The following is a 72,089-nucleotide window of genomic DNA, read 5'->3' on the forward strand; positions in this document are numbered from 1 at the left end:
CATAGTAACATTTGTAGTAACATAAAATACTTTATGTTCTTACAAGACCTGTGAAACAATTAACCTTCTTCTCCTCTTCTCAGTCTCTTGGGTTCTTGCTTTGCAACTCCTGAGATGGTATGTGATTAAGATTGTCAAACTCTTGACATTTTTGCAAGACCTAACGAATTTGTTACAATCTTCTCATACCGTCGACCAAAAGTATCAAACACGTAAAACTTTTGTTGTCATCGTTCGTGCACCATAATGTAGTTCACAAAGCCCTTCATGAAGCTCCGGGATAATGTATTCAGCTTTTTATTGCAAAAAACATTTTAACAATGGAGTTGAATGTTCTCTTTTGTATAACTCATCTCCTATCATAATGAATTTGGCCGCTTTTCTTGTAATATTAACATCGTTCTCAACACCTTGCTCTTGATTATTGATCACCTCTTTGTATAATTTGATGCAGTCATCTTTTGTTGTTGTAATTGTCAAACATTGTTCTACTCCAACTATCAAACTGTTCATGATTTATTGTATGATTGAATTGTTTTGAGTTTGTTTTCGTTGACTAGCTAACTTGGACAATGAATTTGCTCTTGAAGAATGTGCTCAATCTCGGCCTTATTGAACTTTTGCATAATATTTAAGACTTTATGATAATATTGTAACAACAAAGGATCTTTTACCTGATACTCACTTTTTATATGTCCCATTGTTAAGTGAGAATCACTTATGCAAATAATCTTCATAGATCTCATGTCTCTGGCGAGAATTAAACTTGCAATTAAAGTTTCGTATTCGGCTTGATTATTGGAACTCTTGAAGTCAAATCTCAAAGACACTTCAAGTTGAAAATGTCTCGGTCCTTCCAGTACTATTTTTGCTTCGCTTCCTTTCTTATTTGATGACTCATCTACATATAAAATCCATGTTTGTCCTTTAGATGTTGTTGTCGGCAATTCGATAATGAAATTTGCAAGAGATTGTGCTTTGACTGTTCCTCTCGACTCACATTTGATTTCAAATTCTGAAAGCTTTATTGACCACGCTGCTATTCTTCCTGCAAGCTCTGGTTTTCTCAAAACTTTTGCTTTTGTACAGTCGATTCTCACTATTATCTGATGATTCTAACAATATGGTCAGAGACATCTTGCTACATTCACCAAGGTAAGGGTTATCTTCTCAACAAGTTGGTATCTAGTTTTGGCATTCTGTAGGGCTTGACTAACGAAATATATTGATTTTTGTTATGGACACTCTATTAAGTTTCAACTTTCAAAGTCAGTTCACGGTAGCACAAGCTTCTTTTTTTAAAAAAAAACATTTTGACCTCATAACTACATTATCCTTGATTTTTCATCACGAATGGAAATATAAAAATATGTAGGAACAAGATTAATCTTGGTGGAATTTATCACTTGATAAATTTCAGTTCCAACTAGCAAAGTCCAACTCCTATTAAAATAAACTTCAAAAACATCTTTGATCCTAGGATCAAATTTAATCCTTATTGGATCAAAATGAAATATATTTTCTTTATTTTCAATATTTTTATCCTAGGAAAAATAAACATGATTTTTATCTCTACCTTCAAGAAAATAATTATTCTAAAAACTCACTCTTTTTACCTATTTGATTAAAGGTATCATGTTTAGTAAGTGTTAATACATTGTCTACATATAACCAACTCTCATATCCTAAATATTTTTGTGCAGATTTTTTTTTCGAATTTTTTATAATAAACTATTGTGACAATTTTTCTCTATTTTTCAAAATAAAAATTGTTTGCCATCACCGTCTCAAGCTTTGGTTGCAATAGTGGGTCTGGCTGTAATTTTGGAAGAGGATTATATATCTGAATATAGGAAGTTCTGGAAACCATAAAGAAACAAAAGTAGAAAAAGAGAAGTGCTTGAATTTAACTTTTAAATAGAAGAGGCTATATACAACACACCAAATTCTGAAAATTAATCCTAATTAACTAATTTTTGTTCAGCTGTTCCTACAAAACCTAAAATCATTTTAGTTGCACGATTTTTAATTTTGTACTAAAATCTGAATAGCGCTTATTGTCTCTTAATAATTTATCAAATCCACAAGATAAACTGAATGATAAAAATAGTAAATTTGATTTAACAGAGACAGTTCAGGGTTCAAAGTAAAATATTAACTTTATGGAATAAAATTAAAAAAATATATATAGATAAATGCAGAAATTACCCAATTACTGATAACCAAAATTTTAAATATAGGATAAAACGTATATATATATATATGTTAAAAGATAAAAAGTGATATCGATGTTATTCAATAGGGATATTCATTAGCCATTAAGGCGAAGATCTTAATAGAGAGGGAGAGAGAAAGGCACAATGTGAAGAAGAGAGGGCATGGGTTAAAGAAACAAGTGTTAATTTTTTCTTCACAAGTTTTTCTATGGAATATGAAGAGAAGGATATGTGGAGAGTGTTTCAGAGATGGAGAAGGGTTGTTGATGTGTTTATGGAAGAACTAGAATATGCAAGAGTCTTAATTAAATTGCCTGCAGCAAGGGAGGCTTGGTGGGCGAGGATGCATCATCCACCGTCGCACATGACGCAACGTCGTCCACCGTCGCACATGACGCAACGTCGTCCTCAACATGCCGCTCTGCCGCGCCTGCTATGCCTGTCGGAGATGGTGGTTTGGTGGTGGCGGAAACCCCTTCGAAATATGGAAGCGACTCAACATACTTATTGGTGGTTCGTAGACCCTTAAGCGTCGTCGCAGGTCATTGTAGGGGCTTCTCCGTGAGTCCTATCGCGCACATGTGTCTTCCCCGCGATGCTGCATCATTTTCTGGTGGTGGACAGAGGTTGTTGGAAGTTGGGGAGTGTAGCAGTAACAACTCACAAGAGGTGGGGTATACACGCCCTGATGGAATCAATGAACTGCCTCGCAAGAAGGATGTAAGGTTAGTCTATAATTTTACTGATATTGATGATAATGGTGTTTTAAATTGCAATCGTCTGGTTTGGTTAAATAATGAGAATTTGGAAGCTGCTAGAATTTGGAATGCAAGTAAGGATTTAGGGTTTTTTCCTTTAGGAAACAAGGAAGAAGTCTTAGACAATTTAAGAAGTATGGAAGAAAGGGACAATAAGAAGGAGGGCCTAAGTAAGGGTGGGAAAAATGCTTTAGATGATGAAACTGATTAGTATGAATATTAGGGGTTTGGGAGGATGGATAAAAATGAAGTATATTAATGATCTTATTAGAAAAGAACAAGTAGGTTTTATCTGTCTTCAGGAAACAAAATGTGAACAAAGTAGTAAGGAGAGGTGTTATCAAATGTGGGGGTCAAATGAAATTGATTGGATTGAGATTGTGGCAGTTAATAATGGTGGATTGTGGCAGTTACTAATGGTGGAGGGATAATCACTATGTGGAAGAAATATTTCTTTGAAATGAAAAGGTACAGAAACGGAAACAACTTCTCAATCATTGAAGGAGTGTACGGAAGATAGGAACACCAATAAAAATAACAATAGTTAATGTATATTGTGGTGGAACCTTAAGAGAAAAGAGAATTATTTGGGATGAGTTATGTGAGGTAAAAAAGAGTCACCCAATAAAAATGTGGTGCGTAGCTGGAGATTTTAATTCTATTAGAAGTGTTGGGGATAGAAGAGGCTAAAGCTATAATGTCAACTATAGTAGCAAAATACGAAGCTTTAATAATTTTATTAAAGGTTCTAGTCTGGTTAATATTCTGTTACTGGGAAGAAAGTTTACTTGGTATAAACCTAATGGGACAGTTAAGAGCATAATAGATAGAATTTTTGTTTCCCTTGAATGGTTAGAGAAGTGGTCGGGAAGTAAACAGTATGCAGAAGGGAGATCGGTTTTGAACCATTGTGCTTTAATTTTAAAGGATATAAATATTGATTGGGGCCCAAAACTGTTTAGATGTCTAGATGTATGGCAAAAAGATGTTCGGTTTAAGGAGCTTGTAAGGACTAAGTGGGAAAGTTATGTAATTAGGGGAAACGGGCTGTACGTTTTGAAGGAGAATAATTAAGGGTATCACTAGAGAGGATAATGAAATGTTGGTTGGAGCTATATCTAAAGCTGAAGTAAAGGAGACGGTTTGGAACTGTGACAGCTATAAAAGTCCTGGTCCGGATTGGTTTAATTTTGGTTTTTTAAAATTTTGTTGGGATATTTTAAAAGGAGATGTGATGAACGCGATACAAAGTTTTGTAGAGGGTGGAAGTTGGTCGAAAGGTACTACTGCTTCTTTTATTACTCTTGTCCCAAAGGTTGTAAATCCACAACTTTTGAATAACTTTAGACCGATTTCATTGGTGGGATTTGTGTATAAAATTGTATCTAATTCTCTCTTAAAGGTTGAAAAGGGTGTTGGATAAAGTTATTGATTCTAGGTAGTCTGCTTTTCTGGAAGGAAGGGTTTGTTAGATAGTGTGTTAGTTGCTAATGAGACCCTTGAGGAGGTAAAGAGGAATAAGAAGGAATGTGTGGTGTTTAAGGTGGATTATGAAAAGGCTTATGACTCAGTAAGATGTGAGTTTATTTACTACATGCTAGGAAGATTGGGATTTTGTGGAAAGTGGATTGAATGGATAAAAAATTGTCTAGAATCTTCCTCGATATTTGTGCTGGTAAATGGAAGTCCAACAACTAAGTTCAAACCAATGAAGGGTCAACCGTTAGCACCCTTTCTTTTTCTCATTGTGGTTGAGGGACTTGCAGGGGTAGTTAGACAGGCGGAAGAATAGATGTTAGTAGAGAGTAATGAGGTCGGGGAAGGGCGAGTAAAGGTGAGTATGTTGCAATATGCAGACGACATCCTATTTTTTTTGTAAAGCCTCAATTCAAAGTGTTTGGACATTAAAAGAAATTCTGAAGTGCTTTGAACTTGCCTTTGGTCTTAAGGTTAATTATTCCAAGAGTAAGGTTGGCAGAGTGGGTGTGAACATCAGTCAGACTATGATTTTTGCCTCTATTCTTAACTGTGATATTATGAAGACACCTTTTAGTTATTTGGGGGTGACGGTGGGCGGGAATCATAAGAGGTGTGCTTTTTGGGAAGGGGTGCTCAATAAGTTACGGAGTAGGTTGTGTTCTTGGAAAGGGAAATTCCTCTCTTTGGCTGGCAGAGTATGTCTTATCAAATCGGTGCTTACATCCTTACCGTTATTCTATGTCTCCGTATTTTGTATGTCGGCTTGATGAGCATATATTTATTCACACTTTTAATCATGGATTATTGGACTATAATAATAAATAAATCCATTGTTTTAATTTAGTTTCGTATAATTGGGTTTATTTGGGCCTTAACTATTATTATTGTTAATTTTGTGTTTTTAGAGTAAATTATCTGGAGGAACATCTACCTTTGTGAATGGGCCAAATATGCAAAAGTCCAAGTTGCTTCTTGAACCAAAACAGGAAACAAATTCTGATGAGAAGAAAGAGAAAATGAAATCTACAATATCTTAAACAGAATTGGAAGCAAATCTTCTGCAAAATACAAGAATTCTAGAAAGTTAGAAACTTGGAAACTGTTAAAAAAATATAAACTACAATATTTTCCCAATGAGTTTCAGTTGAATTAGATTGACACATATTCAATCTGGTTTAACTCTGTTGGAGGATTGAGAAAAGATTAAACTTTAGAGAACCTGTGAAGAATTCAATGGTAGAAGAACTTGGGATCAACCGCTTTTTATTTGTTGTTTCAAATCTCTTCTATATTTCTTGCATAACTATCTCAATTTCCTTTTTATTATTATTGTTATTACTAACTCTTAATATTGCAGATAGATTCTAAACACCGATCTACTAATTTCACTATTAGATTCGTTGGAAGACGACTTGGGGTCATCTGATCACAATTATTCTTTGCTGATAAAAAGAAGATAAATGTATATATCTTAACCCAAGAGGTATATTGGCATAACACTTGACAGAAAGTTAAAGTATATATCTTCACACTTTATTTCTCTTGATGTTTTCTAAAATAAAAATAAAAGAGAGTTGTAAAATATAAAGTCATTGATGAGATGTTTATATCACGTTAAAGGTAAAAATATATAAAGTGTAAATGTAAAATAGATTCTTAACAAATAATATTTACTTGATTTATTTGCAATATATATATATGTGAAATTTATCATTTTGTGAAGAGTTTGAATATGGTACAAGTATCAGAACAGTGAGTTATGGAGTTAATAAGTAGGAGTGAGAACAGAAGAAAAAATGTAATATATATATTGATCAAAGGAAAATGAAACATATTCTATTGAACTAACTAGATGGGGAAAAAAATGAAGGTATTTGAAGGGAAATCATCTACAGAATCAATTAACCAGGAAGAAAGATAGAATAGGATCATAAAGAACTTGTTTAACATTGGTAGCCATGAAAAAATCAACGTGAGCATATTCTTTCCTAAACAACACCACGAGCTTCTTTGCAACATGATTTTTGAGGTCATTCAGCAAAAGCTGCACATCATTTACGTCAGATAGCATATCTGATCCTCCATAGCTCAGAAAAAGAGGAAATTCCTTTGGCATTGCTGTGAAGTCATAAGGAGGAGGCAATACTCCACCATAGTGCTGGCCGTTCTGTAATGGATTACGATAATCATATTTTGCTATACTTCCTGTTCTGATCACTACGAAGAAACCACAAGAAGAAACAAATGGGGTCAATAAGAAATGAATTTTATGTTCAACATATAAAATGGGTGAGAAACAAGAAAAGTGGATACTCACTTTGACTAAGATGGATCAAGTTCTGTGTTGCTGTTGACTGTAGTCCATGATCAAGAAAGGAATTTAGTTTGGTGGAATTTAAGCAGCAATTTGGACCTGGAATTACAAGGTAAAAAGTAATGTCAAATAAGGAGTTCTTTAATATGATATTGCCAACAACATTCATGGTACCTGTGAAAAATGCCAACGGGTTTGAGCAGTCAATTTTTAAAGTAGTGCACAAGCCTTCCACTAATTTGGCAGCAGCTTCCCTGTGGTTAGATACTACTGTTAGAATCAAAATCATAACTTTCTGCATAAAGAACTTGTAAAATTTCAAGGTTGATTACCCGTTTGGAATGAATTCATGGAGGCCTATTAAGCCAAGATGCTGTCACATTGAGAAAATTAAAAAAAAAAAACATCAAACTCAAATTGTATTCAATAAATGAATTGAAATTTAAATGATGTTGCTTGTGTCTCACCTCAGCTACAAATTGGTCAGCAAATATTCTTGCTATTGGTGAATTAACTTGACGCATATGAGCAATTGGGGAAAGCATTGCAGCTGATCTCAACATGTTGAACACTTTTCCTCCAGAGAAAGCAGTAAAAGCCATTAAGGTTCCCTGAATTTCAAACAAAAATAACCTTATCATCATATACATTTGAGAGCAATATCAAAACTGTAACATAACATATACATATCTGTACATTGTATATACTAGGATTTGCATTATTTCTTAATTATTTCCTATGAATAGCTTATAAAATAAGGTTTATAAGAAAGAAATTAGAGACATTCATACCAAAGAATGACCAACGTAATGAATGTTCTGAGCAGTGTTTTTGTGCACATAGTTCACAAAAGCAGGAAGATCATAACTAGCCAACTCATCCCATGACCAATTCCAAAAAGCCTACACAAAAATAATCAACAAAACAATTAGCTATTTTTAACTGGTTTAATCAAAGTAAAAATGAATGCATGTGATCTTATTAAGGAAAAGAACCGCGTCATTAGAAGACAGTGATGTGTGGCCGCGGCTATATTTTGTTCCACGAGTATTGGAAATCCACACATCATAACCATTATCTGCTAAGATAAAAGCCAATGCTTCATCTGGACCATTTATCAGCCATGTTAGGGCATCCTGAAACCACACAACACAACACAACAACTTCATTATCTCAGTTCATCACTCACTATTTTATGAAAAACTTGTATATGTATCTTTCTAGGCCTTGAAAACAACTTACACAGAAGAGACCATGTTGTAAAAGCACCGGTGGCTTGTCGGCTTTCTTACCGGAGCGCCCCGCTGGCAACCTCTGCAGACTGAGGATGTAGCCATCGTCTGTCTGAACCTGATTCCACAAAGAAGTTCATCAGTAAAATGACTTGATAAACACAGGCATGTGGATTCAACATGATGAGAAAATATATAGTAATATGTATGTACCTGATGTTCTTCACATTTGTAACCTTGTGTCACTACCGCTGTTTGGCAGATACCATCAATTTGAAAACCATGATCATTAACTGAAGAGGGTGTTGCTTCAAAATTTGGTCTCCCTTGTGCTATTGTAATGCAAAGGAGGGCTATTGAAACCAAGCTCACTACTGTGTTAGCCATTGCCAATGTCTGGTTTTTTCTCATACTTTGGTAATTAACAAAACTGATGGCGTTTTATAGGCTTTTGTAGTCTAAAGACAAAGATTAATAGATGGCTGTAACATAATCTTTTATGCTCAAATTTAACTTATTTTCAACAATCAATTCGTTTAGAAACATAAATTTCGTATACGTTGGAGAGATTTCATTTCAGTTAAATGTGTTGAATGATTTCTTTTACAGTTTTGGAATAAAATTGTTTTAAACAAAATTATTATTTTCGGTAGGGTCTAAGAATTAATTTCGGAAAACAATATGTGAAATGATGGAAAATATTTGTTATTATCAGAAAAAAATCTTTAATATTTTATTTAAATATAAATATGAAATATTTAAAATATTTAAAGTATTTAAAATATTTAAATTCACAAATAAATATAAATATTAAATTATTTAATGTGTTATTTAAATAAAAATCTGAAAGATATAAAATTTTCAATTTAAAAAAAATAATAAATAAATAAAAATATTGAATGTTTTATTTAAATAAAAACATGAAACATATAAAATTCTTAAATATTTAAAATCCTAAATATATAATTTCTAAATTATTTTATCTCTTATTTAAATAAAAATATAAAATATATAAAATTCTTAAAATATTCAAAATTCTAAATATAAATATGTTTCCTAAATTATTTAATGTCTTATTTAAGTAAAAATCTGAAATATATAACATTCTTAAGATATTCAAAATTCTAAATATAATTTCTAAATTAGTTAATGTCTTATTAAATAAAAATCTGAATAAATAAAATTCTTAAAATATTCAAAATTCCCTAAATTATTTAAAGTTTTATTTAAATAAAAATCTGAACTATATTCAATTCTTAAATTATTTAAAATTTTAAACAAATATGATTCCTAAATTATTTAATACCTTATTTAAATAAAAATCTGAAATATATAAAATTCTTAAAATATTCAAAATCCTAAATAAATGTTATTCCTAAATTATTTAGAATCCTATTAAATAAAACTCTAAAATATATAAAATTCTTAACAATTCAAAATTTTAAATACATATCATTTCTAAATTATTTAATGTCTTACTTAAATAAAAATATGAAATATATAAAATTCTTAAAATATTTATAATTTCTAAATTATGCATGTCTTATTTAAATAAAAATCTGAAATATATAAAATTCTTAAAATATTCAATATCATAAATAAATAAAAATATTAAATTATTTAGTGTCTTATTTAAATAAAAATCTAAAATATTCAAAAATTTTAAAATATTCAAAATTTTAAATAAATACAATTCCTAAATTATTTAATGTCTTATTTAAATAAAAATCTGAAATATATAAAATTTCTAAACTATTGAAAATTCTAAATAAATGTATATTTTAATTTATTTAATGTCCTACTTAAAAATACATGAAATAAATAAATTATTTAAAATCTGAATAATACAAATTTTAATTATTTATAGATTTAAATAATTGCATTAAAATTAAATTAAATTTATATTATTTTAAAGTTTTGTACACTACAATAAGAAAGTCATAAAATAGAAACGGAGCATGCATTAAGGAAATATCCTCGTGGGAAAGGGAGTTGACCTAGATACAGTCTATATAAAGGGTGGTAAGAACCCTAAAAAGGTACTGGTTCTAAGACTGAAACTGCTTTACATACTTATTGTTTCTTAGCCTAGTACTAACTTGATCGTCGAAGTGCAATCAACAGGTAGGGCCCCCTCTGTTTCAACGGAGCCACTCTCGACCACCCAATGAGAGAGTAAAAACCACCAAGAAATAGAAGGAGCCACCATCTGCCTTTGAAGTCAACGACGGTCGAGTCAACCGGCGAGAACATTTGACGTCCACCGTGGGACCCGATAAAACTAGGTCTCATTCACAATCGTGTTGAGAGTCATCCAACAACATGAGGAATACGAGGCAAGGTACATCTGCACTAGAGGATGCAACAACTCATGGAGAGCATTCGCGCTCTCCAGCAGGCTGTAGCGGCGTTCAAGGTTGACCAGGAGAGGATTTTGGCAGTGTTGCATGCAAACAATGAGGAACTGCACAGAGCCAACGTAGAACTATGCAGAGATTTGCAACGCATGGGTGAGCGTACAACTGATGAGCGAAAGCTGCCCATACCGGTTAGGGCACGCCCCATGCCATTTTCGCAAGCAATCATGGACACTGTGATACCAGCCAGCTTCATGGGGCCAAATATCGCCTTCACAGGCGTAGAGGACCCAGAAGCCCATATCACGGCTTTCCACACCCAGATGATGATCTCAGGAGGCACCGACGCCATGCACTATAAGTTGTTTATGAGTACTTTCTCAGGCACAGCGTTGGACTGGTTCATCAGTCTTCCTGATGGACACATTACCTCATTCGACCAATTCTCAACATTATTCAGAGAGCAGTACATCGTCAACCAGGCTCCCCCTCCTGTCTCTTACGATCTCTTTGACGTAAAGCAATACCATGGAGAGACTTTGAAAGACTTCATAAACAGGTTCGGGGCACTGGTGGTGAAACTGCACACCAAAGACGAAGACATGACGGTACACGCCTTCAGACGAGGGGTGTTGCCAGGACCCTTCCGTGATTCTCTGATAAGGTGTTGCCCAAAGACGTTAAGCGAGATCCGCCACAGAGCCGTAGCCCATATCGAAGAAGAAGAAGAATCTAAAAAAAAGCGCGGAAGCATTGGCCTTGTCTATTATTAAAATTAGAATATATAAACTAATTTTAAAAATTAAAAATAATTAGTTATTATATTGTCTAAACTAGATATTATTTTACGAATTATTGAGATTATTGATTTTTAAATTAGTTTCTATTATTAATAAATAGTTTCTAAATTGGTATCCAATGTTTTAATTAACAATTATTTAGATTCTAAATTTGGTAGAAAAAATTTGATAGTTAATTAGATACAAATTTATATATTAATTTATCAATAATAGAAACTAATTTAGAAATTAATAATTCTTTGAGTGTCTAAAATAATATATAATGTAGTCAATATAATAACTAATTATTTTTTATCTCTAAATTTAATTTTTATTTAATGATTTTCTTGTAAGTTAATATTATTTGTTTAAATAAATATTATTTAAAATATACAAAATATGGTTTGATAAATATACACATAATTATAGTATGTAAGACACATAATTTTGACCATAATTTATATATATAAATTATTAATATAAAATCTATTTATATTTAAAATAATTATTTAATGTCTTTTTAATAATTTAAATTAAAAAATAACTCTAAAAAAATACCTATTTAACTTTTTATATTCTTTTACATACTTAACACATTGAAAAGTTGTTTAGAGATATACCTCCCTTTTCTCTTTTTATAATCGACAGTATTAAAAGAGGTCGACTTAAAAAAAGTCATTATTTTTTTATCTCGAAACTCTCACTTCATGCATTATAAACAATTCTTAATTTTATTTTTTTTCACATGAAAAATGTATTACTTGTATAACTGCATATAATATTTCACTCTAATCACTTTGATTTTTTTTTTCTAATCAAATCATTTTTTCACAAGAAAAAAATTAATAAATGAAAAGTAATCTGTTATACCAACACTCCATAAATCACTGAAAAAATGGATTTTACCGAAAATCGTAAATATGACAAAGTCACCACTATATAATAATATTTATATTTTTATTTTCTAAAAAATTATCATATTAAGACATTATTATAAAATTTGACATTGCTAAATTGGCATATCAAATTTCAACATTCATCTCCTATTACATAAAAACAAATTATTAAAAAAATAAAATATAAATAATAATATTCTTATTATTATTTAAAATTATTATAAACATTACAATTATCATAAATTATTTGTAATATTACTATTATAATTATTATTGTAATTTTATTTAATAATATTATTATTACTATATTTTTATTATTAATTATTATTATTATCTTTATTGTTATTATATCAATTTATTAAATTAATATTTTGTATAAATCTATATAAAATAAAATTATTAGTATTATTATTATAAAACATTATTATTAATTTTAAGACAATTATTATTATTGTCATACTTATTTTTATTATTGCTATTAATATTATTATTATTACTATTATTAACTTTTATTATTATTATTATTATTATTATTATTATTATTATATTAATATTATGAAATTTATCAATCAATTTTAACGTACAATTATCGATGAATATTTGCACACAATACGATAAATTTTATTCATGAATATTAAAACATATAATAATTTTTTCAAATTTCATAATTACTATCAGAAACAAATCCTCATTTTTTCGGTAATTTAGTGAAAAATTACTGATAAATCGTTGGAAAATTACTGAAAAATGAGTGAAACAAATCCTTGTTGAAAAATTACTCATAAATCATATTTGTCTTCAAAATTTGTCGGTAATTTTTTTTTAGTAAAATAAAAATTTCTTATATTATTCAAATGATATAATTTATTAAATTATAATTTATTTAAATAATATATAATGAGCATTTGCTCATTTTGTATATATATTTCATGTATTTAATTATATTTTAAATATCATAATTATCTTATGTTTGGGTACTAAAAGTGAATAAAGAGAAATTGAAGTGTTCTTACAAGGTTGAGATTCTAACTGAGTGTTTCCTTCGGTCTTCGTCTTTTAGTCTTTTTGACTTTCAAGTGTGGTGGTCTCCTGTTGGTTCTTTCTTTCTCCAAGCTGAATGGGGGTACTTGCGAAGGCACTCTGATAATCAAGTCAGTCTGAGTACAATGTTAAGGTGAGTTGAGAGTGAAAAATTATCTTTGGTGTTGGGGTCCCCTCTAATATTTATATTTTTTGGTGGGCCTCAATTGTTGTGAGCTTGCTTGTGGGTCCAACTGAGGGCTCAATTGTGTCTTAGTCATGGTTTACCATTAAGTATGGTTTAATTACAGTTAATTGTAGGTTTATGGGTTGCGTTCGGATTAGGGGAGTGATTCGGCCTTCTCGGTTATTCGGCCATGTCGTCTTCTCGACAATCGGTAATACATTTGCCCCCCAGGTTCAAGTGGAGCGATTTGAGTGTTAACGTAGAGTCTGTAAAGAGAAATTGTCTTATCTTTACCTTAGCTTAGATATTGATCCCGAATCATGGGTCATATGCCCCTCAAGTCGTAGTAGAGGTACTCTACGTAGGGTCTTATATGGCCAAAAGTCTGGGTAGCCGATGTACCTTATAAGCGTCTGTTTTACATAATTGTCATGCCAAGTATTTGTGTGTATGCTCGGGAAGCCGGGTTGGGGAAGCTCTTTGGTGTGTTCGAGGCATGCGATGTGATGGTTTGTCAGAAATCGCAGATTCGCGTGATCTGGGTTGTTGATGTTGAGTTAATCCAACGGTGAAGACTGAGTGTGACAGTTCATATTCGCCTTTCTCTCCACTATAAATAGGAGTGGTGGTGGGTTCCATTTTTGACGTGTCACCCGTGAACTTGCTCCGAGAATTCGAGTGCCGAGTGAGTCTTTCTTATAATCTGTGTGCACCAATTGAAGAGTCTTCTAAGGTAACCATGTCCTCCCTTTCCATTACCACTTTATTTTCATTAGTGTCGGAGGGTCCTAGTAGGGAAAGGCCATTGGCCATAAATGTCAATTTTAGTGATGCCAAGAACACTGAGGAGTCCTCTCGGGTTGTCGGTCCTGTAAGTATGAATGACCCAGAGCCTTCAATGTCGTCTTCCTCTTCCCAGAGTGCATACGACGGAGAGGAAACCCGAGAGGCGATTACTTGTGTATAGACAATAAGGACGACCTGGAGGTATTGTCAATCTTGGACGGGCTTCCCCACAAGATTCCAACCCGACCTCTTGTTCGTGCCTACCTGTCTCCTCAACGAAACATTGATGTTGATGGTATGTTATTCTACTCATCTCGTCTTATTTGTATCCTAACATTGACTTAATCCTCTTGTCATGTGTAGGGATAATGGCGAGTATGACATTGGCAGGCAGCAACAACGATTACTTCCAGGAACTTCGTCTGAAGAGGCAGGCTCAAAGGGCAGGGAGTGTTGAGTTGGGTGTCAAATCCGCCATGCTGGTTGCAGAGGGTAATCGTCCTCCCATCAATCCAAAGAAGAGAAAGGAAGATCATGGAAAGGATCGTGGTCGTTCCTCTCGGCATCACAGGGAACGCTCTTCTTTGGGAAAGTCTCCAAAGAGAGGTCGTGCGGTCGGGGGATCGAGTTCCACTGACCCCAATTTCTTGGATCACGACTTGCAAGTGGTCGAGAAGGTCACGATCAAACTCAACCCCTACGAGCAAGATGCCTACCTCTTGGCTCATCCTTCCCAGGTCCATGATGCCTTGATGGAGTTGTGTTCACGTACCCTGGTTCTCGGTAAGCGGATAGCTTCAGACTTAATGAAGCGAGATAAAAATGTGGCCAAGTTGGACAACCTATGTGCACAACTGGAGGAGTCAGCTGCTAACCTCCAGACGACCTCAAATAAAAACAACAATCTACTAAGAACCAACACCTTGAGGTCGAGGTGAATCATTGGAAAAACTTGTGTGTCGAAGCCAAGAGAATGGGGAAAGAGGTGCCCGTAAAGGCAGATGAGGAGATCCGGGCTCAAAGAGAGCCTTTCAGATATGACCCTCTCGAAGTAACGGTTCGAGGAGAAGGTAGAAAAGTTGTTGAAGGACCTGGAGGTAATGTTTTGGATTAAGACGAGCTCAGCTTCCAAAAGGCTCTTCAGCAAGGTCAAGTTTGATGTCGATAAAGACTTCTACCAGGGTCAACTTGTGCCAATTGATCAGATACCGAGTGGCCAAGAAGTCGCGTCAGCTCCACTAGGAACTTCTAATGCCGACATGCTTAATTCTTCTTCAATATTTTTTTTAATGTTTCAAATTCCTTTTGCAACTGCATCACCATTGCTATCGACATCATATTCTGGTTGTCTCCCTGCTCTCCAAATTGTTCCTCTCTTCCACTCATATATGCTTACTCTCTTAGCTATCATGCTTCTCGGTCCCCCGTGGGCGCCAAAATGTTCTTACAAAGGGTCCAAAAACTACTCTTCCTTCAGCAAAATGTGTTAACTTCTCGGATCTTCTGAACTTCTCGGGTTGGGCTCTCGATTCACTCCTGCTTGAAGTTGGGCGTATGGCTGACAAGTTTACTGGGCTAGATCAACTGGACCTCTCGACTTCTCCTCTCGGTCTCCACTCACAATTGGGTGTGTGTACCTGCAAGGCGCTCCGATGCCAAAGTCAGAATCAGTTTGATATATTTATCATATAAAATCACTCCACATACCTCTTAGATTGATGACCTATTTATAATGTTCTCTTATTGGACCCAAAACCTATTTGGACTTTTCTTTTTGTACCTAATATATTTTTAAATACACACCTATTAATTTGGGTCTTATCATTATGGATTTTGCTACAATAACCATTTATAATGTTATTTATTTATAATTTTTACATTTAACCTTTCGGGTCGACCTTTCAGTCCAACCTTTCGGTTTAACTTTTCGGTCTAACCTTTCGACCTAGCAATACATACATAAATTAAAAAAATGGAAAAACTTCTAAAATTACATTATAGCAAACTAATTAGCTTATAATTTGTATAAATGTTATAGAGAAAATAGTTATAGAAAGGATTATAATACGTAATATTATAAAGTAATTCAAAATAGCTAACTTTTACACGTTACAAGCTTTTTCTTTTTCATTTTAAAAATATTCTATAAGTTTTCATTCTAAATACTATAAAAGTATATACCACTGATTTCTTTAAAGTATTACATAACTTATTTGCAAAATTCATATATACCTATGATTTCTTTAAAGTTTTACATAACTTATTGTAGATTTTGGCTTAATCCCAAGTCCCACATCGGTGGGTTCATTGTTTGGGAAGGAGGTTTGAGGGTTATAAATTAAACGCTCCTCCTTCACTATTAGATATCCCAATTTGTAATATCTTCTCTCATAATAATAAAAATGAGTTGTTTTTGCTCTGCTCGGAGATTAGGCTAAATTGGCCGAACTCCGTTAACAATTTTCTGGTGTGTTTTTTCCTCTTTATCTCTTGTATTATTCCGCTTTATTTATTCAATATTATTTGTCGGGTAGCTCTGTTAGGGTTTTGTTTTAGTGGGAAAATTACCTGTTTTTCCCAACAAGTGGTATCAAGAACCGAAGGTTCGCCTTGGGTTGTTTGAAATTATTTGTAATATTGAATATTATATTGTGAGTCTGTAATGGCAAATAAAGATCAAGAAGGGAAGGCTCTGTAAGATGCAAATGTTGCAGAAAGCAAAAGTGATGTGTTGATTGTCTCGCTTTCAGCATCATTGCATCCAGATGATTGGATATTGGATTCAGGTTGTACCTATCATATGTGTCCCATTCGGGAATGGTTCTTTGATTTTCAAGAACTCGATGGCGGGGTTGTTTACATGGGTAATGATAATCCATGTAAGACAGTCGGGATAGGTTCAATCAAGCTGCGGAATCATGATGGATCCACCAGAATTTTGCGGGATGTACGGTACGTGCCAAAGTTGAAGAAGAATCTCATCTCATTGGGGGCTTTAGAATCTAAAGGCCTAGTTGTGACGATGCGAGATGGAATTCTTAAAGCAACTTCAGGAGCACTGGTGATGATGAAAGGTGTGAGGAAGAACAATCTGTATTACTACCAAGGTAGTACAGTGGTGGGGACAGTAGCGGCAACAACTTCTAGCACTAAGAAGGATGCTGAGGCAACGAAGTTGTGGCATATGAGGTTGGGACATGCTGGAGAGAAATCCTTGCAAATTCTTACCAAGCAGGGACTGTTGAAAGGTACGAAGGCTTGCAAACTTGAATTTTGTAAGCATTGTGTTCTGGGAAAACAACGAAGAGTGAAGTTTGGCACTGCAATTCACAATACCAAGGGTATTCTGGATTATGTGCATTCAGATGTGTGGGGACCTGCCAAGACTCCGTCAATCGGAGGTAGGCATTATTTTGTCACTTTTGTTGATGATTTTTCCAGAAGAGTTTGGGTGTTTACTATGAAGAACAAAAACGATGTGCTTGAAATTTTCCTTAAGTGGAAAGCTCAAGTTGAAAACCAGACAGGAAGGAAGATTAAGGTTCTCCGAACAGACAATGGAGGAGAATACAAGAGTGATCCGTTCCTGAAGGTATGCCAAGATTGTGGCATAGTTCGGCACTTCACTGTTAGAAAAACACCACAGCAGAATGGGGTGTCAGAGCGTATGAACAAGACACTTGTGGAGAAAGTTCGTTGTATGTTGTCTCATGCTGAGTTAGGCAGAGAGTTTTGGGCTGAGGCTGTGACATACGCTCAACATCTCGTCAATCGTTTGCCATCATCTGCTATAGATGGCAAAACCCCGTTAGAGGTATGGTCTGGAAAACCTGCAACTAATTATGATTCTTTGCATGTTTTTGGTTCTATTGCATATTATCATGTGATTGAATCAAAGTTGGATCCACGGGTAAAGAAAGCTCTTTTCATGGGCTTTAGTCCTGGAGTGAAGGGATACCGTTTGTGGTGTCTAGAGGCAAAGAAGACGATTATCAGCAGGGATGTTACCTTTGATGAATCTGTCATGTTAAAGAAGGTAAATCCAGAAGGAGCTGATAGTACTCCGCAACAGTTGGAGTGTGCCCGGAAGCAGGTGGAGTTTGAGCCGACAGTGGTGATCCCAACATGAAATACCACAAGTGACTCTCCTATGGCAGAAGAAGAGTCAGATGAGGAAGAGGTTCCTACCCAAGAATCTCAACAGCAATCAGCGTCAATTGCAGTTAGAAGACAGAGACGAGATATTCATAAGCCTGCTCGTTTCATGGATATGGTTGCCTATGCACTTCCAGTTGTTGATGACATTCCATCCACTTACCCAGAAGCCATTTTGAGTTCAGAGAGTGGTAATTGGGCAGGTGCGATGGAAGACGAGATGCAGTCTTTGAAGAAGAACAAGACATGAAAGCTGACACAATTACCAAAAGGTAAGAAGGCAATTGGGTGCAAATGGGTATTTGCAAAGAAAGAAGGATTTCCTAATAAAGAAGATGTTCGCTACAAGGCAAGGTTGGTTGCTAAAGGCTTTGCTCAGAGGGAGGGAATTGATTATAATGAGGTATTTTCTCCAGTTGTTAAACATTCCTCCATTCGAATTTTGTTGGCCTTGGTAGCACAGTTGAATTTGGAGCTTGCTCAACTTGATGTAAAGACCGCGTTCCTACACGGTGATTTGAATGAGGAAATCTATATGACTCAACCAGAAGGATACAAGGTTGATGGTAAAGAAGATTGGGTTTGTAAACTTAGCAAATCGTTGTACGAACTGAAACAATCTCCAAGACAGTGGTACAAACGATTTGATAAGTTCATGAAGGATCAGAAGTACAAGAGAAGCAAATATGATCAGTGTGTGTATTTGCGCAAACTTGAAGATGGTTCCTACATTTACTTACTCTTATATGTTGATGATATGCTGATTGCAGCAAAGAGCCAAGTTGAGATTGACAGGTTAAAGGCTCAGTTGAGTAAAGAGTTCGAGATGAAGGATTTGGGGGAAGCCAAGAAGATTCTCGGCATGGAGATAAACAGGGACAGGGAGAGGGGAAAACTTTGGCTGTCACAGAAGCAGTATTTGCAGAAGGTACTACAACGTTTTGGTTTACACGAAGATACAAAACCTGTAAGTACCCCACTTGCTCCTCATTTGAAATTGAGTAGTCGTTTATCTCCGACGACTGATGAAGAACAAGAATACATAGCGAAAGTCCCATATGCAAATGCAGTTGGAAGCTTGATGTATGCAATGGTGTGTACAAGACCAGATATTTCACAGGCTGTGAGTGTTGTTAGCAGGTACATGCATAATCCGAGCAAGGGTCATTGGCAAGCTGTGAGATGGATTCTACGGTACCTCCAAAATACCTTAGATGTTGGATTGACATTTGAGCAAGATGAATCACTTGGTCAATGCATAGTTGGATATTGTGATTCTGATTATGCTGGTGATTTGGATAAGCGACGGTCTACAACTGGCTATTTGTTTACTTTAGCAAAGGCGCCAGTTAGTTGGAAGTCTACCTTGCAGTCTACGGTGGCTTTGTCTACGACAAAGGCAGAGTATATGGCGATTACAGAGGCTGTGAAGGAAGCAATTTGGCTTCATGGGTTGCTTAAAGACTTGGGAGTTGGTCAGAAACAACTTGAGTTATATTCTGACAGTCAGAGTGCTATTCATTTAGCAAAGAATCAAGTCTTTCATGCACGGACGAAGCACATTGATGTTCGTTATCACTTTGTGCGTGAGATTCTCGAAGAAGAGGAGATTGTTCTCCAGAAGATTCACACTACAGAGAATCCTGCAGATATGCTCACCAAGGTGGTTACAAGGACCAAGTTTGAACACTGTTTAGACTTGGTTAATATCTTGCACATTTGAAGTTGGCGCCCGGAGGCACAAATTTGAAGCACTGCCAAATTTGTTTATGTTATGTTTTGAGTAGATTTGTTTTAGGTGGGACTTGAAATTAAGCCAAGGTGGAGATTTGTTGATTTTGGCTTAATCCCAAGTCCCACATCGGTGGGTTCATTGTTTGGGAAGGAGGTTTGAGGGTTATAAATTAAACGCTCCTCCTTCACTATTAGATATCCCAATTTGTAATATTTTCTCTCATAATAATAAAAGTGAGTTGTTTTTGCTATGCTCGGAGATTAGGCTAAATTGGCCGAACTCCGTTAACAATTTTCTGGTGTGTTTTTTCCTCTTTATCTCTTGTATTATTCCGCTTTATTTATTCAATATTATTTGTCGGGTAGCTCTGTTAGGGTTTTGTTTTAGTGGGAAAATTACCCGTTTTTCCAACACTTATTACAAAATTCATATAAATCCTTTCAAAGAGTAAATATGAAGAAATAAAAGTTTTAAGAGATAAAAATAAAAACCAGTTAATTTTTATATAAGTTAAAATTAATTTAAATAGAAATTAAAAAATGGAAAAACTTCTAAAATTAATTTAGAACAAACTAGTTAGCTTATAATTTTTATAAATGTTATAGAGAAACTTACTAAAATAATTATAAAAAGTATTATAATACCTAATATATAAAATAATTCAAATTAGCTTAACTCTTACACATTACAACTTTTTTCTTTTTCATTTTAAAAATATTCTATAATTTTTCATTCTAAATATTATAAAAGTATATACCTCTGATTTCTTTAAAGTTTTACATAACTTATTTACAAAATTCATATAAATCCTGTCAAAGAGTAAATATGAAGAAATAAATTTTTTAAGAGATAAAAATAAAATAGAAAAATTAATGTTTATATAAGTTAAAATTAATTTATATATAAATTAAAAAATGGAAAAACTTCTAAAATTAATTTATAACAAACTAATTATATTATAATTTTTATAAATGTTATAGAGGAGCTTACTAAACTAATTATAAAAAGTATTATAGTAAGTAATATTATAAAATAATTCAAAATAGCTAACTTTTACCCATTACAAATTTTTTCTTTTTCTTTTTCATTTTAAAAATATTATATAAATTTTCATTCTAAATACTATAAAAGTATATACCTCTGATTTCTTTAAAGTTTTACATAACTTATTTACAAAATTCATATAAATCCTTTCAAAGAGTAAATATGAAGAAATAAAAGTTTTAAGAGATAAAACTAAAAAAAAGTTAATTTTTATATAAGTTAGAATTAATTTATATATAAATTAAAAAAAATGGCAAAAACTTTTAATATTAATTTAGAACAAACTAATTAACATATGATTTTTATAAATGTTATAGAGAAACTTACTAAAATAATTATAAAAGGTCATGTGTAACACAAATCTTTACTTCAAGGGAGATAAAGAATAACTAAGATCTTGTTTCAGACTGACTCATCCAAAGCAGAAGACATGATTAACATTAACAGTGAGCATTATATTCATGGGTGCTGCATTCACAGTATATGATGTTTTATCAACACATAAGCAATGCTAATTGAAACCATGAACACATCTAGTTCTACTTCAAAATTCGAATCCTAAAATACTCCTAAATCTGTATGCAGAAATAAACATTTTGACCATATACCAGGTAAAAAAAGGTTTATGAGAAAGAGCACAGAATCTCAACTGTAAGTGTAATTTATAATTCCTCCTAACCTAAACTAAAACGAACACAATCTTCTTAAGCCCATTTAGCTATGAGAGACATAAAACCAGCTCCTAACAGAAGAGAAACATTGGCCCCTAAACGGAGTCTGCCACTCTGTTGCATCCTAGGATTCATGAAATCAGTGGCAAGAAGATCAACAAGTGACATGTAAATTAAGATCCCAGCCGAAGCTGCATTAAACACTCCTTCCACAATAAGAGCCGTTGGACTATTCTCATCATAAACATTTGTTATTCCTATGCCAATTCCAATCCCCACTGGAGTCGTCAACGCAAAGAACAACCCCATCACTATAACAGATACTCTCTTGAAATTTGCCTGCAACAGTACATTTCAAACGTCATTGATTAATTAGTACCAATCATCTTAATCATATTTATTTGTTCCATACCAACCCAACAAGTCCCACTCACATCTTTAAGTCAATCAAGAAAGTTCATGAATGGATAGAATACCTGAGATATACAGCTTCCAAGTCCCATGCCTTCAAAGAATTGATGAAAAGTCAAGGCAGCTACCAATGGTCTTATTGTGTTCGGACTCTCAGAAGCTCCCAGGGAAATTCCAATGATAACAGAGTGAACAACAATTCCCAACTCCAACACCTGCAACAATATCAAAACCCTCAATCCCAAACCATTATCAACCATATTTAAGAAACCCCATTAAACAATTCAAAACCTTTCAAATTAGGTCTCTATCAATTGACAAAACGAAGAAGTGATGAATACCTGTGATATGACTCGATGGCGAAGAAGCTGGGAGGAGTGATCATCGGACTGAACAGGGCCAGGAGCATGGCCATGCGTTGCATGCGTGTGAAGATGCACGTCCCCTTCGTGCCCTGCCTCTTTCTCCACATCCCTATTCTCACTCTGTATTTCTTGGGAATGGTGTTTCTGAAAATAAGCAGTGGCATAAGTATCCACCATGAGAGTCCCCATGGCAGTGCACATTGCCACAAACCCAGTGAAAGGAAAATCTCCCCATGGATGCTCCTTCAAACAAGGTGAGGTCAGATTCTCAAAAGCATCTGGTAGCACATGGATGAAACCCGTAGCCAGAATTACACCCGCAGCAAAAGCTTTTATGATAAAGAAAATATCCTTCTCTGGACTCAAAGCAGGTATCACTTTGCCCAGAAGAGGAATACACACCCCAATTGCACTAGCAATTAGAATAGATACCAGAGCTGCTATTTTGTACCTCATAGCTTTTTCTCTGTCACGATTTTCATCTTCTGCATCACACGTGCATTCTGCTCTAACTAATGTCGGAAGTACAATCAGAATGATTAAAATAAAGGAAGAAAACAAGAATTGATTTCTGAATCTACCCATGGTAGATAAGTCCGGATAGAAATAAGGAAAAGAAAAGTACAGTGAAGAGAAAAAGTGATGGAGAATGATATAAATAGGAAACTCTGTAAGTTTAAAGCAGTAGCCTGATATAATAAATAATTGATTATAATTTGTATAATATACAGATAAAGAAAGAAAAAGGAAAAGGAAATGCTATAAAAAGCATGTCATGAAAATGTCGACATGAGTATGTAACAACCAATGAAAAACAGGTTTGAGGATTTTAAATGTGAAGAGTTAGTGAGAGAAGAAGAGAAGTGTGTCCATCATGAGGAAACTATTGAAAGGTGTGAAAGAGAAGAATAAAAAAAAGTAAAGTCAAATTAACGATCTGTGTTTCATTCTGAAATCTCCGAAACGTATGACCTACATAAGAGGAAATGTAACCATCAAAATCATATATTAAATATGCAAGTAGAAAAATATGAAGTCCAATCTCATTTTATCTTCTATACTGTAATGCATAACTAATATAATAAAGAAATTCTTAATCTCATTTTATTTTTTATTATTTGACTCCGATCTTTTAAATCTTTTATATGTTGGTCATATATTTTTATCATCATAAGTAAATTATTGCAAATTGAATTTCTTTCGTTAAATTTAAATAGTTGATTTTATATACCAAAAAGTTATCTATACTGATTTTCTAACGAATATTAATGGGATATATATTATCTAACATAGATTAATCATGAGAAGAATTGATATAGATACTTTATACATAATTGATTTTATATGTTTCTAAGATTTTTTTGAACTGTGTAATACCACTTAATTAGAACAAATTATATTTTCAGGATGTATACAATATTTGTTATCTTCAAATATACCTAAATGCAACACAATTATAAAGAATATAATTTTATTATCAAAAGATGAAAACTTCACTTATGAGAATACTGCTACGAAGACCCAACATTCCTTTCCAAATAAATTTATAAGAAAAATACAAAATTTTGACTAAAAAATCTATTGATAAATGCCAAATTATATTTGTATTATACTTTTTTTTATGAATTTTTAACTATACTAAATCCATCAGTAATTTTTGCTATTGGTAAAAACTATCAACAAATTATATACTTTCTAACGGTAATTATCATTGGATATCTCATATAATTATCGATGGATGTAGGTTCATCTCAATTATCAATACAAATTTGTTGATAAATTCTAATCAAGTCATCAAATTTTATTATCATTATGATTCATAATGTTAATCTTCTTGTATCCCTATTGGTCCAAAGGTATGTTGATCTTGTTATATCCCTACAATTCCAAAAGCACAATGAAAGATTAAATTACTTATATATATATACTAAATAAAAAATACATATTACTAAAATATATAAATTTGCAAAAGTATATTACTAAATAGTAATTACCTGTTTAAAAAAACACCATTCAAAAAATAAAATTTATATGATAAAAGTCAATCACTAAAATACCTCAACAAGATAACTAAGGAAAAGTTTAAAATATCAAGTCAAATGATACTATATTTAGCCACTCTTATCTAACTCATTGAGTATTGTTTGGAATGCAACCACTCCTTGTTAAGATAAGAGTATTATTTGGCAACAATCACTCCCGACTAAAATAATGGGTATTGTTTATAATGCAACCACTCAGATAAATAAGCAAGATTTGTATAAATATGTGATAAAAAATATCATAGGGTTCGTTCACTATAGAGAATTTACTTCTTAAGATGTATACAAAGATATGGACTTTCTTCCAGTTTACCTTAACATCTTTTAATGTCTAACAAGTATGGACGTAGATGCATTAAACGTGCTCCATGCATCATTGAATGTTGATCTCCTCTTTAGGCAACATCCCAATTTCTAGCAATGCTTATCAACCTTAGGTCAGATAGCTTTTTACTCAAAACAAAGTAAAATCAAAGATCGTATGTTGAAAATAGCTAGACCAAAGTTGATATAAGCTTATGTCAGGATGGTTATTGAAACATTGTATCCCAAGAGTTCTTGATGTAGATGTGTGCTTGTGCGGGTCATATGGGTAGACAAAAGATGAAAACATTCCTGACAATCCAAAAATAAGTTTCAAGAATATCTTTGTTAGATGCAAGGTAAGCTTAAACTATATGAGCTTATTTTCTAATGAAGTTTGTTAGATGAAGCACTTGCATCTTTCTTTATTTTCTTGTTTTTTAAACACATAAGCATCTTCATATTTTTACACTTTGTTGTGAAACATTCAATCAAAACTAAAAGAATTATTGAACTTTGTTCTATCAAACACTGATACATTTAAAATACACTCTTTTAAATTGATCTATCATTTTCTTAACAAGTAAAGTAGGTTTATAGACAACTTATAAATGAATTCAATTGATCTCGACAAGCCCTATAAAAATAAAATTAATATCATATTAATCTCCATATAAACATAATATACTCATAAATTTAATGCAATGTAGGTTATGAGTAAAAGAATGAGTGTGGATTATAAATATAAAGGCCAAAAAGGATAATGACTAAGAAACGGGTTCTCTTCATACAAAATCTAGAACAACTAAAAAGGTTCTTGTATAAAAGTATAACTAGATGTCTCATGGTATTTGATTTAATGACATTAGCCACTACAAGAAATTATGTACATACCTTTTACCATGGATATGAATTTGTCGATAAATTTGTGTTATCATAGCATTTATTCATGCATAAATATGTTAAGTCGCTAGACGGTCTATAACCAGCTAGATGATCTAATACCCATTAGACGGTCTCATGATATGAGAATATATAAGTTTTGATGATAATAAACATTATAAGGTATGTTAAGACTTCTAACAAAGATATCAAGTGTGCATATCCAAATAATGACTTATTAGTTGTTCTAGATTGATTAAACCTATTAGATGATCAAGAAATGTTGAAAGTGTCAGACGATCCCATGGCACATAAACACACTAGATGGTCTATCAAGACTTTTTTGAAGAATCAACATGCTAAACGATGTTCAATATCAAATTTGATAGACTGACTCACTAATTTAAACATGTTAGACATTTCAATAGTGGAAGGTCACACTAGATGATCTCATCAGCTAGTCCTATAACACATGGTCACTCTAGATGATCTTGCTAGAGGTTTTCAGTACTCAACATGACAGACGATTCTAAAGGACAAGATGTTTCAAAATAAATTGTCACCTTGAACATATCAAACGATATAGTATTCATCTTAGCATTAGACATTCTTGTGTTCATTTTCGCGACAGACGGGCTATCGCGTCAAGGAGTCTCTAAACCCTATATTCTTGATATGGAATTAATTTCCAATGAAATTTAAATGTTTTCAAAACTCATTTTGATATTATTAATTCATGCAAATCATGGTTTTAATCAAAATGTGTTGTTTAATCTAATATACAAAAGTTTTCGTCTTCGAAATAAAGAACATAGTATTTTGAAATCAGAAAAACTCAATTCTATCTTTAAGAAATATATTTTCTAAATACAAGATAAATCATTTAATGTATCAATAAGCTTAAACAATCAAACTTATCTCAATATAGAAGGTTTTTGAAACACGTTGTTAGAGCGTTTGTAAAACAGAGCATATGACATTTTTAAACGTGTTTTGGTAAATATGATTTCATTTCTTGAATAATTTTATTTTTTTTGCTTATATCTTATTTTGTTATTTTTATGGCTTGTATTGTTATGCTTGAATTATTTTCTTGAATCAATTTTAGTTTTAATTTAATTATTGAGTGGTATTCTAGTTTTATTTTTCTTAAATAAATAAGAACTGCAATATTAAATTTCAATTGTGGAAAAAAAATACTTTATTTATAAATATTAAACAGTGAAATGAATTAGATAGGGGTTGGAAAAGAGAATATGATTGAATTCCTATTCAAATGTAGTCGAAATTGTGATACATGAAAACTTAACAGGATGGATGATTAGAAAATGACAAAACAATAAGGAATTATACCGATTAAACCAAGTGAGTGTGTGAATCTCAAAGAGTTTTACTGATGAATTGAAAATTATGGTTGCTTAATTTTTTTTTTGTTACATCATAAAAGAGCATGAAGAAGATTGAGGCAATTGTGTTAATTAGGAAACCATGGCCAAATAGTCAACCTTTATGTAAATAGAATTCATTTTTTTTATATATCTCCCTTTTGAGCCAAGAATTTGTGTTATTATTGCACCCTAAACCTTGAATCATATATCTTCCTACACATTGACATGTTTAAGGAATGAGAACACAGATGCAATATATACAGAAAAAAAAATGGTTGGTTTTAGTTGTTTATAATTCAAATAAGTTAGTTGTTGGAAATAGGAATAATTTATTCCTATTGAGAACAAAAAAAAAAGAAAAAAAAAAGAAAAATTCATAAAATTATGAATAAGTAAAAAGAAAATGAAGAAAAACGTGAAGTCAAAGAAAGTGGTGATTAGATAAGACATATGTATTATAATTGGATTGTAGGTATGTTCTTCTTCTTTAAAATGTGCATTTTGTTATCTGAAAAAACAATAATTTTTGGAAGCCCAGCCTCATTATAACTTTGTAAAAGACCTTAAGATTCATGCTTTTAATATGTTTGCGATATGAAGATGAAATGAAAAACAAATGTGATTTGTTATGATTCAACAAAAATAGAGAAACATTTAATTGTGAGCATATGAGAAGAAATTCTTTGATGAATTGTTATTTTATTGTTTTAGTTTGATCCTGGAAGTTGACTATATCTAAATTTTGTTATATTTGAATTTGGAAGCAACGTACGTTTCTAATTTAATCTGTTGTTTAGTGAATAAAGTTGTTTTGATATTTATATTTAAATATGATTTAGTTATATTCATTTACGTTATTTGAGGTCAAACAAGATTCTAAGTTGGGGGAGGTGATAAGTGTCATATTTTAGTAATATTTCATATTAAAATACAAGCACTTATGGACATTAATTGATAAAATAAATATAATATAACCCATGATTTATGAATTTAAACCTTTTTACATATTTTGTGATTATAATATGAATAAGAACGATTTATTCTCAAATTTGTGTTAATTTCAGGATTCTAGGAAAAATGGAGATGAAAGGGCAAAAAAAGAATATACAAGATAAAAAGGGAAAAGTAGAACGCTCTAAATACTCGCCCAAACTCACCTAAGCTAGAAGCCTCCAAAGGATATTGCCTCAGTCACACCTAGGCAGGATACTTTAGAGACGTTGGACCTTGTACCGTCCCGTCCCCGGGCGTTGACCAAAGTCAAAGTCAACGATTAAGTCAAAGTCAACATATAGTGGGATCACTCGAGAAGTCCGAGGAAGGAAGTCAACAGACTGACCGCTTGAGGCGTCGCCAAGAGGAGGCGTCGCCAGGATGAGGCGTCGCCAAGAGATGGAACGTCGCCAAAGTAAGGCGTCGCCAGGAGAGGGTGTCGCCAGGTTGGAGCATCGCCAGGTTAAGATGTAGCCCAGAACAGTAACAAAGAGAAGAGAAAGGTGGCTCCAAAGCCATAGTTCTAGTATCAGTAGGGAGTATCCTGACTCGTGAAATACCACGCCACCTCAGGGAGACCCCTTGGGTAGATAAGGCCCAGGAGAGGGCCAAACCCAAGGGTGAACCAGGGGCGTGGTGCGAGAGTAAAGTAGGTGCGCTCCTAGGGGGACTGACTAGAGGCTGGGGCGCATGAGTTGGCACCCAGAAAGTCACCCCACGCGCTAGATGCACTTCGAGGAAAGAGGACTCGCACAATGGAATAACCCTAAGTTGGGTTACGACGTTGTGAGGCTCTCTGCGTAGAATAACGATCAAGTCAGAAGAACGCGTGGCAATAAGCACTGGAATATCAATATTTTCCTGAAAGTTCGCTAAGGTACGCGTCAATTTAGTTTACGTATCAAATGTTTCAAGACACATTTTTATACACTTTCAATGCGCTTTAACGCGCTTTAAATGCGGGAGGTGTATAAAAAGGGGTTGGGGACGTTTGAGAAAGAGAGTTTTTTTAACCTAATTCTCACAGTTTACACAGAGCCAAAAACCCTAGTTGTTTCGTTGCGCACCCATTGTACGCACAGACAATTAGGGCAACACAGTATTAGTTACTCAGTATTTTCGACCACCTTCAGAGCATCCAGTCACGGTGCTCCGATATGGAGGTGTGTCACCTTTGATGTTTCTCGCTAGCTGACTTGATCGTCGGAGTGCAAACGGCCGCAAGGGCGCCCCTTTGTCCACTTCTTTTCAGGTACTCACAGACGGAGCAGAACGAAGGTGCCCTAGCTCGCGAGGACAGGCCACGCGCAAAGACGATCCCGGTCAACCGGCGGGAACAGACCTATTTTCATCCAACTCGCCTAGGCAAGTCCAATCACGCCCAGACGAGAAGTCACTTAGTCCAAGCCCAACTATGTTAAATATGAGGCGTGAGGCATAACCCTAGACATCAATTGGGAGAATAGAAGGTGATAAAAAACGCTAGAGGAGATAGTCATCAAGGAGAAATATCTTGGATCTTCTTTTCTTACTTTCCATGCTTGTAATGGCCAACATGAGTGGTTGATTCTACCCTTTGGGATTAGGAGTAATATGTTCAAACTCTTATGTATTGAAGTGGTATTTAAATATATTTTGTTCTTAATTGATGATTGGTATTGTCATTTTATTTGTAATGTTTTTTTATCATGATTTAGATCCTTAGATTTGACTGAAAAGTATCTCTAAGTTTTTTACCCAAATGACAATGTTTAACATATTTGAATGCTAGGAATAAATTTAAATGTCAATTGTTATCAACATCTAATCATAATGATAAATAATTTTTATAAATATACGAGAAATCGATATATAGGTAACTCTGTTAATAATTTCATGTGGTGAATCAATATAAATGAATTTTATATAGGCATCAACATCAATCAAAGAATAAATTATTATTATGCTTTTCAAAATACAAAAGAGTAAGAAGGATGAACTTCAATCCCATTTTTCCCAATTGAACCAACAAACTCTTTAACTTGCTTTCTTTATAATTCTTGCAATCACACATAACAAACTTCATTACTTTTTTTTCTATTTAGTAAATCTTATACTTGATAATTCAATTATTCCTTGTGGATTCGATATCCGTCCTTAGAGATAAATTATTACTTCTAACGCAATATACTTACCGTAAAATAGTTATCAGATGTTGAAATCTCGAAGGCGGTGGGATCGATCAACTATCTAGACTTATTAAGATCATAATAGCAATGTGCATGGTCATTATCCACAATTGGAAGGGGACAACCGAATGCTTAATCAGACCTCAAACTAAAAAGAATTAGAACAAAAAATTCAAAATCTTTTAATAAAGAAAGTTGAGACCAATCTAAGTACCCACTTAATTTTCATAGCTAAGAACACTAATTATTTTTGTAAAATTCTCAATAACATTTAAAAAATTATAAGTTAAATCAAGTTTGTCATAAACTAATTTTAGAAGTTTTCCATTTTTTAATTTATGTATAAATTAATTTTAACTTATATAAAAATTCACTTTTTTTTTATTTTTATCTCTTAAAACTTTTATTACTCATCTCTAGAATGAAAAATTATAGAATATTTTTAAAATATAAAGAATAAAGTTGTAATGTGTTAAAAAAATAGCTATTTTGAATTATTTTATAATATTAAGTATTTAAAAAATTATAATACTTTTAAAAATTATAATAAATAATTTTGAATTTGTTGCATGTTGGAGTTGGCTATTAAGTGACATTGGAGTCCAATACTCATCACATATTTTACATTAGAAATTTTAGATTAACTCCTTTTTGAAGACTTCTACGGGGAAAATTTCATAAATTAAAATTAAATTATATAAATTACTTTATAAATATTGTGTTATATCATTTATTCTATTTTTATTTTTAACTTGTAAAAAGTTGATTTTTTTTTAAAAGTCTCCGTGACAAGTAGTAGAAATCATACTCATGATACCTTTTCATAACACTCTGATCACCGAATTCTTTATATCCTTTTTATTCTCTTCCTTTCTTATACACATCTCATGTGACAACCAACATAAACACCAAACTTCATATAAGTTTTTTTATTTTAACAGGGATGAATTTAGACATTTTAAGATCTAAAGGAAGTATTTTTTTTATTTATACATATTTTAGTTTTAATATTTTATTGTAATATTATTAATCATTTAATTGAAAAAAAATCCCAACGTGTACAAGAAATCATTTGAGACATAATTTTCCTGAAAAGTTAGGAATAAAATATACAAAATATAATGAGAGGCTTAACTTTAAGAGAACTTATTTAATAATAATATAATTTGTCATAAATTATAAATATAAAAATAGTTAACAAAAATAAAAGTAAGATCCAAGTGGAACAATTACTCCACAACCTTCCATATATAGATAGTTTTAAAACTATCTTAACATTAATTAATTTATTTGTTAACTACTTTATACTCGTTCACGAAAAAATAATAATAAAATAAAATACAATAAATACAATATAAAATAAGTATTTGTATTAGTATTATTAATAATAATGGTATGATCAATATAAACTTTAAAATACGGTAAACTAAAAAAAAACCAATATAAACTTTAAAATACGGTAAACTAAAAAAAAACAATATTATAAATTATGTTTAAAACATATTGAATATTGTTGATGTACGATCAAAACTAAAAGATTCCAACATAAACGGTCAATGTTAGAGAAATGATAATATAAATAAGGTTAGATGAACCCAAGTCATCTTTCAACAAATTCAATAACGAGTTTAGTGAACAAAATTCAAAACTTATTTACAAGCAATAAAAATTAATAATAATAAAGTAAAGGGGTGTTTGTGTTTGTTTAGCAAGAAAATATAATAGACGTTGTAAGATGAATGAAAAGCAAGCGACTCCCAAGTTTTTTCATCAATGAATTCTTCACCGGTTATCTAAAAATTATCCTCCTTCAATTCTCACACAGGACTAAACTAAATCAAATATGCAACCAAATCAAACAAAAAAAAAAGAGACAAAAAAATGAAACAAAAGATAAATCCTAAACTATAATTATCCTCCCTCACACTTAAATCACACATTGTCCTCTATGTAAAAACAATCAAATAAACATGCATGATAAATGTAAGAAAAGAAAAACTCCCTTGTCAAGCTTGAGGGAAATGAAGATTTTCATATGATCAGTCATCCCCTCTACAGCATAAACTAAGGACCTTCCTATAGTGGGGGGGTAAAAGGAAGATGTTTATTGGAAAATCTAGCCAAGGCATTCAAAACCTTGGTGTAGACAATGAAACATGGAGAACATATGCTATTATGAACCCTTGTACAACAAGGTGAGATAAAAATGGGTCATGGGGGCAAATGTAAGGATGATAGAGATGGTTCCATGGATGGGTGGTAGTGTATGATGAATACATGGAAAAGAGAAGCTTATATAATATAAACGGTCTTTTTTTTATATAGGATCGTTTAAGGGTGGTTGTGGGTTGGTGATGATGAAGTTAAAGCATTTAATATTATGCTCAGATGACAATAAATATGGTTCAGTTTAAGTGGGATGGTGGTGGAAGGATTGACTAAACTGTCTAGCTATGGTAGACGGTCTAATTGGAGTAGGTGATGGAGTGAGAGGTATGGTACGAGGGCATTTACAAAAGCTTAAAGATGAGGAAACATTGACCTCTTCCTTTATGTTTTCATTGTCTACATGGATGACTTGTAGCTTTTACTCCTGCTCCAATGATATTGGTTACACAATGGAAACTAAAGCAGACTTATCAATATTTAGTGTGATGAAATCTAAATATTTTGGCTTTGTTAATGATACAAACCACATCAACCAGCAGATGAGTAAGGACACATCAAGCACTTCACAAAAAGGTCAGTCATCTCAGTATACAAAGTCAGGCCCCACCAAACCTTGAGAGAGCATCAACAGAAGAAGAACCAGATATAAACCAGAATATCAAAAGTTCTTCCTTCTTGTCTTTCCACAAGAGAAGTTATGTAAATAAATCGGGCTCACTTTGGGGATGCAAATAAAAGAATAAGCTAGACTAGGGTGTGCTTAGTAATTTGAGAATGGTGTGCTTAGTAATTCGAGTAGGGTGTGCTTAGTAATTTCAATAGGGTATGCTTAGTAATTTAGGCTTGTGCCAAGCTGATAAGTTCCTAATTTCAGTAATATTTCATATTAAAATATAGGCAATTATGAGTATTAATTGCTAAAATATATATAAAATAATTCCTAATTTATGAATTTTTACATTTTTACATTTTTTATTGATCTTTATTTGAATTAGATCATTTTATCCCAAATTTGGTGTTAATTTCATGTTTTTAGGAAAGAATGGAAATTTTGACTAAAGAGGAATGATATAAGCTAAAAAGAGAAAGTTGTAAGGTTAGAAAGGCACACAAAAAAAAACAAAAAAGTCCAACTCAATAGCATGAATTCTCACTCAAGTGAGTTCATTCTCGCTTGAGCGAGAATGCTCCAAGGGCGTTTTCGAAAATCGACACCTTTCTCGCTTGAGCGAGATATTCTCACTTGAGCGAGAATGCGTCAAGAAAATTGGACCTATTTTATGTTTTATCATTTAGCCCATCAGCGCGACACATGAAGCCACTTAACCCTAGAAAATTAGGTTAAATAGGGGGCTAGAGGCACAACCCTAGTGTGCCAGATTGAAAGGAAAACACCATTGAGTGATTTGTAACCAATTGGGAGAATGGAAGGTGCTAGAAGTATGTGTGGTTAATTCTACCCTTTGAGATTTGGAGTAATCTGTTCGAACTCTTATGTATTGAGATGATATTTAAATATGATATAATATTATGTTCTTGATTGATTATTGGTATTGTTGTTTTGCTTCTAAATAGTTGTGACATGTTTGAGAATCTTAAATCTGATAGAAAAGTATTTTTAGGGTTCTGACCTAATCAACAATACTTAACAAATTTGAGTGTTAGGAATGTTAGAATTATAGAGTTAAACAAGAGGGGAGGGGGGTGAATTTTTTTTGAAATATTTTCGCAAGTCTTGAAGGTAGAGTGAAAGGCTATGAAGAATTAATCAATGGAAAAACTATCAAGCCGAATATAAAACTTTTTAAAGCTTGATGCAGAAAATCAACCTGTTGCTTTTACGAAATAACCGGTTGTTTTTATCAGCAGTTTTATCAAAACAGATTTCAAGCAATTTAAAGAGTGTAAGGATAGAGAGATTCACACAAAATGTTTATACTGGTTCACTCAACACCTGAGCTACATCCAGTCCTCAGAAACCACTGAGAATTCACTATGTAATCAATCACAGATTACAACTTACACAACCATAAAGAGGTGACTTTGAATCCCACAAAGTCCATTCACCCTCTTTTTAACCACACACCACTCCAAGAATGTTGATCTTGATCTCCTCAAGAACACACAACACTTCTTGATGAGAATAAAAAAGATGTTATCAATAGAAGAAATGGACAAGGGCCAAAGCATTTAAAGGTCTTCTTATTAGTCTTTGCAAAAGATGAGGCCCAAGCCCAAAGCCCAAGCCCAAGAAGGCCCAAGCCCAAGTCCAAACCATGAGGGGCAAGGCCAAGCATTAAATAAAATAGCATCATTTGAATTACTCTTGTATAGTTGTAGGAGCTGTGGATATTAAATAAAGGAGTGTGAATATGTAAAATAAAGTCACATTGTCCATGTGACTTAGGAGAGTAGGTGTAGGTGTAGTTTTTAGGAGGTGTCATAGTAGAAAAAGGTCACACCTCCCATGTGACTTGCTTTTGGTGGGAATTTCAAATGAGTTTTATTTGAATTTTCCCACCTATTTTTCAGCACCCTCACACTATAAATAGAGATGTGGGCTCTTGTAAAATTGAGAATTAGAAATTGGATATAGAGAAACTCTAGTCAAATTGAGAGAGAATTGTGAGTTTTGGTTTCTCCTTCTTCCATAGCCTTATCTTGTGTGCCATTGGAGAGCTTCAACTAGCGGCTTCTTTTCACTTATCTTGGAACAAGGACTCCAAGTGGCGTGATGCAGTTCCAAATTCTCATTCCAGCCGAGCTTCATTCCATAAGTGTCATTCCTTTCATCTTCTTTTGCAATTTCATTCGGTAGTTAGCTTTTCTTTAGTGTTCTTCATCTTTTCAACCGATTGGTTTTGTATTCCTTGTGTTGTTCTTCATTTTTTGTTCGGTACCTTTCTGTTTTTAATTCAATTGTGTTTAATGTCTTATTCTATGGATGTTCACAAGGAGATAACACTCTTATTGAGTTTGGATCATCATTTTGGAAGGCTATGTCTCCATTGATGACTCCTTAAGCTTCCTTGATTCCATTTCTGTTTTCAGCTTGTTGTTTTGTTGATGTAATTTCGTTTTCATTGTTTAAGCACTCTTTGATCCTTGAATTGTTGTTTTCATTCTCATATAATGTTGTGTTCAAGAGTTTAAAAGTGTCTATGTTCAATCCAACTCATATCATGTATGATGAGAATCAAAAAGATGTTATCAATAGAAGAAATGGACAAGGGCCAAAGCATTTAAAGTTCTTCTTATTAGTCTTTGCAAAAGATTAGGCCCAAGCCCAAAGCCCAAGCCCGAGAAGGCCCAAGCCCAAGTCCAAACCATGAGGGGCAAGGCCAAGCATTAAATAAAATAGCATCATTTGAATTACTCTTGTATAGTTGTAGGATGTGTGGATATTAAATAAAGGAGTGTGAATATGTAAAATAAAGTCACATTGTCCATGTGACTTAGGAGAGTAGGTGTATGTGTAGTTTTTAGGAGGTGTCATAGTAGGAAAAGGTCACACCTCCCATGTGACTTGTTTTTGGTGGGAATTTCAAATGAGTTTCATTTGAATTTTCCCACCTATTTTTCAGCACCCTCACACTATAAATAGAGGTGTGGGCTCTTGTAAAATTCAGAATTGGAAATTGGATATAGAGAAACTCTACTCAAATTGAGAGAGAATTGTGAGTTTTGGTTTCTCCTTCTTCCATAGCCTTATCTTGTGTGCCATTGGAGAGCTTCAACTGGCGGCTTCCCTTCACTTATCTTGGAACAAGGACTCCAAGTGGCATGATGCAGTTCCAAATTCTCATTCCAGCCGAGCTTCATTCCATAAGTGTCATTCCTTTCATCTTCTTTTGCAATTTCATTCGGTAGTTTATCATATCTTTGGTGTTCTTCTCCTTTCCACCAATTGTTCTTGTGTTCCTTGTGCTGTTCTTCATTTTTCTGTTCGGTAACTTCTGTTTTTAATTCAATTGTGTGTAATATCTTGTTCCATGGAAGTTTACAAGGAGATAACACTCTTATTGAGTTTGGATCATCATTTTGGAAGGCTATGTCTCCATTGATGACTCCTTAAGCTTCCTTGATTCCATTTCTGTTTTCAGCTTGTTATTTTGTTGATGTAATTTCGTTTTCTTTGTTTAAGCACTCTTTGATCCTTGAATTGTTGTTTTCATTCTCATATAATGTTGTGTTCAAGAGTTTAAAAGTGTCTATGTTCAATACAACTCATATCACTTCTTGGCAACACCAGTACATAAATACAATTATTAAGAAGGAAGGGAATAGAAAACACATGGATAAACCACAAGATCACATATCAGAATACAAGACCCAATCCTATTCCACACTTGAGATGATCCAAAAGCTCTGAGAAAACTATTTTTGATTGATCTCTTTCTTAGTTAATGCATAGGAGCGTAAAACCACCTTTTTATCTTTCAATCAAAATGGTTAAAACAGTAACAACAAAAGCCCAAAAGCAGTTGGAATCATTTAAAACAGAAAAACCACCTAACAACATTATGTTAAGGTTTTCAGCAAAACAGTCGGTTGATTTTTGAAATAACCGATTGAATGTTATTTGACAACATTCAAAATCACTAAGTGTCAAATAACCTATTGTTTCGAAATTTTAACATGTTAAAAATTTGTTTGATAGCAAAAGCAAAGACAAAGCTTTTCTAAATCATTTTGAAATCTACTAAGTGTCAAACAACCTGTTAAAACGAAATTTCAACCTGTTGTTTGACAGCAAAGGCAAAGACAAAGCTTAAAATCCACTAAGTGTCAAACAACCTGTTAAATCGAAATTTCAACCTGTTGAAATTTCACTTCCTTTTAGAAAATCCATTTTTTCAAAATGTTAAAGATTCAATTGAGCTTGGATCAACTTAAGGAGTAAATTAACAAGTTTCAAACAACTAGACACACACACACAACAGCAGCAAGGTCTTCAAGCTTTCCACTAGGATTTGGAGACATCAAAGCATCTTGTTCAACAAGGAATAGACTTGAAATGTTAATTGCTATTAACGTTTATGCTTTATTATAAGTTGTTCTTATAAATATGCGAGGGATCAATATTTAGGGAACATTCTTAATAATTTTATATGCGAGGAATTGATATAAATGACTTTTATATGGACATCAATTTCAACCAAAGAACATAATGTTAACATGCTAATCAAAATACATAAGAGTGAGACAGATGAAACATAAGACACTCATATCCCTGTATCTTGTTCTCTAAGACACTCTCTACTATAAATAGAGTGTCTTGCCTTGATGAGAATGCAATAACAAGAATACATGATTCTTTGACATTCTTAGGAACAACTTGAGTTGGTCATGAATTGGCACTTTACTTAGAATTCGATCAATTTTCTAATTCAAGAACTCACCAAGACTTTGCACCGAACCAAAGCTCACATGGAAGTCCATATATTGTCAAATGGAATCAAGCAACAAGAAATGAAGAACAACAATTGAAAACCGAACAGAATTGAAAGATATAACTACTGCACCGAACAAAAATTGAAGACTAAGCTAGGAAACACAAATTTAAACGGTGAAAAAGGATGAAGAACACTAAACATTGGAAACTACCGATTGAAATTGCAAGAGATGAAAGAATGAACACTTATGGAATGAAGCTTGCTGGATTTGAGACTTTGGAACTGCATTCACGCCACTTGGAGTCTTGTTCCAAGATAAGTGAAAGGTTGCCGCCACTTGAAGCTCACCATTGGCACACAAGATAAAGCAAAGGAAGAAGAAGACAACAAGACTCACAATTTCTCTCTAAACTTGAGTATAGTTTCTCTACTTCTAATTTCCAAATCTGAATTTTACAAAGGCAAGCACCTTATTTATAGCCTAAGAGGTGCTGAAAAATAGGTGGGAAAATTCAAATGAAACTCATTTGAAATTCCCACCAAAAACAAGTCACATGGGAGGTGTGACATTTTTCTACTATGACACCTCCTAAAAACTACACCTACACCTCCCTACTAAGTCACATGGACAATGTGACTCTCTCTAATACATTCACACCTATTTGTTTAATATCCACACCTCCTACAAGAGTCATTCAAATGATGCTCTTTTATTTAATGCTTGGCCTTGCCCCTCATGGTTTGGACTTGGGCTTCTTGGGCTTGGGCTTTGGGCTTGGGCCTCATCTTTTGCAAAGACTAATAAGAAGAACTTTAAATGCTTTGGCCCTTGTCCATTTCTTCTATTGATAACATCTTTTTGATTCTCATCATACTCCCCAAGTTGGAGAGAATTCGTCCACGAATTCAGTACTCCTGCATAAAACAAAGTCAGATTGCAATTAGATAAGAGAATACAAGAAATAGGCAAACATGACTTAGTACGTTGAAATGTTGGGAGTTCAGAAAAAGATGTCCTATACATAGCCCATGTTGGAAAAGATTGTTTAGAAATGATATTATTTGGATAACTAGAAGGTATGAAAAAATCATCCTTAACATTCTTCATCCAATATGGTGTATAAGTAGGAACCTTGGGGAATGAACAAGACAAAGAAGAAGGATACCTTGTAGGCGTAGCACGAGTCAAAAAAATTGAATTAGTTGAGAAGGTATTATGACTCGGTTTATCATGTACTTCATTTGTTTTTTCATTTTCTCTTTTAGTTTCTTTGGGATTGGTCCTATATGCAGGGCTATTTGGTAAAGAAACCCCGGGCATGAAGTCTATTTGGTGTTCAATCCCTCTTAGAGGTGGTAAGCCTTTAGGAGGATCTTGAAACATATCTTCATATTCTTTTACCTAATTGTCCAAACATGTGGGACTATCTTTAGCCGACTCACATTCAATAGTCCTAGGAATAGCTAAAAAAATAGGCTTTTGAGTAACTATTACCTTTTTAACTTGTTGTGTGGACATGAGAAGGCTTCTCTTGGAATTTTTTATATCATTTTCTTTCTCTCTCTTTTCTCTCATTTTAACTTGGTCCTCATGAACTTCCTTTGGAGAGAGAGACTTAAGAATGAATTTGTGCCCATGGAAGTTAAAAGACATTTTGTTGGTAAAGCCATCATGAAAAACTTTTCTATCAAATTGCCATGGCCTACCTAAAAGAACATGTGTGGCTTCCATTGGGACAACATCACACAAGACCTCATCTTTATATTTACCAATAGAAAATGTAATGAGGACTTGCTTGTTAACAACTATCTCACCTACCTCACTTAACCATTGTAACTTGTAGGGCTTGGCATGAGAGATGGTAGGTAATCCAAGTTTGTCTACCACTCTTGTGCTTGCCACATTAGCACAACTCCCCCCATCCACAATCAAAGAGCATACCCTATCATTAATAAGACACCTTGAATGAAAAATATTTTCTCTTTGAGTTTCATCAAAAGGTTTTAAAACTTGTCCAAGCATGCGTCTTATTACTAATAGGTCACCCTCATGTGGGCTTTCACTCTCACTCTCACTTGGGGATCTAGAAGGTGAGGAATGTCTAGAAGATTCGGACTTATGCTCACTACCATCTACCCCATCATGCATATACATAGTTCACTTAGAAGGGCAATTAGAAGCAATATGTCCATAGCTTAAGCATTTAAAACACTTCTTACTAGACGATTTAGGTGGTGATTTAGGCCTAGAAGTGGAAGTGGAAGGCTTAGAATCTCTAGGTTTGAAAGTAGAGTCCTTAGAAGGGATATTTGAGAAAGAGCTATTTTTATTTTTCCAAGAAGAGTGGTAGTAGTTATCGTTAGAAGAATTTTTGAAAGCATTTTTCCTTGCAAGTTGATTTTCAATTTTACTAGCAAGGTGAACCACATCTTCCAAAGAAGAATATTCTTGTAACTCTACCACGTCTTGAATATCCCTTCGAAGGCCACTCACAAACCGAGCTATCTTAGCTTCCTCACTCTCATCCATATGAACTCGAATTAAAAGCGTGTCTAATTGTTTAAAGTAATCATCCACACTTAGCGTGCCTTGATGAAACCGTTGGAGTTTCAACAATAGGTCTTTCCTAAAGTGTGGGGGTACGAATCTAGCGCGTAAACAAGCTTTCAAATCGTCCCAAGAGACCACGGGCGGTCTCTTGTGTAGGTCAATGTCCATGAGATATTGATGCCACCATTGCATGGCATAGTCTAAGAATTCTAAAGATGCTAATCTAACCCTATGCTCATCTCGAACCCCATTTACATCAAAAATTTGCTCAACCTTAGCCTCCCATCCTAAGTACACATTAGGATCACTTTCACCACTAAAGCTAGGAAGTTTTACATTAGGTGAATAAGGGCCAGCCACATGTTGGCGCCTCTCTTCATGGTGATGGTGCCTTGGTCGTGCATTGTCTTCATAATATCCATGAGAAGAATGAGAGTGCCTTGAAGAATGCCGAAGAGGAGGATGAGGTCTTCTCTCCCGGTTTTGATGGACTTCCTCACGGCTTAACTCCAAGCTTTGGAGCCTTGCCTCCATTTGTCTTATCACATCAAGATATTGAGCATTTGATTGTCTAGCATTCTTTAAATCTTCAAAGAGAGTTGCCTTTTGAGGTGAGCAAGGTTTGGAGGATTCTCCACTAGAAAAATGAGCCATGATCAAAAAGTACAAAAAACAGAAACAAACAATTAAAGAAACTTGTTAGCAAAATAAAGTGAGATATAGGTTGCTGGAAAATGCCAAAAGAAAGTACTCAAACCATTCCAAGAAAGTATTATGTCCTCAATCAAGCCTTTCTGGTGGAATGGAGGAGCTTCAAATGAAAAAAGTCAAAGCAAACCACACTCACTTATGAAAAAGTCTCCACAAAACTTTAGAAGAACAAAAAGACAAGCAAGAAAAGGTATAAGCAAGAAAAGCTAAACCAAAACAGAAAACAATATATGACAAACTGGAAAAGAATATGAATGAAAGACAAGCAAGAAAATAAGGAACTCAATGAATAAAGAAGGCACACCAAAAGAGTCCTAGAGAAAAGTATTAGAGTAGATTTAAGAAACAAAAACAGAACTACAAGAAAAAAATGTTGTATGCAAACTGTGCTATGTTTACAGATTTAACTGGAATGATTGAAAGCGAACTGGAATGTGAAAAATTAACCACAGAAACTTCAATGTCTTAACTCAATAATGGCACTGGAATGAAGTAAAAACAGTAAGCCAAATGAGAGAAATAAATTTTTCAAAATTGCTGCCCAATTACCGTATTCTTTTCGGCAGTATTGTACACTTTTCGTATTTTATTTATCATTTTTTGTGTACTTGGAATTTTTGAGTACTGCTTTTTGCTATGCTTTTGTAACACTTTGAAGAATGTAAATCCAAATTTTCACAAATTTCAAGTGAGCCAATTAACTGCAGTAAATTGAAAACTGTAGCACGTTTGTAAGAAAACAGAGTAACCTATTTAGGAATGAAAAACAGTATGATGAACTAGCAAAGACATAATGGAATGTGTGTAAAGGAACTTGTATAGAAAGAAAATACAAGCATGAACTCAAATCTAAAAATGAAAATGCACAAAGGATCAAGCAATAAACTCAAAAACATAGAGTAAATCAAAGCAAGAAACAATCAAAGCAATAAAAGTACTACAAGAAGTAATGACAATTATGGAATAACATGACTAAGACAAAACTTGACATGATTGCAAAATTAAAAGACATATCACAAGATATAACAACAAGTGAAAGGAAGCTTAAGGTTAGCTTAAGGAAGGAGAATGCCTTTCCAAAAAGCAGCCAAACTCATATGAATAATGAGTGTCATAATCCTTTTCACAAACACTTGGTGTAACAAAAGAAAAACAGCAAGGAAACTCAAAATACAGCCTAAAAACAAAATGGTAAACAACTTGAATTAAAGAGCTCTTGAAAATAAAGTGCAGCACAACTCAAAAATTAAGCAACACAAAACCTAAACTCTAGATACCACATGATGAGAATGCAATAACAAGAATACATGATTCTTTGACATTCTTAGGAACAACTTGAGTTGGTCATGAATTGGCACCTTACTTAGAATTGGATCAATGTTCTAATTCAAGAACTCACCAAGACTTTGCACCGAACCAAGCTCACATGGAAGTCCATATATTGTCAAATGGAATCAAGCAACAAGAATTGAAGAACAACAATTGAAAACCGAACAGAATTGAAAGATATAACTACTGCACCGAACAAAAATTGAAGACTAAGCTAGGAAACACAAATTTAAACGGTGAAAAAGGATGAAGAACACTAAACATTGGAAACTACCGATTGAAATTGCAAGAGATGAAAGAATGAACACTTATGGAATGAAGCTTGCTGGATTTGAGACTTTGGAACTGCATTCACGCCACTTGGAGTCTTGTTCCAAGATAAGTGAAAGGTTGCCGCCACTTGAAGCTCACCATTGGCACACAAGATAAGGCAAAGGAAGAAGAAGACAACAAGACTCACAATTTCTCTCTAAACTTGAGTATAGTTTCTCTACTTCTAATTTCCAAATCTGAATTTTACAAAGGCAAGCACCTTATTTATAGCCTAAGAGGTGCTGAAAAATAGGTGGGAAAATTCAAATGAAACTCATTTGAAATTCCCACAAAAAACAAGTCACATGGGAGGTGTGACCTTTTTCTACTATGACACCTCCTAAAAACTACACCTACACCTCCCTACTAAGTCACATGGACAATGTGACTCTCTCTAATACATTCACACCTATTTGTTTAATATCCACACCTCCTACAAGAGTCATTCAAATGATGCTCTTTTATTTAATGCTTGGCCTTGCCCCTCATGGTTTGGACTTGGGCTTCTTGGGCTTGGGCTTTGGGCTTGGGCCTCATCTTTTGCAAAGACTAATAAGAAGAACTTTAAATGCTTTGGCCCTTGTCCATTTCTTCTATTGATAACATCTTTTTGATTCTCATCATGCCTCATGTATTTGAGACATTGAAATTGAATAGAAAAGAAACTTTGCTTAAATGTTTAGTGAGCTTTGTTCTCTAAAAGTTCTTGGGTGTTTGTGCACTTCAAGTGGCGGCTCTTCACCACTCATCTTGGAGTCTCCTCCCCCTCCAAGTGGCACGATTCCTTACTCCATAAGCATCTCTTATCTCTTCATTTTTTTCTTTTCCATTTGGTCATATTTTCCATTTCTTGTTTCATTTTATGTTCTTTAATTCTGCACCTCATCATCATCACACCATATAATTGTGTTTTTATCTTTGCCTTTTAGAAGTGAACATTCACACTTACTTAACCACTTGGTTAAGTTCGTGTCCAGTGAGAATCTTCTTTGAGTTTCTCACCATATTCTGCTAATCCAAATATCATAAACAAAAGAGTAATCCATAAAAATGTGCAATTTTAAAATCAACTCACATCAGTTAATATCAGAACTTGTATCAAAATCTTCTTGATGAAAAGTTAAAAACTTATTTATTTCAACACAAGTGTTGCACAGATGAATCACAACATAAATCCCCTGAAAATTAAAGTAAATCATCATCCTCAATACAAAAAATATAATTATTCTGGACTAGTTATTTTATAGTGTCTAGGGCAGTGATAGATGCTATTGGAATGGTATACGCTTCAAGGTTAAACATTCCATTTAAATTAGTGCCTTCGCCTACACATGTATCAACAAAATTCTCCTTAACTTGAGCAGCGATATGCACTTCAAGAGTATCTAAAAAAATATGAACAAGGTCAACATTATGTTCATCAACAAAATCATTAGCGTTAGATGGTTCATCCATAATTGTTATGATGAATTTTTGTGTAAGAGTCTATACTTGGATAAGGGTTTATACCTACAAATGAAATGGAAACTAGGGTATGACAAAATTAATATCAATAGATATATCAATAGATGTATCATATTCACAAGTATAGCCTGAATAAAAATTTAAATTAGAATCATGAAGTGAATTCAACTTTTGTTTAGCAAAATCTTCAACCTATCGAGCCAATTGACCAACTAGCTCTCCTAATCCTATAAAACCAGCGTCTATTCTTTGTTGAGATTTCATTATATTAACAATCAATTGCCTCACATACTCCTCTAAACATTGTTTTTTCAAAACTAGGAGTAATGTCAGGTTGCACAAATTGTTTAGGGTCTTGACTTTACTCATATTCATCATGATAGTATTGTTGACAATATGGCAAATAAAGTTGTAGAGGTTGTTGGAAATAGGGCTCATTATGCTGCAAAGGATGCTCATAAAATTGTGAAGGTTGTTGCAAATATGACTCACATTGCATCTCATAGTTGTACTTTTTATCATAATGAGATGAAAAATAATTTCCACATAAAGATAATTTAAATCCATATCAATTTCACAATCAAAATCAGGAGAAAATATGTAACAAAATCCATGTAAACACTATATTGGTTTCTAAAAATATCCTTTCTTTTATATATATATATATGTATATATGTATATATATATGTATATATGTATATATATATGTATATATATATATATGTATATATATATATATGTATATATATATGTATAATGTGATCACTGCAAAAATTGAAAAACTATACAAATATCACTACAAGAAAAAAGAGTTTTAATGAAGGTTATATAGCAGAGGTTCCCTAGGAATTTATTTAATTAACTAAGCTTTTTTTAACCTTTGTTAAGTTCCAAATTTTATTCTAAAACCTCAACAAAATAACGAAGGTTTTTTTAATCTTCGTTAAATTCCGAAGGTTTATTTTAAAACTGCATAAAAATAACTGAGGTTTTTTTAACCTTCGTTAAATTCCAAAGGTTTATTCTAAAACTTCAACAAAATAACGGAGGTTTGTTTAACCTTCATTAAATTTAAAATGTTTATTCTAAAACCTCAACAAAATAACATAGGTTTTTAACCATTGCTGAATTTCAGATGTTTATTTTAAAACCTCAGCAAAATAATGGAGATTTTTTAAACTTCATTAAATTCCAAAGGTATATTCTAAAACCTCAGCCAAATAACGGAGGTTTTTTTAACCTTCGTTAAATTCCAAATATTTATTGTAGAACCTCAATAAAGCCCTCTAGATTTTTCAAACTTCATTAAATAAATATAATTAAATCTATTTATAAATAAATAATTAAAAACTATATAGTTTTAATATATCTTATAACTAAATTCTCTAAAATTTTGAAAGTGTAACTGTACATTACAAATAAGTTTTCTAAAATTTCAAAATTTATTTTAAAAACTCACCAAAATAACCTTGGATAATAAGAATTTCAACAACTAATCTTGGATGATAAGTATTTCAACAATATTTGCTGGTAGTAGTTTTATATAATTTCTAGTTTTTTTTAGACTAATGGTATTCAGTGGCTATTTCGGTCGAAATTGCGACCACTCATTTTTTGTCGTTGAATTCGATGACTAAATTGTTATTTTCTTATAGTGGATATTCTTTTAAAATCCTACAATTAAAAATCCTATGCAAAACTCTTTAAAAATAGAGCAAATATACTTTGAAGATATTATTCAGGAAAATATTTTGTAATATCTCTCACAACAATGTTCGAATCAATTACAATCAATGTGCAAATTTGAAGAAAAGTTGGAAACAATATATCTGGAATAGAAGCAAGAATAAAATTTGAGACTGATTGGGAATGAAGATATCTCCTTAATAATCTGAAACAAGAAACAAAACATCTGATAATTGTAAAACAATATGATAAGGCATAGTTTGAATCTGATTTTTTGCAAGGAAAAGAAGATTATAAAAGAGACTAAGTTGGAATCTTTTTAACTTGACAGTTAAACGATAGCTAACAAATTTGCGGCTTGAGCTCGAACTAGACAAAACCAACCTAACGTCATCTCAACCTTGTCGAATCTAGTTTATAATAGGGTTGTCCCAGTCGGACTTAAGTTAACCTAGGTTCGGACCGACCCAATCTGACTTGAACCCGACTTGGCCCACACTAAGATGGGTTCAACTTTCGTAACTCATACTAACTTGGATTCAACTGAACTTAATCCCAGCCTAACCTCTAGGTCCAACCTAACCTAACTTACCTAAAACTAACTTGACCTAGCTAGACCTTTTTTTAGTAATAGTTTTTAGTAATATTTTTTAGTTTGAATTTCTTTGAATGGTGTTGAAGGCAATGGAAATCATGGAGGAAACACAGTTTATATGATAACGAGAGATGGAAATTTGAGTTATAATTTCTAGAGTGAGGTTAGGCCAACACTTAGTAGGAATCTAATATGTCTTGAAGAAGACTACTCTAGAGATAACCTAAACAAATAGAAATTTTGCAATAATTTGGATAGAATTTCATTACTCAAATCAAGGTTTTTAAATTACATGTACAAGAGGCTCTTATTTATAGACTAAGAAGCTTCCAAGAGAAACCTCAAACCTTAACCCTAACCCTAGCTTGTGGAACAAGTTTCTCAAAATCCTTTCCACTCACAAGTTGAGATGTGGTAAAGGTAGTTTGCAGCCCAAGCTTCAAATCCTCTTCGTTGAGAGGGTGTCAAGTGGCACAACCTAGCCTTAAGCAAGCACTAACTTGGCACCCAAGTCGGTTATTTACCTTAGCTTGACACTAACTAATACAACCCAAATCCATAAAAAGATGTCCATGGATGTCAACTTTGAAGGGTCATCTCAACAAGCAAAAGAAGATATCATCAATAGGAGGAATGGACAAGGTCCAAAGCATTTTAAGTTCTTCCTATTAGTCTTCTTAAAATTAGGCCCAAGCCCAAGCCCAATATGAGGCCCAAGGCCAACTTATGATTTCATCATCCACCATGCCTCAGAGGATTACTAAAGAAAAGGGCACAAGCATAAGGAGATGAGCATCAATTGATGTCTCTTTTTGTAATTTCTTTAGAGTAGATTTAAATAAGAACATAAAAGGGAGGTTTGTATAGAAGTGTAGGGCTTATGAGAAGAAGTAGCAACAAGTCACACCTTCCATGTGACTCACAAAAATACAAGGCCTAAAATAAATTCCTTAACGACTATGTATAATTTTGATAAATAGAGGTCTTATTCTTGATACTTCCAAAATCTTCTAAATTGATCTTCTTCTAAGTTGAACCTAGGCCCAAATACCTTACTGAATGCCCAAACAAGCCCAATTAGACCTAAAGCCTTGATCAAGTCTCTAGCTTAATGACTTTTTTATTCTTGACTACACAAAAGAGTTGCATCAAATGGTCTAACACATCAAAGAGTTTCTAAACTCAACCTTTGTGTTTTGAAATTGATTTCTAATGATCTTTGGATGTTTCATAAGTCATTTTTGGTGCTCAATTTAATTTAACTTGAATACATTTTTCTTTAAATTTAAATCTAATTATCTAAAACTTGTTTTTGGTGTTCATTTTAATTTAATTTTGAATTCATTTTTCTTAATTTAAATTTAAATCTAATTTTTTTCACTTGATTTTTATTACTATTTTTAGTATTGATGGAATGATAAAGTAGGAATTATGTTAGAAACTTGTAGAACACCAAGAAAATTTATTCTTTTGTTTCAATAAATACATCTTCTAAAAATATATGTTTGGGCCAAGCCCATTCACGAATGAGGTCCAAGTTTTTTTATCATTATCAAGACAAAATAAAAATACCTCCGCTCACTCTTTGCACGCCCTCACAAACCATAATCTTTTTCACTCCCCCTCACTCTTACGTAACACATCTCCACACTTTTCACTTTTTGTTTTATGCACTGTATCCTTTCACGGACTGCACACACACCATATGCAAAAAAACTGCAGCACCCCTTTCTGACTCTCTGAATTTTCACTCTTTTCCCACATACGAGGAGATCTAGCTGAGGAAAAAACGTGAAAGAAAAGAAAGGCCCTTAGCTCTTCACCTTTTGTTATCTGTTACAATTCATTCCTTCAGCATTTCTTTTTTGGTTTCTGTTTTCTCATTAGAACATTCGGCGCTTGGTTATGCTGTGTTGTTGTTATCAAGTTGCATCCTCTTTTGGTCTTCTCATTTTCTATTCCAAAGGGTATTTGAAAATAGAGAATATAACTTTTATTTCATTGTTATTTTTCAATTGAGAATACAATCTCTCTAACAATAATAGACTTATCAAATTTTACTTCCTCTCTCATAAAATCTATATTATAAATTACATTTAAAATCATAGTATAAATGACATTTAAAATTAGAATTAAAGATAATAATTATTTACTATTCAAATTTCAAAATAAAACTGATGACGACTTTAAGTTTAATGTTAATAAATTCCTCCCTTAAACTCAAACATTTCATGTTCTTCATTCAGATGATTGATTGTCATCACCCACATTTCCAATTTCCCAATAGCCACCATCCTGTTCTGGATTAGAAGCAACTTTAGTCTTCTTCACTGTAGCAACCCCATGTAGAATTTTGAATTGAATTACTCTTAATTTTCCAAACAAAATCTTCTACACTTTCACCCTTTGAATTAAAAGGATTTAAGAAAGACTCTGGCTTCAATGAGTTTGGAACATAATGATTAAACCATATATCCTTTTCTTATGGTCACAAAGAACTTTATTGTACCCCCTAATCAGATTGTCTAATGTATTATTTCTTACAATTTCATCAACAATAAAAAAAAATATGGAAGATACTTATCATTGACCTTTGGTTTTGCCCTTAGCTTCTTGATAGCTTCAAGTGCATTTGTAAAATTATAATGGGCTTCTAATTTGGATTGTAATTCATTTACCTTTTCTTTTTGTGCCAAAAGTAACAAATGGAGTTCTTCAACTTGATTGACTCTACTTTTTTTTTTCTATCTCCATATCAACATATTTTTCTTCTAATTTTGTAAACCTTCTTTCCAGTTTATCAAATTTTGCTTCAACATTCTCCAATTGAGATACCAAGACACTCCTTTCGTTTAGAAGATTGTGCTTTTCATTATTTAGTAAATTGCACAATTCTTCCAAGCTATTTGATTTTTCCCTTAAACCTTCAAGCTCAATTTTGTCATCACAAAGGGACTTCTCAGACAAGGTATTCTTTAAGTTGAGTTTGAACATTCGATTTTTCGTCATCTCCACGTTTGCAAGCACTCGTCCATTTTTGTCCTTCAAGTACAAAATCTGGTCTTTCATGAAAACCGAATAACCTTTCTCCAATAATTGTCTCATACTAATAATATTATTCTTCAAATCAGGTACATAATAAAAATCCTTCATTGTACCTTGTTTTCCACCCTTTTGAGAAAAACATACTTTTCCCTCAGCCTTTGATGGCAACCTTTGTTGAGTCTCCTAAAGACACATGTTCATCTTCTATCTCTTGTATATCAAGAAAGAGATGTTTGTGCCCACACATATGATTACTAGCACCAGTGTCTAGATACCATACCATGTCACTATCCATAATGATGCCTTCATGGGGCCATCATGAGAATTCCTTCCTCTTTTGTCTCATTTTCCTCCGCTAAATTTTTATTTTCTTCCACTTTCTTCTTGACATAGCACTCTTTTGCATAGTGTCCATATTTTCCGCAATTGTAACATTCAACATTTGAATGATGTGAACGACCACGACCTTGTCCATGTCAGTTTTGTTGGTTCATTTGTCCCCTCTCTTCATTGTTGTTTCCATGACCACAACCTCCACGTCCTCTTCCTCGGTTATGTTGCGCGTACATCACTTTTTCTTCCTTGATGGTCATCTTTGTTTGTAAGGCTTCATCCAAGACTTCTTGTTTCTTCTTCTTCTTCTTTCGTTGTTCATGTGCTTCAAGAGAACCCAAGAGATCATCAATCGTCATCTCTTCCAAGTTTCTTGACTCCTCAATTGCACATACAACATTTTCAAAGTCATTTGTCAATGACCGAAGAATTTTCTCCACGACCCTTGCATTCGTGAGAGTTTCTCCATTGCGTCTAAGTTGATTGACTACCTTTTGCACACAAGTGATGTAACTAGATACATCTTTTGAATCCTTCATCTTCATGGCCTCCAACTCCCTTCGTAAAGTTTGAAGACGCATTTGTTTAACTCGGATTGCACCCTTGAACATCTTTTCCAAGATGTCCCATGCTTCCTTTGAATTGGATGCACCATCAATGATGTGATTCAATCTTCTAAAAAATTGTCTCATCAACACCTCTATACAACATGTACAAAGTTGCCTTATCTTTCAATCATGTCTCTTTCAACACTTTGTGTTTTGGGCCGTCGAATAACCAATGATATTTTCTTGTTCTTCAAAACCTTCTTGAACCACCTCCCATGAATCTTGAGATCCAAGAAGGACTTTCATTTGGATGCTCCAATTGTCATAATTGACCATCTTTGTTAGTCGAGGCAAGGACATATTATTGGTCATGCTGGTCATAACTCTAATACCAATTTGTGAACAGAGAATATAATTTTTATTTCACTGCTACTTTTCAAATGATTTTTCAAATAAGAATACAATCTCTCTAAATAGTATTACAATGGACTTCTCATGTTCTACCTTCTCTCTCATAAAACCTATACTATAAATTACATTTAAAATCATAGTATAAATGACATTCAAAACTAGAATTAAAGATAATAATTATTGGCTATTCAAATCTTAAAATAAAACTGATGACGACTTTGAATTTAATGCTACCAGTATTTCTTGTAGTTTTGCTGGTTTAAATAACCAAGTTTTGGTACACCATCTTTTTTTCTTGAGCCTGAATAAAAATTGGCAGCATGCTTGAGAAATTTATTTCATATGAGAGAGCATGTTCAACAGAGAGACTTTGTGTTTCAGTTTGTTATGAAGCTTATACGTTGATATTTTAAATGAGTGGAGATGCATACAAAATGTTGTAGAAGGTGTGCGATTGTTTTTCTCACTATATTTTGGTTTTGGTAGGTTGGATGCAACATCTGATATGTTTTACGCATGCTTGCTTGTTAAGGGTGGACAAAAAATTCAAATTGGCATATCCAATTCTTAATTATTCAAATTCATACTACTTTTAATCCATTTAAATGGATTTATCTCAAATCCAAATCCATATATTTTGGATTTTAAGTTTAATACATTTAATTCGATGTGGATTAGATATAAATTAGAGACATTTTTTTATTATCCGGATTTTGGGTTGGATTTTGACTTGGCCCAGTCCCAGGTTGAGTCGAGTCAATCTAGGCCCATGATGAGCTAAGTCGGTTCGAACTCATGCTGAGACGAGTCAGATTGGGCCCAAGTCGAGTTGAGTCGGTCTGGGCCAAGTCGAGTGGAGTCGGCCCAAGCAAATGTCGAGCTGAGTCGGCTTAGGTCGTTGTCGAGTCCAATCAGCCTAGGTCGATGTCGAGCTGAGTTGGTCCAAGCCGTTGTTGAGCCCAATCAGTCCAACTGATGTCAAACTAAGTCGATCCGGACAGATATCAAGCCGAATTGACCCCGACTGATGTCGAGCCAAATTGGCCTAGACTGATATCGAGCCGAGTCGGCCCGGACCGATGGCTAAAATGGATTAATGAAATTTGGATGTGGGTCCGTCGGTTTGCTTTATTTTTTTTTACATCATGTACTCTATTTCAAGTTTTAAGCCCTGATTTTTAGGTCTTTTTGTTTTGTTTTTGTTATTTCCACTACCATGCTAATCATTTTATTAAAAGTAAATATATTTAGTTCCATTTTGTTTGTACAACTTATTTAATATAATTCTGTAGTTTATATTATGTATCTGTATAACTGAATACATCATCTTAAACCTAGTGTTCATTATTTCAAATGTGTCGTTTGATAAATAAACAACTTTTGTTCAACGATTTTACATATCCGTATGATCGCATGAGTAATATAATATTTAATAAAAATAATTCGTCTTTTCTCATAAAAATTTAAAAAAATATTCAAATAAAATTTACACAAAACATGGTTTGATTCTGTATCTTCTACTTTATGCATCCTAACTTATTAAAAATATAAAATCCAAAAAATCAGTGTTTAACCAAAGGTAAATATGATTCCTAATTTAAGATTTAGAAATAAAATGAAAAATTAGAAAGTAAATGGATTGCATAGAAAGTCATAGGTGGGACCTGAGTTGAACCAGAAACTCAACTGCAACTTCTAGAAAAGCCTACAAAAAAAATCAAACCACACACACACATATCGCTCTCTCTATCTTCTTTTCTAAACGCGCTTTGCCTCGTCAAACTTACTTTTTCTTTCATGCTAAGCGTCACTTCCCATCCAACCAACCAAACAAAACTAATGAGATTACTTAAATATATAACACACTACATACTATTATTTAATTGTTTTCTATTAAATTAACTTTTCTTTATGACATATATAACAACTATTAATTAATAATAAGATTGATCGTTCAATTTGTTTTTCTATATCTTTTTACTTTTTTACTTTTACTTTAATCTTTGTTAACATCATATATTAATGTTAATAAATAATCCTTTGAATTATACTATTTTTTTCTAACACATATTTTATATTTTTTTTTATCTATAAAATATCGTTGGAACATTATTCGCTAAAAAGTAGAAATGATGTCTCAATATAATTTATTTATTTTGGTTAAATAAATTATTTAATAAATAAACCAAATATATTTTTATTAATATATTAATATAAAATTATTATTTAATATATATGTATATAATTAGTTGTTATAATCAATTACATATGATTTTCATATACTTTTTCTTTTTATGTAGTTATATTCTGTTACACTTTTTTCTCATTAATTAAGAAACATAGTTAAAAAAGTAAATATATCATTAATTATAAACAAAACCAATAAATTAATATCATGAAAAAGGGTAAAAGCAGTTACACTTAATATTTGAAGACTAAAAATTTCACTATAGAAGAAATTAAAAGGGTATTCTAACCTTGTATATAAAATTCCTTGTATCAAAATCAGACTTTGACAATTACACGCGCAAAAAATAATGGCCTACCCCATTTGTTAAATTTCCTAGAAACTTCACTCCTTTCATCAATCTTTATTTAACACCTCTCTCTCTTCTCTCTTTTCCAACCAAAAACACTTGCTTCTTCATTCATTCTTCTTTATCTTCTCTCTTTGCTGTGTCTCTTTGCTGGGGTGTGTGACTCACTATGGACAACAACAATGATTTTTGGAAATTCAGTGACCAGTTGAGGGTTGAATCTGGTTTGTCCAATCTGTCTCTCAATGATTTTTCCATTTGGAGCAACAACTACAGCTCCAAGAGGCCTGATCAGAGGAGGAACTTTGATGTGAATGCTTCTGATTTCATCAACAACAACAACAACTCCTCAAAGTCTCATGATTTCAATGATGGGTGGAACATAACCAATTCCAATGGAACCCTTTTCTCTATGCCTCAAAACAACAACAATTTTGGAGTTGGAGGCTTCAACAAGGGAGGAATCTATTCCAACACCACCACAACCTCCTCCTCCTCCTATCCTAACCTTAACAACAACACTCTTGGAGGCTTCAACAAGGGAATCTATTCCAGCACCCCTTCCTCTCCTTATCTTAACCTTAACAACAACAACAACCACCACCTCAACAGCAACCTCAACACCAATCTCAAGGGCTACAAGACTTTCTTCAAGGCTGAAGATCAGTTTCACACACCCAAAAGTTCAAAGAAGAACAACATCAACAGTAACAACAAAAAGTATGGGGACAACAACACTAACACTGATGCCACTAAGACTGCTACTGAGAAAAAATTCAAAACACTGCCACCAGCAGAGTCTCTGCCTAAGAATGAAACCATTGGAGGATACATCTTTGTTTGCAACAACGATACCATGGCAGAGAATCTCAAAAGACAGATCTTTGGTGAGTCCCCTCTCTCCTTTTCTCTTTTCCTCTCTTTAACAAATCTTACTGTTACTTTAATCTAAGCCCTGGCTCTCTATATTTTACATCAACAATAAATTGAAATCTTTTGAGGAATTGACTGAGACATCGATCATAATTTTCTCAGAGAAAGACACTCTTTTCACCCTAAATCAAATACTTCATTTGTTTCTGTCTCTTCTTCCTTTCTGATTCTAAATCGGTTTTGTTGATGATTTTCTTTTCTTTTGTGCTTTGCAGGTCTGCCTCCACGATATAGAGATTCAGTTAGAACAATAACTCCAGGGTTGCCCCTTTTTCTGTACAACTACTCCACTCACCAACTCCATGGTATCTTCGAGGTATGTGTGTATACTTTCCTTGTTTAGTTTGTGGCTTCACTTCAATTTCATGAAAATGCTTCAATTTTTTGGAAATCGAGTCATGAATTAGGCCATCACTTTTACTAATAGCAGCCATGTTTCATACTAAGAGTGACAACAATAATAAATGTTTGGTGGGGTTTGTTCAGGCTGCAAGTTTTGGAGGAACCAATATTGATCCAACAGCTTGGGAGGACAAGAAGTGCCCTGGTGAATCTCGTTTTCCTGCTCAGGTATTTATCATCTCATTGCCAATCTAATTCATTGTTATGCACAACTTATGCTTAAACTGATTACATAAATTTAATTAAAATATACTCCTAATGTAAAAGTAAAGTCTTACAAGATCATTCAATCAATGTATATGATTTGTTATCCATGTAAGTTTATTGAGTTTCAAAACAATTATCTTAAAAAGTTATTTAAAGATGATTTCTGATCAATTCACAGTAGTGAAAGTAGCAATTAAACTCTAACTATATTACTTGGTTTTGCTAAATCTTATGAATTTTCCATACATGATGGTTACAGGTTCAAGTGATTACTAGGAAAGTTTGTGAGCCACTGGAGGAGGATTCCTTCAGACCAATTCTTCATCACTATGATGGTCCTAAGTTTCGTCTTGAGTTGAGTGTGCCTGAGGTAAGCATCAATTCCTTGAATATATTAATATGTGTTTAGTTTGAGATCTAAGATCTTAGATGTATCTTTCAAAACATGAAAATAGAAACTTTCAAATAAACTCAATTTGAATGTAAATTGTAAATCCGTATTTGACTTGATCTGACTCGAAATCAAACATGTATTTACTTCTTGTTTAAGTGTAAAAACTAAATTGTATTTTTGTTTAATTATTTCAGGCACTGTCTCTCCTGGATATATTTGCAGACCAGAACAGTTTCGATGATATTTTCAAGGCCATTCCTGCATAGAAGGGTGGATAATACAGATTATACAAGAAGAGAAGTTACAAGAACATTGAACTCTTGGACTCATATAAGAAGATACTTTAAGACAATGAATATTCAGCAATTATATATTTATTATGTATTATATAAGTATAAGGCTATTTGTATAGAGGCTGATATGCCTGGTTGCTGCCCATTTTTTGTTGTTATGGGAGTATATGAACATCGCATAAAAAGTATACCATAAAATTGAACTAACTTTGCTTATGCTTATCTTTGTGCAAAATTATCTGCATGTTATAAATTTATGCAGTAACTGCTGAATAATGATTGTTTCCTTTAGTCACAAACTAATCTTGTTCCTTGTACTGTGACTGTTCTTATTAGGTTCATGTTCAATATGAATCTTTTTATTCTATGAATAGTCTTCCTGTGCAAACTGATTAACTACTACATTAACCACCAAGTTAATTAATATATAGTGAATCTGAGGCACTGGTTTAACTGTTCTCCATTTGCAGAGGAGATTTTATTTATGGAAAATGCTATGTGGTTAATTTTGGGATTGTTAGAGCATAGGTTGTTTAATTATACCATGTATGGTGTTTATCAATAAATATTATTTTAGAGTATAATTTTGGGTTGTTTAAATAGAAAAAAGTTATTTACATAAGCAATTATTTTTATGAGTTTCCTATATTTAATACAAGTATTAGCTCATGAAAATGTTGAAGAGAGAAGATATTTATAAATTCTATTGAAATGAAAATTAATTAAATACTAAAATATCAAATAATCTGTTTATGAGAATATCAAGCTTATTACACTTTGATGTCTTGGGGAAGTGAAATTTATTTAAAATGTGGAATGATTAAAATGTTAGGCAAAAGTGCTACATCAGCAGTGTCATGGGATGACCTGGCATTGCCTTAAACCTAACAATTGAATAAACTAAAATGTAAGCATGTTCCTCTAATTTGACCAAAGAATTGGACCACAATCTCTTCATAGACTAAGTAAACTATATATGAAACTTCCAGCATAAATAAACTAAACAAGATCATTTCATAAATGTTATTGCAGAGATGGATTTTCATTTAGAAAATAATTGAAGAAAATCTTTATTAATAATCAAAATCTTCCCTTATCAACTCCACGATGAATCTCACATGATAATCAAATAAAACTTTAATTTGCATATATCATCATTGTAATTTTTCCATTAAAAATAGAGACTGATAATTAAATAGAGTTCATGATAACAGGCTGACTGATATCAATTTTATTATGTCCAATCTAAATTTTTTTGGTTCTTTTAGGTTATTTTTCTTTGCTTTTTTTTGTTAGAGTATCTACAATTTTAATTTAATACTCAAATCAGTTTAAGTAAAAAATATTAGTTTAAAATTAAAATTTAATTATTTTTATTTTAGAAAATTCACCTCTTTTTATAATGATAATGTTGGATTTTTTTTTTATTTTATGGATAATTCAAATGTTCTTTTTCTTAAAAAAAAACTTTTATGTTTGGTAATTATTATGCCACTTGTTAAAAAAACTCAAATATTTCTTGATAATTATTGATGTTTAATAATATTTTTAAGTTTTTCTTATTATTTGAGAGAGGCTTAATGAGAAGTGTTGGAAGTATGTCTCATGCGTTCGCCAACTCGATAGTATAATAAATTATATATATATATATATATATATATATATATATATATAAAATTACATTTTATATAAAGATTTATGGATATTAGGGATAAATTGTGGTTTAGAATTATTTGATAATCCTTTGTGATTTTGGCGCCTAAATTTAAAAAAAATAATGATCACCAATGTTGCAACTATTAGAAGTAGGTGATTACTTTCATTTCAACTAAAATTATTCTAATTATACAAGAAGAAAAAAACTCTAAATACAAATCTGACCGATAGGTTAATTATGTTTTCATCTTTACTACAAATTCGAATATTGAAAGGGATAAACGCATCTCTAATAAAACTAAAGAAAAAATAGGAAAAGTATATTTTAAAGAAATAGTAATTTTATTGAACAGTTAAATTTTTTATTTATAAATTTTTTAACTAAAGTAATAAAATATCCAAACGTCATCTACTTCTTCTCTTAGATAAATTTAATTCAGTCCGTATATATATTTTTCACTGTACCAGTTTATATTTTGTATAAATAAAAGTATATATTATTATCATTATTGTTTATTTTATGTAATTTTATTTATTATATAAAATAAGATAATTATAGATATTATTTATTTCATATTAAATTGTATTGTAATAAAAAAAGTTTGATTATATAGTATCATTTTACATAAAATGTAGGCATGCTTTTTTAATCTACCTAAGAGTCTCTTATTTCCACTATTTAATAATTTCTTTTATATTTTATTTTTTTCACTATATTTTTATTTTTTTAATCTTTTTATAGCAGTATTCTTTATGTAAATTTTGTACTATAACTTTAAAATATTATTAAAAATAAATAAAAAGCAGTGTACATCAAATAAAAAAATTTCATGATAGATAATGATAAATTTTAAAATACGTGTTATATTTCACTTGCATTTACAAATATATTTAAATTGAGAAATACTTTTTTTTTTAATTTAAATGAGTATTTGAATATATTATTGTGTGGTTAGCGGTGACGTGAACTCTCTGTGAATAGAGTAATTGGCTTGCTCATTTCAAGGTCACCAACTCATCCAACAACATGAAGGTGGGGTTTGGTAATCCAAAATTCTGAACCCAAGGCCAAGACAACACATACTGGTTGGTTGTTGGTGTTTAATTATGAATTTGAATATGATGATAACTATTAATCACTATTGTCCGTTTTAGAAATTAGTATTTTATTTCGGTTTTGTTTTTAAAAGGCGTATCGATGAATTAAGGGAGAAAAGTGTATTTAAACTGTCATTGACCTCAACTCTTGAATAATGTGAAACTATACTGTATAGGTTTGTTTAATCAACTTGAGTTTATTTGATATTCTAATATGTCATTTACCTTTACTTAGACTTTTTACCTAATAGGTTATAAATTTCATATGTATAATTTTGTATAAGTTCTAAGAAATGATTTTATATCCCTTTATATTAGTTTGCTCTAGTTCTCCATGTTTGCTTGTCTTTCTTTTTCTATTTAATAGATTGTTTCATGTGATAACTTAAGAGTTCAGTATCAATATAATTGAGATGACAGATTTCAGAGTGACGTAAATGAGTTTTATAGAAAAATATTTTAAAATATAAAAATTATCAAATAATTTAATTATTTTAGAGGCTGAATAATGAAAAATATGTATTCTTATATTATAAATTAGAATATCATTCTCATTTCTACACTCTTTTAAATAAAAATTCTTAATATTTTCTCTTTTTTATATATTTTTAATAATGTACATATTTCAATTGACTTAATTTAAATATTAATTGACTTAATTTAAATATTGATACATTTAAGATTAGAATTTTAAACCAGTTAGTTAAGAGACGAAAATTATTACCATAATCTCCTCCTGTTTATTTTCTCAGATTTTATATTTTTAGAATTATTGAACATTATATATATATTCGTTATTATACTAAAAAAATTAATAAAAGTTAATTATTATAAAAGTCAATAAAGTTCGTGATCAAGTTATTTTTATTAATAATTGTACCGGTAAAGTTCTTCGTCCTCTATCTGATATGAGAGTTTTCTTCACCAGGTTGGATTAAAATTAACATTGATGGGGATGCTAGGAGATATCCTGATCTTGCTACTTATAGAGGTATTTTTTGTGGGAGTATGGAGAAATTTATTGGAGCTTTCTCTGCATTCCTTGGAGTTCAAAGTGCTCTGTTTGCTGAGTTTGATGATGTTTGGTTGGAATGTGATTCTACTTTGGTTTGTACTATGTTTACTGTTAGACAAATATTCAATGGATGTTTCAAAATCGATGGAATACTTGTCTTAATTACGGTGAAAAAACCAGGTTTAGGGTTACTTATATTTTCGTGAAAGGAATACGTGTGCTGATAAGTTGGCTAATATATGATTTTTTCATAGAGAATTTTTTCACTAGTATAATAGACTTCCATCTAATTTATTCTTAGAATTTTTTTATAAATAGGTATAGTCTACCTATGTATCAATTTTGTTAGCCTATAAATTTTGGTCTAGTTCCTCCATATTTTTGTATTCTTTTTATTTTTTTAATAATACTTTTTTCATGTGATGATAGATGATTGTTGTCGTTTGAGGTGTCAGTCGAGATGTGAAGTTAAAAAAAAAAAACTTAATAAAAAAAATAGTTTGCATAACTTTTATGATAGATAACATAAAAATACTTAATAATTATTTTTTCATAAAATATTTATCTTTCTTTATCAATAGTTAATATCTAAGTTATATTTTGAATGAAGGTGTGGCACGTGGAGCTGCATACTTACCGACAAAGTATTGCGTGCCAATCACTGACTTGGTCGGAAAGTTGAACCATTCTTTCTTAATTTCTATGTTTATCTCTCCAACCAACTAACCAACCAACCCTACATTTCTCAATACTATCATTATTATCCTTTCATGTAATCTCTTCCTTATTATTTATTCACTTTAGTTGCTTCATGTAATACACAACAATTTAATAGGTTACAAATTTTATGTCTTCAATATTAGCAATTTTTCTAAATATACATTTTTAGAAAAAGTACAAAGATAAACTTCTTCCCTATTTATTTATCAAACTAATTTTTTAATATGTAGTAGGAGTTCAGTATAATTGATATTTTTTTTATTGATAAATACGTAATAATTACTTAAAATTAAATGTGTACTTAATTATCTTAATTATTAATAAAATTTTAAAAATTTGATAAAACTAAAGCTTTTAGTATTAAAAAATATTTTTATTAAAGACAAAATACTGTATTAAATTAACTATTTACCTTTTTAATATTTTTAAAGTCAAGTGCAAAATTATGATATTTGACCAAGTCCATGTTGGTTACCGTGTCAACTACTCTTTATACCTTTTGAGTATATTATAGTGCAAAAAATAGCCATAAAAATAAATGCATACAAATATTTTATTTGATAAATAAAATGAACTTTAGTTTAATTGTTTAATTCTTAAAAAAAAAATTGTATTTTCATATAAAAATTATATTATCAATATTTTTTCTTAATTAATAATATATATCGTCGAAAATTTCCACAAAAATTTAGTATGAAATTATGTGTCTTTATGTTAGATGTCGGAATTTGACACTGTTCATTTGTTAAAACTTCTTTTAAAAAATATATAGTTTGATAAATAAAGTAAAGAAATGTTTATTTTATAATTATTTTTTAAAAAAGTATATTCTAACAAACTTTCTTGGTATTAATGATTTCTAGAAAGTTATATTTAATTTTTGCTATGTGATCTTGTAATAAAATAATTATTAATTATTATGAAAAAAATTACACTTACAAGTTTTTTTATTATAAATAATTCATTCTCAAATATCGGAATGTCAGAATAGAATATCTAATTACTAGTCATTTTTACTATCTATTAAAATTATGTTTTGAATTAAAATCAAAGACTAATTATGTGACAGGAAAAATAAAATTTACAAACTTTTAAAGACTTACTCTATCGAAAAATAAACACATATAAAAGTCCCATGAAGAGAATAGTATGCTAAAAAATGCCATCATAATTATATGATTCAAATCAAATTCTAATCAACCAACCATGATTCAAAATTTATAATCTACAAATATAATTGAGTGTAATTTTGTTAAAAATTAATTAGGTGGGTAAATATTTTGTTCTTTTTATATTCAAAGATTAAAAGAATTGCATGATACTTATAAAAATAAACAAAAAATAACCCATTACTTTTAATCAAACTTTTATTTCTTTCATTTAAATAGCATCAAATTAAAATATATATACTAAAATGCAGAACTTTATCTTACCTTTCTTTCCCCTAAACTTATCTCTCATTCAATCAAATCTTATTCTATTTGCATTCAATCATTGACTTTTTCCAAATAAGTTTCTCCACAAACACTCATATAAAAAACTCTAAAAAATCCTGTAAAATTAAAATTAACTTATTTAAAATTAAAATATTATTTGAAGAAATTAAAATCGTTTAACTTCGGGGGATAATTCACTTAAACAAAAAAAATTAAACTTATAAGTTTTGTATTTATTTTGTTCTCAAATAAATATTTATATAAAGCTTAAACATTGGTGATTGAGTAAAATTTGTATAACTTATTTGACTCTTTTAATATTATTTAAAAAGTGCATATCCAATTTATTTATTTATTTAAACACATAAAAAAGAATAAAAAATACGAAAAAATGGAAAAAACCATAAAAAGTAGTACTTTTAAATAGTTGATTAATATTATAAATATCAAAACATAGAATTTTGTTTTATCATTCTTTATTTTTTATTTTTTTCAAAAAATAGTCTTTTTGCTTATAGTAAGGTAATATGTAGCTTAGTTCTCAAGAGATTTATGCTTATATGTATTTGAAATTTTAATTAAATTAAACCTCAATGGTTTCATTAATCCATTTACTCCTGTTAATATATTTAGTTTTTCTGTTTTAAGTTATTGGACTTTGTTTGTTTGACCCAACTTTCCTTTTCTGTTTCAGTTATGTCTTAGTCTTTTTTTTATATATACACCATGTATTTTACTCTCTAATATACAAGTAATAAGAATTTCTCCATGATCGTCGGTCGATGAAGCGGCGTTCTCCATATGTGTGTAGTCGGTGGTTGCCGAAGTTATGCAAAGGTCAACATGATCGCCGGTCGATGAAGCGACGATCTCCATGAGTGCGTAGTCGGTGGTCGTTGAAGTTGTGTATCATTGCAGTATTCGAAGAATAGAAGATCAGATACTGAAAATCGCCGAGGTAGACACATCGCCGGGTTTTCCAGAAAACTACTTGAAGCTATTGGAGTTTAGGTGACAAAGTTCAGACGTGCTGGTTCGTTAAAGATGTTTGTTAACCTTAACAAGAGCAATGAGATTAAGGGAACAGCACGGTCGTCGACGAGGGGATTTCCCGAGTGGATCCTCCTCGAGAGCAGGGTTTCCTTAGGTCAAAACATACATGGCGAGAAGCATTGGCAGTAGGCGATTTTGCAGAGATTGTGCTCCTCGTGGCACTTAGTGCTCACCAGAGTATGTTACATGGTGAGTTATTCCGTGCATGGGTAACTCGTCGTGGCCTCAGGTCTGGGTGTTTCGGTAAGGTCGAATGTGGCTTTGAGGTAACCTGTTGGTTATTTTTGGGTATGTTTTTCTCACTTTAAGGTTGTTCTGCTCCAACCATAACGGAGAGTTTCTTTTGTGGATGATATAGGAAGTCCACTGTGGTTAATGTATATGGGTTGGGATACCCTTGAAGTATCCCCTTTAATTTTATTTATTCATTGCTGATAAAAAAAAAGTAATAAGAATTTCTTTTGTATTTTCTTTTCTATGTTTTTCTCTCTTTTATGCTTAAGTCATTGTCTCTTTTTTATTTGCAATTAGGGTTCATCATAACTTCCCTTTCTCTATTGCGATTTTGTGTGATTACACGCACTTCATTTGATGCACCACATTAGACAAGGAATATTCATCTTCATTAACTGTAATATGGTATTAGAGCTCTTCATTTCCCCCCTTGTTGTTCTAGGTTATCTTTTCTGTTCTCTTTCAAAATTTTGATTGGGTTTAAAAATATCTTAGGCAATGTTTAATGAAAATCCTAGTCTTCATAGTCTTAATAGTAGTCATACTATTACATGCAATTTACGTGGTAAATATGATCATACTGAGACTGTTTGTTTTCGCAAAGTGGGTTTTCCTTCTCGTAACGTTGAAATCTCAAAGTTTTCTTCCACTAGAAAAGTCTGCACTTTTTGTAATCGTCTTGGCCACAGTATCGACACCTGTTATAAAAAGCACGGGTTCCCTCCTGGCTACAAAGTCACCAATTGGACATCCCAAGTCAATAATATGATTACTACTGACACTTTTTTTGAGCTTTTTCCTAAAGAACAAGATGTAAAGGGGATTCAACTTACATCACAGCAGTGTCAATTCCTTACCAACATTTTGCGTCAGCAAAACCTTGAGGATCCTGCCCCTCACACTCAAATTAATCAAGTCGGCACCTTCTCTGCGGATGAAATCCCCAATACTGAGCATTCTTTAACAGGTAAGTTTCTCTCTTCACTATCTGCTATAAAAGAATCTTGGATTATTGATTCTGGTGCCACGGATCATGTTTGTCACAATTTGAACGTTTTTACTACTTATACTAAAATTAAACCTGTCTTAATTAGTCTTCCAAATGGCCAAACTATTTATGCCACATATTCTGGTTTAGTACGTTTTTCTGATAAGTTTTATTTGTCTGATGTGTTATATGTGCCTCATTTTCAATTAAACTTAATATTTGTTTCTAAACTCACACACCAACTTAAATGCACTTTAACTTTCACTTCAACCCACTGCATTATACATGACAATCTCAACCCAAGAGAGGATTGGTACAGTTAAAGCCACCGCTGGCTTATACCTTGTCACTACCTTTCCTGCTTCTAGCCGTTCTAAACAACATTGTTTTGCTCTTTTTATTAATTGTAATATCACGGACAAAACACTGTGGCATTATAGACTGGACACCCTTCACTGGAAAGATTACATGTCTTCAGCAAACAATACTCTTTTATTACTGTTGATACTCATCATGTATGTGACACTTGTAGTCATGCAAAACAGAGAAAACTTCCTTTCACTTTAAGTAATACTGTTACCTCTGCTATTTTTGATCTTGTACACTTTGATATTTGGGGACCATGTTCCATAATTTCTATGCAAGGTTTTCGTTATTTCTTGACTATTGTTGATGATTACTTGCGTTATACTTGGGTTATTCTGCTGCATAACAAATTTGAAGTGCGTCAGCACATCATTAACTTCACTGTTTTCGTTCAAAATCATTTCAAAACTAATATCAAAACGATTCATACTGACAATGGTGTTGAGTTTGCTATGTCAAATTTTTATGCTTCAAAGGGAATTATACATAAAAAAATCTTGTGTTGAAACACCATAACAAAATGACATTGTAGAACGTAAACATCAACACATACTAAATGTAACCCGGGCTTTACTTTTTCAAGCAAATATTCCTTCTATTTTTTGGGAATTTGCTGTAAATCATGTTGTTTTCTTAATAAATGTTATTCCTACTCCATTACTTAATGTTCTTACAGCAGGGACCAAGAACACTTGAAATGGGTTAACAAGACTAATCCTTCAATCTTGGGCTGGATACTATCTTGGGCTGGATACTTGGTTTCTCTCCTCAGCTGGTGCTCTCGGCTTCTCCTCTCGGCTGGTGCTCTCGGCTTCTCCTCTCGGCTGGTGCTCTCGGCTTCTCCTCTCGGTTGGTGCTCTCGGCTTCTCCTCATGACAGGTGGGGGGTACCTGCAAGTCGCTTCGATGCCAAAGTCAGAAAAGGTTTAATATTCATCAGATAAAATCACTCTTACCTTTTTCTTACTCTGGACTTCTATTTATAGGGTTTCCTTAATGGGCTTTTTTCCTTTTCTGTTGGACTTTCTCTTTACACCTTTTTATTATTTACACACCCCTCCTGTAGGTTTTAAACTTAATTGGGTTTCATTTTTATAGTAATAGTTATATTTTATTTTATTCTTTAATGTATATCTTTTTCACTCTCGGTTTAAACCTTATCCCCCCTTGTTTACTTAATGTTGTTCTCGGCCTAAACCTCTCGGTTTTAGCCTACCAGTACACTAGCCCCCGAGACAGAAATATTTTATTTTAAGTTTAAACAAATATTTGTGTCTTAATATAATATAATAATTTTGACATTTGATTTGATTTGATATGGAACGCTTTGGTTTCCGCGCTTTATTTTGCTCAGTTTAAATGACTTGACAGGAACTTGCCATTTTGATCGTTAGATGACATATTTTTGAATGGTGTCACATTGTTTATAACGCTTGAAATTCTAGGGTTTTCTCTGGGCTATAAATAGGTTTGTCATTGGGTTTTTTATGATTGTGTGAGCTTTGCTGCTGTTGAGAAGGAAGCGTATTGTCAATCTTCGTTCAATTCTTGCGAAGGTAATGTCTCTTTCATGTTCTTCTGCTACTAATGAATGTTCAAGCGCGGGTGGTGAATCAACTGGCCGAGTGGTTCGAGAAGAAGTTCCTCCTGAGTCGAAATATTCATCTGCTACTCCATCTTGTATGAATGATTCAAGTGGAGCTCCTGCTGTTGATACTCCTCAAGAATTTGAATTTATCGTGCCCCAGAAAAACCTTCGTCCTGGTTATCAATGGGTTAATCCTAAAGTCCGAGAGTATTTCTCGAAGTATCGTTCTGCTAACGAACTTCAGAGTTTTCTTTCTCGTTCTCAAATTTATTATTCTGATATTGAAAATGATATCATTTCATTTCGGCGTGTTAGAGATGTTGATAATGTGTGTCATGGCCGAGAAGGTGATAGCTATGAATTTTTTTATTTTTATGCTTGCTTTTTCAGAGATCTTCATATTCGATTGCCTTTGAACAATTTTCAAATGGGCGTTCTTAATTTTCTTAATGTTGCTCCTACTCAGCTTCATCCTAATGGTTGGGCTGCGATGCAAGCATTCAGTATTTTGTGTAAATTATTGTCACTTTCTCCTAGTCCCTCGGCTTTTCTATACTATTATAGTTCTCGGCCTGGTAAACGGCCGGGGTGGCTATCCCTTATTAGCAAATCCAACGTGTGTTTTCTTAAGCCTTTTACGTCGTCGTATAAGGATTTTAAGGGAAGTTTTTTCAAAATTCTAATAGAGCCAATAGGAAGAGAATACTTCTTTAATGGAAATTCTCCAAAATTTCCTCTGTATTGGACGAAAGATCCTGTGAAGTTTAACTCAATATCTTTTCATTCGATGGGTGTGGCCGATCGTCATGTTATTGAAGTTTTTAGTCGTCTCTCGTACCAAGTTCCCACTCGCGCCTTACTACAGTTGTATACTTCATCACATCCTCGAGAAGATCTCACTGGTACGTGGTTGTTCCACATTTTCTTGCTTTTTAGGATGAGTTTTTTAACTTTGCTAAATTTTTTATTGATTTTCAGCTCTGATGGCAAGCACTAATTCCGAAAGCTCGATCTTACTTTTCGAAATTGCTTAACAAAGTGGGTGATGTAACTCCCCGACGTGAGAATGTGGTAAATCCTGTTGTGGAAGTAGAAACCGTGGAACCTGTTGCTAATGTTGACGTGGTGGAACCGACAAGTAATGTCGATATTGCTGGTCCTTCGAAGAAATCAAAGAAACGAGATAGGAGTAGCAAGAGGTCACATTCGTCTTCTCGGCGCCATCGCCATAGAGAAAATGTTTCATCTGAACCTCTTCCTGAGACGATTTTTAGTGCTACGACTAAGTATGCAAAGTTTGTTCAAACATCTTTTAGTGAATCATCTTACAATATGCTGAAAAATATGGATGCTGCTTCATTGGCGGATTCTGTTATTGAATTGTCAAGTAGAAATCTTTTGATTGGAAAAATGATGAAAGAGAAGAATGGGAACTGCGCGTCGTTATCTGAATTTGAAAAATTGAAGAATGTTCTTGCTGAGTATAAGGAAAGGATGAACTCTTTATCTTCATAGTTAGAAAAGATGAAAAAACAGAAAAAGGAACAAGAAGTCGAGAATGAAGGTCTTGGAAAAGAAATTTCTGATTTGAAGAATGAAAATCTGAAATCTAGCGCAGAGAATGCTCAATTGTTCAAAGAGAATCAACTTTTGACCGAGAAGGTATCGGCGCTATCTTCTGCGAATGAATCCGACAAGAACACCATCAAACTTATGGATGAGGAAATTAAGCAGCTAAGGACTAATGTTTTTGAAGCCGAAAGTTTTATATTTGAGCAACACAAACTTGGCTTTGAAAAGGCTCTTCACCAAGCAAAATATTTTTATAAGATTCCTATTGATGAAGGTAATTTTGATGTTACGAAGGAATTTTATAATGGTGAGCTAGTTCCTGCTAATGAGATTTCGGATAATGATGCTGAAGATATTAATATCGAAAATTAGGTATAGGATTTTAAGTTTTATAGTTTGTCGGTTGCCTCTCGGTTTACTTGCTGAGAAGTACAATTGTTTTGGAATGCTGGGTTGTTGGATGTTTGCATTCGTGATGTAATTCCTTTTTGGGAACTTTGTTAATATAAATGTTTAAGCTTTTGTGGTTAACATCGTGATTTTATCCTTTACATTATGTTGTCTGGTTAAAATTTTCTTTCGGTTATAATCGTTGTGAGACTTGTTAGCTTTCGGTTTTCTTTATGTTGAAAGCGTTAAAAATGTCAGAATTGTTTGAGCTCACCTCTCGGTTTTAACGATCATAAATATTAGTTTAAACAACATTCAGTTAGAGCATGAAGATATTGACTGTTATAACCTGGACCTTTCGGTTTTTTAAGCGTGTTATTTCGGATTATAATCGTTTAACATTAAAGACCTTTCGGTGTTTAACCCAATATTGACCCTTTGGGTTATTTATTTTAAATTTAAAACATTCATTTGTTAATAAAATTGTTACCGGGTTCTTTCGATTGGGATTTAAAAAAGTATATTATCACGTGATTATCGCATTGGATTATTTGCTTTCGGTTTTATCGCACAAGTATTTTTTATCTTTTAAATTGTGAAGTATAAAGTTATTAATCAGAAACCTTTAATTTATTAAGGTTGATTCATAATTGATACATGATTGATTGGAATATGCAATTGTCGGTTTAGCAATGTATTTTGGATGAGTAGCTTTCGGTTTTTCGAATTGTAAAGTTACTGCTTTAGACCTGGCGTTTTTTTGAAGGTGTAAAGATCATGTATCTTTTAATTCTGATCTTTCGGTTTTCATTTGAGATAAAACGTTTAAGATTGACAGTTTTAAAGGAAGATTCTGACGGCAGGGATTACATCTGGTTTAAAGGCTTTCAAAACTGAGAAGTATATTTATGTTTGTTCGGGAGGGATTTCACCTGAAGTGAAAGCATCCAAGCCCAAAAAAGTTATGTAAATCTACTCTCGGGTGGGATTTCACCTGAAATGAAAGCATCCAAACCCAAAGAAGTTATGTAAATCTATTCTCGGGTGGGATTTCACCTGAAATGAAAGCATCCAAGCCCAAAGAAGTTATATAAATCTATTCTCGGGTGGGATTTCACCTGAAGTGAAAGCATCCAAGGCCGAGAAACGAAGAATGAATATGTACATAATGGAAGATAACAAGATGGATTGTTTCTTGAGAATGCTTCTTCATTATATGATAAATAATTACATAGTCTTCTTTTTACATCTATGTTAACTAAAATAAAATTTTAGATGACTTGCATTCCAGGTTCTTGGTATCACTTTCTCTTCCAAACTTTCTAATCTATAAGCTCCATTTTGTAAGTTTTCTAGTACCCTAAAACGACCTTCCCAATTGGATGCCAACTTTCCATGTCGTGGATCCTTTCGAGCATCAGTTTGCATTCTCCATACCAAATCACCTTCTTTAAAAGCCCTAAATTTTACTTTTGCATTAAATCTCTTCATTGCTCTTCGTTTTACTGCAGTCTCCTTTATTTTTGCTTTTTCTTTAAGTTCTTCAATAAGATCAAGATCGGTTCTCAAACACTCATTGTTGATATTACAGTCTTCCATTTGTCTTCTTAATGTTGGTTCATTAACTTCTACTGGTAACATTGCATATGTTCCTTAAGTGAGATTGAACGGTGTTTCTCCAGTTGATGTTTGCGGTGTGCAACGATATGCCCATAAGATCTCCAGTAATTTCTCTGCCCATAATCCTTTAGCAGTCCCCAACCTCTTTTTTAATTGTCCAAGAATAACCTTGTTTGCGGCTTCGGCCTGTCCATTTGTTTGCGGATGTTCAACTGAAGTGGTTGTGGGCTTGATTCCCAAATCTGCATAAAATTCCATAAGTTTTTTGTCAATGAACTGTCGGCCATTGTCACTTACAATAGTATGTGGGATTCCAAATCGACATATTATATTTTTCCATACAAACGTTTGGACTTGCTGTGCCGTTATCTTTGTCAATGCCTCTGCTTCTATCCATTTTGTAAAGTAGTCTACAGCTACTATCATGAATTTTGTTTGGCCTCGTCCAAGTGGGAATGGGCCAAGTATATCAATTCCCCATTTTGCAAATGGCCATGGAGATATAATTTCTTGCAACTCCTGCGCTGGGATATGATTTAAGCTCCCAAACTCTTGACATTTTCTACATGTTTTGACATAAACTTCACAATCCTCTCGGATTATTGGCCAATAATAACCAGCTCTGCAAACCTTTGTTGCCATTGTTCGAGCTCCGCAATGCAGTCCACAAATTCCTTCATGAAGTTCTTTGACTACATATTATGCTTGTTCTTTGGTCAAACATTTTAACAGGGGCATGGAATATCCCCTTTTATATAGCTCATCACCGATTAGAATGAAACTAGCTACTTTCTTTGCTGTTTTTGCATCCGGCTCAACACCTTGCTCCTGGGTCTTTATGATTTCGATGTATGTTTTTATCCAGTCATCTTTGGATGTTACAATATTGAAGCATTCGTCCAGACTAACTGTCGGATGACTGAGGGTTTGTTGTATAACTGAATTGTGTTGTACTTGCCTTTGTTGGCTGGCTAACTTAGACAATGAATCTGCTTTCATATTTAATTCTCTTGGAATATATTTCATCTCGGCTTTGTTAAAACATTGCATAATATTTAAAACTTTATGATAATATTTCATTAACAAAGGGTCTTTTGCCTGGTACTCCCCGTGCACTTGTCCCACCGATAGTTGTGAATCAGTTTTGCAAATGACATTTTCCACTCCCATGTCTCTGGCTAATAACAATCCTGCAATAAAGGCTTCATATTCGGCCTGGTTGTTGGATGTTTTGAACTCGAATCTTAGCACCATCTCTACTTGGAAATTATCTGGTCCTTCAAGTACTATTCTTGCTCCGCTTCCTCTTTTGCTTGACGCGCCATCTACATACAAAGTCCATTAGTCCTGTTGTGCTGATGTTGGCATCTGAATGATAAAATCTGCAAGAGATTGGCCTTTAATTGGTCCTCTTGGTTCGTATTTGATTCCATATTCTGAAAGCTCCATTGACCATGTCACCATTCGACCTGCAAGCTCTGGTTTTTTAAAATTTTAGATATTGGAAAATCTGTCCTCACAATTATCTGATGATTCTGAAAGTATGGTCGAAGGCGTCTTGCGGCATACACTAATGTTAGGGCAATTCTCTCAACTTTGGGATATCTGGTTTCGGCATTTTGTAGGGTTCTACTCACAAAATATATCGGTTTCTGCTCTGGGTTTTCTTGGATTAAAGCAGCTCCTATTGCTTCATTTGAAGTGGCTAAGTAGACTATGATGGGTTGATTGGGCACAGGTTTTACTAAGATTGGGGGTTCAGCCACCATGCTTTTTATTTGAGATAAAGCTTGCTCACATTGTTCACTCCACACAAAGTTTTCAGATTTTTTCAACAATTTTATAATCGGTTTGGTTTTCTCAGCCAATACTGGCAGAAATCTTGATAATGAATTCAGCTTTCCTACTAGCCTTTGTACTTCTTTTAGGTTTTTTGGTCTTCCCATCTGCATGATTGCCTCACATTTACCAGGATTGGCTTTGATTCCTCTGTTTGTCAACATGAATCCCAAAAATTTTCCTCCTCTGACGCCGAAAACGCATTTTTCTGGATTAAGACGAATATTGTACTTTCTTATTTGAGCAAACACTTCTTCAAGATCTTCCAGATGTTTCTGTATCTCACTTGATTTAACGACCATGTCATCAACGTACACTTCTAAGTTTTTTCCAATTTGTTCTTTAAACACTTTGTCCATCAATCTTTGGTATGTTGCTCCAGCATTCTTTAAGCCGAAAGGCATGACTTTATAACAATAATTTGCAACATCAGTGGTGAAAGCTGTTTTTGGGATATCAGGTGCATACATCTGTATTTGATTATACCCCGAATAAGCATCAAGAAAACTCATCATCTCTTGGCTAGATGCCCCATCAACTAGTCGGTCTATATTAGGCAATGGATATGTGTCTTTTGGGCAAGCTTTGTTCAAATCGGTGTAATCTGTACACATTCTCCATTTTCCATTTGGTTTTTTGACGAGTACCACATTAGACAACCACGTAGTATACTTAGCTTCTCGGATAAAACCAGCTTGTATTAATTTTTGAGTTTCTTCAATTGTTGCCTTTCGTCGTTCTTCTCCTAACTTTCTTCGTTTTTGAGATACCAGCTTTGCTTCCCGGCAAACAGATAATTTGTGACACATTACCTCTGGATCAATTCCAGGAATATCAGACGGCTGCCAGGAAAATAAATCCTTATTGCTACGCAACAGTGTGATGAGTTTGCTAAGTAATTCATCAAGCATACTTTCACTTATATAAGTGCACTGTTTGTCGTCTTGGCCTAACACTACTGCTGTTGTTTCTTCTTTCGGCTCCAGCCTTTCCTCATTCAATCTGGGATCCAAGTCCA

General features: G+C 32.8%; 5 protein-coding genes across 5 annotated transcripts; 2 read left to right on the forward strand and 3 right to left on the reverse strand.

Moving 5' to 3' along the window:
• Positions 1-6,350: 6,350 nt before the first annotated feature.
• Positions 6,351-8,386, reverse strand: LOC137833016 (triacylglycerol lipase 2-like). Its single transcript, XM_068641412.1, has 9 exons — positions 8,213-8,386; positions 8,010-8,117; positions 7,763-7,903; positions 7,559-7,669; positions 7,235-7,378; positions 7,100-7,140; positions 6,942-7,021; positions 6,771-6,866; positions 6,351-6,670 (listed from the first exon to the last, which is right to left on the reverse strand). Exons 1-9 carry the CDS (start codon positions 8,384-8,386, stop codon positions 6,351-6,353), a joined length of 1,215 nt encoding a protein of 404 aa, XP_068497513.1.
• Positions 8,387-10,358: 1,972 nt separating this feature from the next.
• LOC137832955 (uncharacterized) lies at positions 10,359-11,129 on the forward strand. Its single transcript, XM_068641360.1, has one exon. The coding sequence runs from the start codon at positions 10,359-10,361 to the stop codon at positions 11,127-11,129; it is 771 nt and encodes a 256-aa protein (XP_068497461.1).
• A 10,263-nt stretch (positions 11,130-21,392) lies between these two features.
• Positions 21,393-23,047, reverse strand: LOC137830907 (zinc transporter 8-like). The gene is made up of 3 exons (XM_068638308.1): positions 22,382-23,047; positions 22,106-22,255; positions 21,393-21,968 (listed from the first exon to the last, which is right to left on the reverse strand). Exons 1-3 carry the CDS (start codon positions 22,988-22,990, stop codon positions 21,663-21,665), a joined length of 1,065 nt encoding a protein of 354 aa, XP_068494409.1. The 5' UTR covers positions 22,991-23,047; the 3' UTR covers positions 21,393-21,662.
• A 26,868-nt stretch (positions 23,048-49,915) lies between these two features.
• On the reverse strand, positions 49,916-50,656 carry LOC137832957 (uncharacterized). Its single transcript, XM_068641361.1, has 2 exons — positions 50,578-50,656; positions 49,916-50,472 (listed from the first exon to the last, which is right to left on the reverse strand). Exons 1-2 carry the CDS (start codon positions 50,654-50,656, stop codon positions 49,916-49,918), a joined length of 636 nt encoding a protein of 211 aa, XP_068497462.1.
• Positions 50,657-53,187: 2,531 nt separating this feature from the next.
• Positions 53,188-55,719, forward strand: LOC137830909 (DCD domain-containing protein NRP-A-like). Its single transcript, XM_068638309.1, has 5 exons — positions 53,188-54,155; positions 54,417-54,517; positions 54,688-54,771; positions 55,070-55,180; positions 55,399-55,719. The coding sequence occupies exons 1-5, from the start codon at positions 53,438-53,440 to the stop codon at positions 55,468-55,470; spliced, it is 1,086 nt and encodes a 361-aa protein (XP_068494410.1). The 5' UTR covers positions 53,188-53,437; the 3' UTR covers positions 55,471-55,719.
• The last annotated feature ends 16,370 nt before the right edge of the window (positions 55,720-72,089 follow it).

This window comes from Phaseolus vulgaris, chromosome 6 (genome assembly GCF_000499845.2).
Source record: "Phaseolus vulgaris cultivar G19833 chromosome 6, P. vulgaris v2.0, whole genome shotgun sequence".
NCBI classification, from domain to species: Eukaryota; Viridiplantae; Streptophyta; class Magnoliopsida; order Fabales; family Fabaceae; genus Phaseolus; species Phaseolus vulgaris.

Coding starts and splice junctions, on each gene's coding strand:
- LOC137832957 (XM_068641361.1), bottom strand. CDS start 50,656: ATGGTCAATTATGACAATTGGAGCATCCAAATGAAAGTCCTTCTTGGA. Junction 50,473..50,577: donor ATGGGAGGTGGTTCAAGAAG/GTTTTGAAGAAC, acceptor CATGTTGTATAG/AGGTGTTGATGAGACAATTT.
- LOC137833016 (XM_068641412.1), bottom strand. CDS start 8,386: ATGGCTAACACAGTAGTGAGCTTGGTTTCAATAGCCCTCCTTTGCATT. Junction 7,670..7,762: donor CACTGTCTTCTAATGACGCG/GTTCTTTTCCTT, acceptor ATTTTTGTGTAG/GCTTTTTGGAATTGGTCATG. Junction 7,379..7,558: donor ATTACGTTGGTCATTCTTTG/GTATGAATGTCT, acceptor TTTGAAATTCAG/GGAACCTTAATGGCTTTTAC.
- LOC137830907 (XM_068638308.1), bottom strand. CDS start 22,990: ATGGGTAGATTCAGAAATCAATTCTTGTTTTCTTCCTTTATTTTAATC. Junction 22,256..22,381: donor GCCATCGAGTCATATCACAG/GTATTCATCACT, acceptor ATATTGTTGCAG/GTGTTGGAGTTGGGAATTGT. Junction 21,969..22,105: donor TTGGAAGCTGTATATCTCAG/GTATTCTATCCA, acceptor GTACTGTTGCAG/GCAAATTTCAAGAGAGTATC.
- LOC137832955 (XM_068641360.1), top strand. CDS start 10,359: ATGCAACAACTCATGGAGAGCATTCGCGCTCTCCAGCAGGCTGTAGCG.
- LOC137830909 (XM_068638309.1), top strand. CDS start 53,438: ATGGACAACAACAATGATTTTTGGAAATTCAGTGACCAGTTGAGGGTT. Junction 54,772..55,069: donor AATCTCGTTTTCCTGCTCAG/GTATTTATCATC, acceptor TGATGGTTACAG/GTTCAAGTGATTACTAGGAA. Junction 55,181..55,398: donor TTGAGTTGAGTGTGCCTGAG/GTAAGCATCAAT, acceptor TAATTATTTCAG/GCACTGTCTCTCCTGGATAT.